The following is a 64,832-nucleotide window of genomic DNA, read 5'->3' as shown; positions in this document are numbered from 1 at the left end:
AGAAACCGTGGGAGATGGGGAAGGGATCCATAAAATTAATGCCTTATACATAAAAAATTTCAAAAATTAAAATTGGTCATTGGGGCATCTCATTTCTTCTGTTAATCCTACCTAAACGTTGACATCTATCGTAAGATTTAGCAAAGAAGTGAATATCATGGAAAATGGTGGGCTAGTAAAAACTACATTGTAATATCTTTGTGACTATCTTTTTGCCACCAAAATGCCCTTCATAAGCATGATTGTAACAGAACTTGGGAATACTTTTTTGATCTCTATCAAGAATACACCGTCTAATTATTTGGTTTTGGCAGTACTTGAATAAGTATGGATCATTCCATAAAAATCATTTTGACTTGGTGAAAAACCACATCCTTTCTTGTTTGGTCCAAAAGACGGGTGTTTGCTCTATCACTAGGTAATTGACAATTTTAGCATACCAAGGTGTGTAAAGGTTGGAGATTAGCATGAGCTGTTCATCTAAAAAATTCTCAAAGATAGGTGGGAAGTCTGTACTGAACTCAACTACTAACCTAGACAGGTGGTCCGCAAATATATTATCGTATCCTTTCTTGTCTCGAATTTTGAGATCAAATTCTTGAAGCAAAAGGATCCTTTAGATTAATTGTATTTTAACACCCTTTTTAACAAGAAAGTATTTCAATGCAACGTGGTCTATGAAAATCACAACCTTGGATCCAATAAGGTAAGATCAAAATTTGTCAAGTGTGAAAACTTTTGCTAGTAGTTCTTTTTTAATGGTTGAGTAGTTGAGTTGGGCATCATTGAGTGTTTTGTTCGCATACTGAATGATACAGGAGAGTTTGTTAATTCTCTGTCCCAAAACAACACCTATAGGGCAATCGAATGCATCACACATCACCTCAAAGGGAAGATCCCAATTGGGTGGTTGGATGATAGGTGTTGAAGTCAACTAAGTTTTGAATTTCTTAAAAGTTTCTAAACAGAGTTTGGATAGATCAAACGTTGCTTCTTTGGTAAGTAAATCACACAATGGTTTGGAGATTTTTTCAAAATCCTTAATAAAACGTCGGTAAACTCTTGCATTTGATCATTTTTGGTAAAGTATATCAGTAATAAAATCAATTTTTGCCTTATCTACCTTTATTCCTTTGTGGGAGATAATATGTCCTAAAACAATTTCGAAAGTTACCATGAAGTGACACTTCTCCCAATTAAGAACTAGATTCTTCTCTCGGCAGCTAGCTAAGATTTTTTGAAGGTGACTTAAACAATTTTCAAAGCAAACCCAAATACAAAAAAGTCATCCACGAAGACCTTGTAGACACCCCAATTTGCACGAACCCGTTAGGAAGATCCAAATTTCTTTGAATTGATTTCGATTTAACACTCAAGCTCTTTGACAGACCCACATTACCACTTGGCATCATTATTCATGCATACATGCATATATACATCATGTCATATAGTTTGCATGCTCAACCTTGTCCCTAACCCATAACCATTCTCCATTCACCACTCCATCACCCATACCATAACCAAGGTCCATTTCCTCCTCCAACCTAACCCAAGTCCAAAACCCAAGTCCATATCCTAAATCCAAAGCCAAGTCCATTCTAAATCCAAAACCCAAGTCCATATCCTAAATCCAAAGTCAAGTCCATTCTAAGCCCAAACCCAAATCCATATCCTAACCCAAACCCAAGCCCACTCCAAGTCCATTCTCTCACCCCTTCACAAGATGACACATGTTGATACCTTATAAGCCCCCAATACCCAATGCATCATCTAATTGGAGGGTCAACTTTCCTTGTGTGAAAACTCAAGAATGCCCTTCTCAAAAAGTTTAATCAAACCAAAAAAGTTATTTGGTCTTTGGTAATAGTCCATAAAGGTGAGAGAACTTCCCATTATGCCCTCAAAAGGTGGGAATCTTCAAGTACATACATGGAGTTCTCCCATTGGTCCATTTCAAAAATACACTTCCACCCTTGCTTTATGAGTTATTTACAAATGAACCAAGGGCTACTTTTCACCTACCACTTCACCTTTACACATGTTATTCTCCCATTCACCCTCCCAAAAGTACTTTTGTTATCCCATTGATCTATTTCAAAAATACACTTCCACCCTTGCTTTATGAGTTATTTACAAATGAACCAAGGTCTACTTTTTACCTACCACTCCACCTTTACACATGTCACTCCCTTATTCACCCTCCCAAAAGTGTTTTTGTTATCTCACCTCTATTTACTAAAAAACCAAGGACCAAAGAATGCTTTTAGGGTTTCTTCACAAATGTCATCTTTACCCCCATACAAATGAAAAATCCAAAAAGAAATAACCTAAACCTTATGTCCATTCTCATTATTTTTAGGGTTGGACCACTTTATCCCCAAAAGTTCTCCAAAAACTCTATAAATACCATCATTTTCTAAAGAATAGTTCATGCTCTCAAGCCCCCATCTTTCAACCTAAGACTCTACCAAAATTTCTACTCATCTCTCATCTCTCAACCTTCAACTCTTAAGTTCATTCAAGACCTTCAAGGGGACAAGGTGGGATAATAGTTGTTATTTATTTTCTTTTAACTTGCATCTTCTTCTTCTATCCATTTTTTTTCTTTTTAAAAACCTTTAGGATGTAATGGAGAACCCTCCTTCATCCCGAGTAGATTGAACCTCAACCTTGGGCATGGAATGCTTAAGGCGGTTTGGTCGAAAGGATGGAGGTTGAAGTCCTTTTTGACCCCTTCTCATATCATGCATCATAATGTACACTGTGCACACACATCATACATGTTTGACCATGATGAAGAATTGTGTAGCTCTCTTGATGGGGCTAAAACACTAAGTTTCTAGCTAAGCATGCATACATTAAGGTTATGGATCTAAGGGAATTCCATCCATGTAGTTTCTCTAAAATCCTAAATCAACATCTCAACTCATGCAAAAGTGTGTTGACTCCATAAAATATCCCCTCCATAGGATATTTCTTATGTTAACACTAACATCAAATCTTCTTTCAAAGAGGTACATATTCACTAAGTGCACACACCCACCCAATGCATTTCATGCAATTTTGTTATGTTAATCTTTCCAAAAAGTGGCCAAATCTCAAGGTAACCACCTTAGGTGGAGAGAATGGGGTGCTTAACACCTTCTCCATTCTCTAACCGAATGCCCTTACTTAGATCTTAGGTAGACCATACCTTTTCCATAATTGAGAGTCACTACAATGGCATAAAAAAATTATTTTCAAAAGAATCAATTCGGGTGCCCATTCACACCCATTTCCAAAAGAGAATGGTGGCGACTCCAAACAACGCAGCATTGAGGTTCAAGGATGAACATTCTCATGTCTACAACTTAGCGACTCTACTGGGGATGTTGCGGGTTCAAACCATGACCATTTGGCCATTTTTACAAAAAAGAATAAAATTCAATATGTGTTTACTAACATTGTTGTTGTTTGTGTCTTGTTTGAAACTTTGCTTTCTTTTCTTGAGGAATGGTTGTAATATATTCTTTAACATTTTGTGGGTTGAATGCTTGTAAGGGGGGGTTGATACTTATTGTTTTTAAAAAATGCACTTGTGCACCTACGTTTACATAACCCATTACAGAAACCTCCTTTACTTATAAAAGTTTAAAACCCGGATGCCTAGTAGTTTCACGACTCGAGATCGTTTATTTCGGGTACGGGGACGAACACATCCAACCTAATCACCAACTTAAGACGTGTGTATTTCGGTATGCATCGAGGTTTAAAGAATGGGTAACCGTGAAGCCACCTATAGCCACATGCATTAAATACGGTTAGAGGCTTAGGACACAATTTTGAAAAGATGATTTATCAACCCCCTCATTATTGTAATTTTACCCATTGAAGGAGGCAATATTGTAAATTTCATTTTGAAACCCATGAAGGCAACATTGTATAGAATTTAGGATTTTCTATTTTCATACTCTCCCCTAGGTAAAAGGGGAGCATCTTCATTTTCAAGTTTACTCATCTTGCTTTGTATAAAGAAAAAAAAATTCGGCCTAAGAACAAGAACAGTGAACAATGTACTCACAACCAGTGAGCATAGTGTCAATGACCGAAACGGATAAGTATAAACTATACCTATCCGTTTTATAAGCAAGGATAGGTATAATTTACACATATCCGTTTTTAAAAAACGGATAGGTATAAATTATGCATATCCGTTTTTGAAAAATAATCCAAATTTTTTTTTTTTGCTCATTTTATTCTTTACATCAGTCCTGACAACTTTTCTCTTGGACTTTATTTTTCTTTTGAGTTTTAAGACTTCAAAATGATCGATTGGATAATTTTTATCGTTAGGTTTAGGGCCCACCCCTCATCACTTAGTGTTTGATCCAAACGGAGTTCACCTACACTCTACCTATCGATATTGATCTCGACCCAACATGGCACACTATCAACCTTACCCATAACCACCTTGAATTGGGTCCACGACCTGTATCCACACCAAAATGGGTCCACGACCCATATTCGTGTCCAAATGGGTCTACAACCCATATCCATTCTCAAATGGGTCCACGACCCATACCCACTTCAAACTGGGTCTACGACCTATATCTACTCTCAAATGGGCCCACGACCCATATCCTTTTCAAATGGGCCCACTTCCAAATGGGTTCACAACTTATACCCACTTCCAACTGGGTCTACGACCCATATCTACTCTCAAATGGGCCCACGACCCATATTTTAGCTTCAAATGGGCCCACGCCAAAGCGGGTCCACGACCCATATCCATATCCAATTGGGTCCACGACCCATACCCACTTCAAAAATGGGTCCACGACCCATATCCGTTCAAATGCGTCCACAACCCATATCCATTCCAATTGGGTCCACGACCCATATCCGTTCAAATGGGTCCACGACCCATATCCATTTCGAATTGGGTCTACGACCCATATCTAATCCAACCCAGGTCCATCGACCCGTATCCAATATGAATTGAGTCTACAAGCCATATCCATTTTCGAATCGATCTATAATCCATATTCAACCCAAAGTAGGTTCATCTTCCAATTTCAACCCAAAATATGATCCATCAAAATCAACGACCTTTTTGGCTAATTCAAATAAATCCGATCGTTTTCTAACAAGTTAAAAAAAAAAATTTACAAACCCCAGCTTTGTGTCGATAAACCTCCGGCTTCGTGCTGACAAACCTTCGGCTCTGTGCTGACAAACCTCCAGTTCCGTACTAACAAAGCCCAGCTCTGTACTCACAAGCCTCCGACTTCGCGCTAACAAACATTGGGCTCCGTGCCGGTAAATCCCCAGCTCCGTGTTGACAAACCCCAGCTCCGTGCTGATGAACCTTCGACTTTGTGCTGATAAACCCCTGCTCCATGCTGATGAACCTTCTGCTCCGTGCTGATAAACCTTCGGCTTCATGCCGATAAACTTCCGGCTCCGTGCTGATGAACCTTCAGCTCCGTGCTGATGAACCTTCGGCTCCGTGCTGACAAATCCTTGGCTCCGTGTTGACAAATCTTCAGTTCCGTGCTAATAAACCCCAGTTCTGTGCTGATCAATATCTGGCTCCGTGCCAACGAACCCCAGCTCCGTACTGACAAAAAAATTCAACCTCAACCAAATTCAATGCTTTCTTAGTGCAACTTTACCATTTAATCCAATATGACCTAAAAAATTATCATGCATCTTCATTGTGTAAACAATATATTAATGCCTAACCTTTTGTCCACAAGTGGCCAAACGACCCAGAAAGAAGTACTTGCCACCTAACAATCCTCCATATTTTCTGTGCTCGCAACCAATTATGAGTACCTCAGAGCAACCTCAACAGTCGGCAATAGAAGCCATAACAGATCTCACTTCGAAGCTAGATATAGTAGTAAAGGCGTTGGAAAAACATGATAAGATTCTGGACTTACTAATGACAAATCCGAGTATTATTCAAGCTGTTCAGCATCAAACCTCAGGCTCAAATCAGGCTACACTGGAACAACACCAACAATTACCACCACAGTTACAGAATATTCTACCTCCCATGGCTCTAACTAATCAAGGGCCACCAATCCACATTCATTGCAACCCTTAGCAACAAGATGTAGTTCAAGAAAAAGAAGGTGAATTTAGAGTAACTGAGGTAAGAAGTACCACAGAGGAAAAATTAGCAAACAAGTTAGAAGCAGTTGAGGAGGAGATCCGAAGAATGAAAGAAAAGGATTCTACAAGTGGAATGAGGTTCAGAGATCTTTGCCTCTACCCAAATGTACCATTACCACTGAAATTCAAGTGTCCTGACTTCGAAAAGTATAACGGCATTGGATGCCCTCTATCCCACTTGAAACTCTACTATGGTTCTATGTGCCAATTTGGTGATGACGACAGGTTGTTGGTTCAGCTTTTTCAAAGGAGTTTAACAGGGGCGGCCCTCTCATGGTTTTCTCAGTTAGATCATTCACGGATTAAGAGCTGGCAAGACCTGGCTACAATTTTCTCGAAAAAATACAGATTCAATACGGACATGGGATTGGATAGAAATGACATGGCAAAAATGACACGAAAACCGAAAGAAAGTGTGAAAGAGTATGCGCAAAGGTGGCGGGAATCAGCCTCCAAAGTAAAACCACCCATGACTGAACAAGAGATGAACACCATATTCATCTCAACTTTGGGCCATTCATTCTATACCCATCTAGTGGGTCATACAACTGCAAGCTTCTCATCATTGGTCCAAGTGGCGGATCGAGTTGAGGACGGTATTCGGTCAGGTCTGATCTACGACTTGTCCAGTCTAGGGGCGCCAGCAAGGGGGTCCACTCAACGAAAATCGGTGATCTTGAACAAGAAGAAAGAAGAAGCACAAGTTAACAATGTACAACATGTTCGACCTTTCTTTATCTCAATACCAAACCAGAGGCCGCTAGCACCTCAGGTCCCCTTCAAGGTTAACCCACCCCAAGGTGCTCCTATTCCACAAGCATTTCAGTTCAGACAAAATTTAGTATTTGGGCAAAACCCACAATTTGCACAGAATCATCAAATCGAGCAGCGCAGACCCAACAGGGTCCTCAAGTCTTCACCCGCTTGCCTATGACTCTGTCAGAACTACTCTTGGCATTACTCAGGGAAGAATATCTTACTAAAAGACAGTCAAACCCAAAGACGATAAAGGGACCAGGGTATAATCCCAATCAATTCTGTGAGTTCCATATGGATGCACCGGAGCATGCCACCGACCAATGTTGGCAACTCAAGCACCAAGTTCAAAATCTAATCGACAGGAAAATGATCATCTTGGATGGTCCGGCAACCCAAGCACCTCAGCAGAATATCAATCAGAACCCACTACCGACTCATAATAGGGGAGGCAGTGGGTCGACAGTCAATGCCATAGAGAGGGATGAACCAAGCTTCAACCCTTCAGTTTTGATAGCACCAATTGGCTCCAAGGTTAGAGTCAATCTGAGGAAAGAACCAATATCATCAAGCATCAATGCATTGCCACCAGATACAACCAACCAATCATCATCCCAACTTCCAATCAATTTGGCCAATCTTACCATTCACTCCAACTTCCAAACCTCAAATCCTTCACGACCACCTTTCATCATACCTTACACAGTACCAACTTCAAGCTCTTCCTCTCAGCCACCTCTCATTATACCTTGTACCACACCAACTTCAGACCCTCCTTCTCGACCACCTCTTATCATATCCTGCGCTGCACCGACCCCTCAAACTTCAAGCTTCTCCTCCCAACCACCCCTCATCCTATCTTATATTAATCCACAAATCCCAAATATCACTACACTAACCGTCAAACCCAATCTACCACCTCTCGTCCTTCATCTAAAATCAGACCCTCAACCCATGACCATCAGGTTCCCCAAATTATTTCCATATCGCTCAAATCAAATCGTCCCATGGAGTTATGAGACGATGATTGTGACATCCGCAGGGGTTGAGAAGCCGAAAGAGGCCATAGTAACGGACATTGGTCATATGACCAGATCAGGAAGATGCTACAAAATACTGGAAAAGAAATAGAAGAAGCAGAACGAAAAGCACGAAAGAAGGAAAGAAAAGAGAAAAAGAAAATTTGTAGAAGAGGAACAAGTACTACAAGGGGAACTAAAGAGGAAGAAGAGCAAAGTAACTAACAAGGAGGCAGCTGAGCTCCTCAAACTTATTCGAAAGAGTGAGTACAATGTAGTAAAACAGTTGAACAAGATGCCAACTCAGATCAGTATATTTGATCTGCTATTAAACTCAGAGCATCATCGGGAAGCATTACTCAAAATCCTTAGTAGTGCACATGTACCTGAGACCACCTCGCCAGAAGAGTTGGAAAAGATAGTAGGTCAGATCATGACCCCCAATCCGATCGTCTTCACCGAGGATGAATTTATCAACGAGGGGTGTGGACACATTGAACCATTGCACATTATGGTAATGTGCAAAGGTATGATGGTAGCAAGGGTACTAATCGACAATGGTTCGACTCTTAATGTCTGTCCTCTACAAATTTTGCACAAGTTAAACGCAGATTTATCTTACCTCAGGCCAATTAGAAGGACTGTAAAGGCTTTTGATAGTAGAAAAACTGAGTTATTAGAAGAACTGGATCTCCTAGTCACTATTGGATCATGCACGTTTGAAGTAACGTTTGAAATCCTAGACATACCCTCAACATTCAATCTCCTTCTAGGAAGACTCTAGATCCATACCACATGGGCAGTCCCTTCTTCCTTACACCAGCGAGTCAAATTCATCATGGGACAAAGGGTGATATCGGTCATCGCAGAAAATCTCATACAAGTCGATCGATCGTTGGATGTGCCTTATATAGATGTAGAGATAACCGAAGATAAAGAGGGGTTTCACGTTTTCCAGTTCACATCTATCAATCATATCCCAAGAGGAAAAGAGAAGACAAGGGCAAAGTTGTCAAAAACAAATCTGATGATCGAACGAGTGATGAAGAAGACGGGATATCGTTCGAGACAAGAGTTAGGGCCTAAAGGAAAAGGCAGGGCCACTTTGATCAGCACGTAAAAACACACTCCCTACATTGGTCTCGAATTCAAACCTACGAGGAAAGACATCTCTGATATGAATGATAAAAAGAGAGAGCTTCGACTTGCACGAAGATAAAATCGAGAGCCTAATATATGGAACTTGGGCAAAGTACCACACATCAGCATCAGCTTCCCACAGTCCTTGAAGAGGCCAGAGGACTTATCAAAACTACCACCTACAAGTCACATAGGAGAACCAAGTGTTGTAAGTATCGAGCCCATTCAAACGCAAGAAGACTCATTCGTTGAGTCCCCGCATTCCTTTACAGATGGCATGGACATCTTGTTCGGAGGGGATTCCGAATGGGGTCAGAAGGAAGAAGAAAGAGAGCCCGCCAAGGCGGAAGTCGCAATGTGCGAAGAAGAAAGATCACTATTCCCCTTTCAAATCGATTGGGGATTTGTCATGATTCCACCTACCCTACAAGTACCCAGACTTGACGACAGTCAACCGGAGGTGATGGTCATATCTGAACCATCAAGGGAGCCACTTGCCCGACCCATCTACCCTGTAGAGGATGGAAAATTTTCAAGAATTGGAAAAAATACCCAATCACTTATGAGGCCGCCATGGGGTCCAGAATCCCTACGGCCTCCAAAAAAAAATGCCATCAGCAAAATCTCATCGGCCCGAGTACCATAATGAGCCCTCGTCCTTGGGACAAGGCTGTTTTGGGGGCTCACCTTCGTCGCTAATGAATTTGCATGATTTTTCTTCATCTTTTTTCAGGCATACGGTAGTCCACAAAATCCAAAAAAATAAAAAATCTTTCAAAATTCAAAAAAATAAAAAATCTTTCAAAATTCAAAAAAATCAAAAACTCTCCAAACTTCAAAAAAATCAAATATTTTCAAGAATTGAAAAAAATCAAAAATCTTCAAAACACCTAAGGTTTCCAAAGAATTTCCTCGGTTGAATGAATCTTGTGACAGAATAGAGTATGAAAGAGATGAATACGACTTTAACCTCGAGCTCGACTTTGATCTCATGGGGATTGAAGAAAAGTTAGAGGAAGAGGTTAAATATCCTCCAAAAGAAATCAAAGAACTCATAGAACGTCACGAGAAGGGTGTTCAACCAAATATAGAGGATACAAACTCAGTGAACCTAAGCACCGAAGATGACCCACAGATCATTAAAATTAGAGTCCTATTAACGATTAAGAAGAAAGAGGAGATGACAAAGTTCTTACAACAATACCAAGATGTCTTCACATGGTCCTACCAAGACATGCCCGATTTAGACATAGATCTAGTCGTTCACAAGTTACCTATCAAAGCGGGAAGAAAGTCGATCAAGCAGAAATTACGAAGGTTGAAACTAGAGTGGACACTTAAGGTCAAGGATGAAGTAATAAAGCAGTTTCAAGCAGGGTTTCTCGCAGTATCCACTTACCCTGAGTGGCTCGCTAATGTCGTTCCTGTACCAAAAAAAGACGGAAAGGTACGCATGTGTGTAGACTATCATGATCTGAACAGAGCCAGTCCTAAAGATGACTTTCCATTACCACACATCGACACCTTGGTCAATAATACAGCAGGGCCTGGTATGTTCTCCTTCATGGATGGCTTCTCGGGTTACAATCAGATAAAAATGTTTGAAAAAGATCAAGAGAAGTCTGCATTCATTACACCTTGGGGTACCTTTCACTATAAGGTTATGCCATTTGGTCTCAAGAACGCTGGGGCAACTTACCAACGAGCCATGACTGCCTTATTTCATGACATGATTCACAAAGAGATAGAAGTATACGTGGACAACATGATAGTTAAATCCAATCTCGACGAGGATCATCTGGTAAACTTGAAGAAACTGTTTGATCGACTAAGGAAATACAGTTTAAAACTTAATCCGGCAAAGTGTGTAGTTGGGGCCACGTCAGGAAAGCTATTGGGGTTCATTATCAGTAGAAGAGGCATTGAAATTGATCCAGCTAAAATGAAGTACATCATAAACATGGAGCCACCCAAATCAGATAAAAAGTTCAGGGGATTCCTAGGGAGAATTCAGTACATTAGTCGGTTCATCGCACAACTAACTCCGATCTGTGAGCCAGTATTCAAACTACTGAAGAAAAATGAGCCGAAAGAATGGAATGAAGACTGTCAAGAAGCTTTCGACAAGATTAAGAGATACTTGCTTAATCCACCAGTCTTAGTTCCGCCTACACCAGGTCGACCTCTACTGATGTATCTTTCCGTGCAAGAAAACTCTATGGGTTGTGTACTGGGGTAACATGATGAAACATGTCAAAAAGAGCAAGCCATCTATTACCTTAGCAAGAAGTTCACAAGTTACGAAGCAAACTATTCAACCCTCGAAAATACATGTTGTGCCTGGACATCACAACGATTACGCCACTACTTGCTTAATTATTCGACTATGTTTATTACTCGAATGGATCCTTTGAAGTATCTCTTTGAGAAGTCAGCACTCACAGGACGCACTACGAAATGGCAACTGCTATTATCTGAGTTTGATATCACCTATGTCACTCAAAAAGCCATTAAGGGATAAGTTATTGCTGACCACTTGGCGGAACACCCTCTGCTCGACTATGAGCCACTAAGGAAAAATTTTCCTGATGAAGCCATTTTATTTGCTGAAGCCGAGAGCGATGATGAAGAATCTAGTTGAAAAATGTACTTCGATGGAGCATTAAACCAAAAGGGAAACGGAATTGAGGCAGTCTTGGTTAAGCCAAACGGAATGCATATCCCCATTGCAGTCAGATTAAGGTTTCAGTGTTCGAACAACGAAGCCGAGTACGAAGCATGCATTGTGGGGTTGAAAGCAGCGATCGACCTCGAAGTGGATGAAATAGATGTATTTGGAGACTCAAGTCTGGTAGTCTACCAGACAACGGGAGAATGGAAGACCCGAGAGCAGAGACTGGTTCCGTATCACAAGTATCTCAAGGAGCTTAGCTCAAATTTTGTCCGGATCTCATTTACTTATATGCCGAGAGCTAAGAACCAATTTGCAGACGCGTTGGCTACTCTGGCCTCAATGGTCAGCATCTCCGAAGATACCATAGTCGACCCTCTTGAGATTGGTATTCAAGACGAGCCTGCGTATTGCTTACCTGTGGGGGTCGAAGAACCTGAGGAAAAACCATGGTATGCAGACATCAAAGCATTCTTAGAGGATCGAACTTTTCCATCTGATGCCACAACGACGAACCGAAAGACTATTCATAGATTGGCAGGACAGTTCTTCTTGAGTAGCGGAGTCTTGTACAAAAAGTCGCATCATGAGGTCCTCCTCAGGTGTGTAACACAGACAGAAGCTCAACGCTTAATCGAAACTGTACACGGTGGGGTCTATGGAGCTCACATGAATGGACATATGCTCGCGAAGAAGATAATGAGAATGTGTTACTACTGGATGACTATGGAGAGCGACGGGTACCAACATGTTCGAAAGTGTAATTTGTGTCAAATCTATGCCAACAAAATGAATGCACCACCTTCAGAATTGCACAATATGACTTCTCCTTGGCCCTTCTCACTCTGGGGCATGGATGTCATCGGGCAGATCAATCCTCAAGCTTCCAATGGGCATCACTTCATCTTAGTCGCCATCGACTACTTTACGAAATGGGTAGAAGCAGCATCTTATGCCAATGTTACAAGGGGCAATGTCTTGAAGTTTGTGAAGAACAACATCATATGTTGGTACGGCCTCCCAAGCGAGATAGTAACCGATAACGCCAAAAATCTCAAGAACAAAGACATGTCTAAGATATGCAAAGATTTTCAGATCACCCATCACAACTCAGTCATTTACAGACCAAAGATGAATGGAGCAGTTGAAGCCGCTAACAAAAACATCAAGAAAATCATCGAGAAAATGGCCATTACTTACAAGGATTGGCACGAAATGTTACCATTCGCTCTACATGCTTATCGAATGTCAATCCGAACTTCGATTAGGGCAACGCCTTACTCACTGGTCTAGGAATGGAAGCAGTCTTGCCCGTTGAGGTCGAGATTCTCTCCCTTCGGATATTAAAAGAAGTTGAATTGGATGAGGCAGAATGGGTCTAAGCCCGATTCGATAAGTTGAACTTAATAGAGGAGAAACAACTTTCAGCAATCTGTCATGGGTAAACTTATCAACGGAGAATAGCACGAGCTTATAACAAGAAGGTTCGACCTAGGGAATTCTCGCCAAGAGATCTTGTTTTAAAGAAGATTTTGTCAATACAAGAAGATGCGAGAGGAAAGTTTCATCTGAATTACGATGGGCCATTCGTCTTCTAAAAGGTACTGTCTAGAGGGGCGCTAATCCTTACAGAGATAGATGGGGTAATCTTTCCACAACCGATCAACGCTGATACCGTAAAAAAATATTACGCCTAAAGTCGTTCCTTGAAATGAAGAGAGGCCATCTTTCTACTACCTGAGCAATTATCTACCCTTAGTTAACCTTTTTTGAGCCATCACATTCATTTCTTAACCTAGGACCGGGGCAAGTCACCACCATAAAAAAAAATCATCAAAAGTCAAAACAAAAATATCAAAGTATACTCCTGGCCCGCATGAGGATAAACTATGAACGGCTAAAAGTACAAAAAAATCAAAAAAATCAAAAATCTCGAATACTTGGTCTCAAGCTTGACCCAAATCTCCCTCTTAAACGATTCATGAGATGCTGGGAGGAGACATAGATCATACTTCCAAAAAAAAAATAGACAAACCCGATGTCCATTCTATCCCTCAATAAATCCAAATTCAACCTTTCTTATCCTTCTGCAACCATAGTCTAATCCTATGTTTCGTCCTATTTAAAATCTTCTCAGATCAGGAAATGATTTAAGGCAACTCAATCACGGTGGAAGCATGTCATGAGAAATATTATCAAGTGTAGTCGATCTTACCACTTAAATCGGATTTCAAGCCACCAAAATCGTTGGAAGACCCGAGAGGGGAGGTCAAATCGAATATTTGAAAAAAAAAGAGTGACTCAAAGTGTAGAGTCATCGATCTCGAAGCTCAACTTGAGTCACCGCACCATGAAAATCGTCGGAAGAACTCGAGAGGGGAGTCCAGATCTGTTACTCAAGAAAGAGTGCCACTAGAAGAGTAGAGTGTTCAATCTCGCAGCTTAACTTGAGTCACCAAGCCACAAGGGGCACAGAGAAATCAATGAGGTATGCAAAGTGAAAATCTATAAAGTAAGCATAGACTGAAAGGGCATGATGAAAATCCGTAAGGGCACTGTGAGAAAAAAGATCAGTCTATGGCAAGATCAAAACCACGGGCACGATGAAAACCCAAAAATGGCTTCGATGCACAAAAATGTGGAAATCAGGTCTGGTGAAAATCGTAACTTGCGCCAGGGGCAAAAATGAAAAAAAAAAGAAAAAATTAGAAAAAAAATTACTAACAAAAAAAAAAAAAACAATTCCTGGCCCGCAAGAGTATAAACTGTGAATGGCAAAAATCTCGAAGTCCTCAATGTTCCAATAGATACAACTAAGATAACTCAGTCAAAATTCTCAGCCTCGGGGATGACTCTAAAGAGGCTAAGGATTAGCTGACACTTGTATCCTGGGCATTTGGCAAAGGCACCATGATCGTTAACTTTCAGAGTTTTCAAACACAGTCTGTCACAGATTATTCGACAAAGGAAATCTTTTAAAACCTAAAAAAAAATAAATGCATCGTCAAATTACTATTTTCGGCCTATGACGAAGAATCTAGGACTTTTCTTAAAATCAAGAGTTTTCGAAAGTAGTAGATATATCTGAGGCCACTACGTAAAAAACCTATTTCATTCATTTAAAAAGTGTTACATCGTTCTTGTTGGAAGTAGGGTACAAGAAGGAACAACAGGCAATGAACAACTCATACACTCCTGAAAGAAGCGTAATAGGCATCAAGTCTATCCTCTAGGGCTTTGATCTGAGCAGCTTGGTCAATGATGATTCTCTCCGCATCAGAGGCATGACGACTCACTAAGTATTCAACATCATATCAGTATGCAACCTCGAAGCAAGGCACTCTCTCAAATCAGTGATTTCATCTCGGAGCATGGGTACCTCACCTCTAGGATTCAGAACTTCGAGCTCGGATGATAATTGAGCAATCTCAGCTTGCATATCCCTTTCAGACTTGAGCCAAATAGCTCGGATACGACGATGATTTGCTTGAATCTTTTCTAACCAGTCACGATAATAAAAAAAAATGGGAGGCGCTAAGACGTGCGCGGGGCACAGTTGGTACTGCTACTTGGTCGAAAGTAAGTTCTCGAATCCAATGAATGTAAGTCGAAAAAAAGTGGCTTGCATAGACGGGATGATCCAAAACTTCTACTCAAGACCATTCTTTCACCAATCAACTCAAAATTGTAATGGAAGAATATGACAAAGGGCCAACCAACTCACTGAAGTCCTCAGGAATGAATATGCCTTGGTCATACCCAAATTGATGAAGAACACGAAGGGAAAAATACTGGGTGGCCCTGTGCAGGCCTATCAAAACAAGGAAACGAGCCCCATCAAAAGCTATCACAAGGGAACCCTTCGGTTGGAAAGCCCCAATCCACCTAACAGCCTCGTCTCTAAGATTACACAAAAAGAATGCCATCCTTCTTTCCCACCAGGAAACATGGGAAGCTCTCGTCTCGCCATCATGCATACCAAATCAGCATTCACACAAAAGGGACGATGAATCACTTCCGTGGAGGACATATGATCCATGAACCAAAGCTACAAGAAAAGGGAGTATTCTAATCGTACAATTTTAAAATGTGAAAGATAGATAACTAAATAACCCAATTTACCTGCAAGATAGGGGCACATCTACGAAATGTTCGGTCTTTTTTAGTCGAACAAGCGGTAAGAGATCGAAACATCTCGCCTAAAAGCATAGGGGCCACTCGGCGCCCTTGACGGATCTGTTGTGTCACACTAATGAGGGAGAGGTCCACGAATTCGCCTTCTCCCGGAAATAGCAATTGACCAACCACTACAAGGGTCAAAACTTTAAATCGGAGCAACAATTTGTCATTTTCCAAAAGACGCTCAAGGAGAAAAGACTTGGATATTCTCAACAAAGTTGACTCACCATCCGTGTTTTTTAAATATTTCTTGCTAATCCCTAAGAAATCTGATGCCTCCCCCTTGTATCCCTCTCTAAGGGGTGGAACCACCACCATACCCGAAAAAGAAAGACCCAAAATCACCTCGATCTCTTCTATAGTAGTGGTCATTTCATGTTCACCAAAGCAAAACAAGTTAAGGTCGGGAACCTAGCATCCCATCATGGCCTCAATGAGACCCCATTGGAAAGGGAACATAGGCAAGGAAAGAGTGAATCCTAACTTGTTAGAATCCCATTGGAGTTTGTCTTCGTGAGACATAGATTCCAACCATTGTCTCAAATAAGAATCTACTATAGCATATCTTTTTAGATGTGGGAGAGTGGGATCCACCTCTATGAGACTTGGAAAGGAGATCTTAAGGGAAGAGAAAGCTAGACAAGCTTGTTGTTGCAGATTCGTGGGCTCCACAGTCAATCCCAACAGGGAAGAAGACAAAATCATGAACCTAGGGCATAAGGAGTGTTTAAAGGGAGCACTGGTCCGTCTTTGTTAAACGGTTAGGAGGAAAGATGACCAATCCGTTTTTATTAAACGGATTCAACATTGTTTGACCAATCCGTTTTTATTAAACGGATTAAACATTGTTTGACCATTCCGTTTTAACCCAAGCCAGACATCCCCGAATCTGTCTCAGAAGCTAATGGTACACCCTCGGGATGCGCTCGTAATCGCCCAGTTGAATCAAGGAAAAATGTGTCGAATGCCAACGGAGGATCAGAATCGAGACCTATCTCTGAGACACCAGCAACAGGGACAGAAGGCTCGACGAAAGTAGAATCCTAAGAAACAAGTCTTGATCAGACACCGAAAGCAACAGACAGCAGTAAGAAACTGAAATAATCTTACCCCGATGAGGAGTAGGAGGACGAGCCGATGTACTCGCACCATCTCGACGACGATAATAATCTTGAAACATCCATAAGAAATGAACCATGTTAAGGGCAGGATATGAAAAGTACTAGTAAAGCAACGAGTAATATGAAGAAAGGTATACCATCTTCGCTTGCATCCGTGACTCCCTCATAGCCACCTCCAACTCCAGCTCATGTATACGATCGGCCTGCTCCTGGATATGGATGGCCTGCTCTCGGACAAAAGCAGCCTGAGACTCGGCCTCTGACTGCGTAGCCCGCCATCGATTATCCATCTCAACGGCCCGACCCGCCTAGGCCTCAATAATGTCATAACCCGCACGTAGTCGACGCAGATCATCAGCCTGAAACAAAGACATGCCATAAGAGTACGATCAGAAAGTAATTCTCGATAAACAATGACCGTACAAGAAACAACAAGACGAGTACCGTATCAGCATGCTCTCGAATCAGGATACCTCCGATCTCTATCACTCCAACACGGACAGACACAGCAGGCATCAGACAGCTGATCGAAACCTCTCGGAACCAGGCACGATAATCACCATCAATCACAAGGCCAGCAATATCCGTACCTCCCACCTGAACAGCATATTCCTCGAAGGCCATAATCAATGACATCGGCGAAGGTGGAGCAATGGGGATATGCAGGGTACGATCATGCTAAAAATACAGGCGCTCCCCAAGGTAGTAGGTATATCGAAGGTCTCCAATAAAACAAGGATAGAGCTGTCTCAATAGATCACGCCTATAGGCATTCCGCACTTCTCGCTGCCTGCTAACAGTGCGAGGCAGGTCCCTAAGTGTCACAGAGAACACCTGTGGAAGGAAAACATCAAATCATAGGTACCAAAAGAATATGGAGGGACTAAGATAATGTAGACTTACATCCTCAAGACGACTGTGATCAATGTGGGCCCGAGCACTATGAGGGCTGCTCCGAATGGCCCGTGCATCCCTAGTCGCCCAAAAGGCACCAAGAGGATAGCCATCATCAGGATGGCGCTAAGTAGGAAGATAAAAGGGGAAGTGCACATGCAGAAACAACTGAAATGGAAATTCGAAACAATAAGGTTAGCATGCTAAGGAGAAATATAGAGCGATGAACGAACAACAAGAAGCTAGCATACCTCAATGAAATGCCAAAAAAATCGAGTGGAGATCCCGCCACCTCGAGGAGCCGTGATGCCTTCGACAACTCGATCAATGCCTCTGATAATGGTCCCGTAGATGAGACTACCCCAGTCAAGGTCTCCAATATGGTCAATATCGCGCATAGTGGACATGAAGATAGTAGAAACGGTGGAATCATCCTCTAGAAAAAAGTAACTCCCCAACAGGAGAAGAAAAAAATACGGAAGATGACATCAAAGTCGTGGTCGCCGAAGTGAGCAACACTCTCCCGATGCAGGGGTGGACGCTACCCGTCCCCCTCAACAAGAAGCAGTCCCATGAGGATCTCCGTGCTGATACGACCCTGTTTCCCTACCATTCAGGCAGGGACTGCCTAAGGCCAAGCAGGGCCCTCATATCGTCAATAGACTGGGCCTCCAATATAACAGGGTCACCCTCTATGGCAATACCGGTAATAGCGACAAAATCAAATGGACGAATGCTGATCTCAACCTCTGGCATATGGAAAGTATGTGTCGACAGAAACCATCGCTCCATCATTGCAAGGAAAAGAGGACGATCAGCTCGAAAAGGAGGAATACGCAAGAAGTGATCAAACCCCACTATGGCGAATTGTATCCGAATATCATCAGAAAAATGGGCAGTAGTATCAAAAAACGCATGCCAACGGCCCCTGAAGCTAGCCCCTGGGTAAGGGGTAGGACGTCCATCCATACATACATAGACAAGTGTTGACCCAATCCATGCAGAAGTGACGTATCATGCACCCGATCACTAGCCTCCGTAGGGATCTCAGTACGAAGGCCACCTCTACCTCTACCACCAGCCCTACCCCGGGAACCCCTACCTCGATCGGCAGACCCCAGCTCTGAAGCACTCACATCCATATCCTCTTCGGTGGCAGTATCACTACCCGATGAAGAATCAACAACATCACTAGATGAAGGATCAGGCATCTACCGAAGATAAGACGACCTCCTAGCCGGTGTTAGGCTAGAACCCAAGGCAAATCGGGACCTAGAAGACGGCCTGACACCCTCCTCCTCATCCGAAGAAGGGGCAACAACTCTGCTCTTCCGCGGTCTCCCCATCTACAGAAGCATAAGGCACCTAATGATCACGACGGACGAAATCGAGGAAATGCCGAAAAATCAAATAGCCACATCTATCCTGTACCTGATCCCTTGACCAACCTAAACCTTTCAAGTCTGGGTTTACCAACCAAAATCCCTGACCTTAAGTCTAAGTTTGACCCCAACCTCAAAAACCCAATGGACCTAGCCAATGTCTATCCAACTTGGACCCATGACTCAATGACAACCTAACTTACCACAGGCCTATCCAAACCTACGTCCCAATCTAGTAACCCATCTCAAAACCACTACCCGAATTTGCATGAACCAACGACCCTAGTCCCTCCTAATTCTCAAGTGCCCTCTACAAATGCCCGCAACAAGCCAGTTATCCCACTACCTAGTCTATCGTATCATCCAGGCCAACCCACTATCCAATACCAGTTCTCAAACCCAATCCAACCTCCCTCACCAATACCTACACCCCATCATACCCCTCCGCTCCACCCGAAAAATCGAAGTAATCCCACAAATGGACCAAGGTCATAATTCACACATGATCAAAATTCGCAATGGACTTAATGGATTCAAATTACACGATTTAATTCATAATTCACAAATTGAAATCCAAAAGTGGATGGGGTTGAATAATTCACACATGACAAAAGAAAATTCAAGGAGAGATTGGGTGAATTCAAATTGAGAAATTACTCTATATTTAAGGCCATATAACAAAGCGGAATTAAAGGAACATTCATGCACAATCAAAGTAAGAAATTAAATGAGTAATGGCCAGAAGAGGTACCTCGAGTCGATTGTATGCAAATCCACACCTACTCAAGCTCAAAATCAAACCTCAGCTTTTGCCCGTCCAACAAAGCTCCGTCCAATCATGAGAACGAGAAAATGATCCCAATCTACGCTTGAATACTTCGGCCAAGAACACCCAATCTCTAGAAATAATAAAGATAACGAGAAAATCAAAGGAGGAAGGAAGAGAGGGAGGAGAAGCTAGAACACCAAGTGGAGAAGACGAAATGAGAGGTCACGCGGGTCTTGACGATTTTGAAATGAGTAATGGTTCGTTTTTATGAAACGGATAAAAATAAATTTGCGTCATCCGTTTTTATAAAACGAATAAGAATTAAAGTAATGAAATCCGTTTTATCAAAACGGATAGTATAAATTTCGGTATATCCATTTCTAGAAAATAGATTAGAGAATCAAAAAATCAAAAAAGAAAAACAATAAATCAAAAAATCAAAAAATGAAATAAAAATAATAATAATAATAAAAAAACAAAAAAATAAAAAATAAAAAATAATAATAATAATATAAAAATCCAAAAGGGGGAGTTTCAAAGCTCGGAATCAATGAGGGTAAAAGAGGAATATTTCAAAATTGCATGGTTTACAACATGAATCATTTTTCAAAACTCATCAAAAATCAATCCAAGAGTTCAAATGCTCCGTGCCACGAAGTCAAAGGTTTCAAAAAGGCTAACCATGTCAGACCCCGTGCTTGGGTAGCCACATCTTACAAACATCTTCAATCCATCCGACGGTTTTAATCAAAATGCAATAAATTACTTCTGATTCGTGCAAATAAAGGGTCTAATTTATTCTTTACAGTTCTTTTCAAGCAACTCATACAAAGAGGGACAACTGTAGACACCCCAATTTGCATGAACCCGTTAGGAATATCCAAATTTCCTCGAATTGATTCCGATTTAGAACTCAAGCTCTTTGACGGACCCACAATCCACTTGGCATCATTATTCATGCATACATGCATACATACATCATGTCATATAGTTTGTATACTCAACCTTGTCCCTAACCCATAACCATTCTCCATTCACCGCTTCATCACCCATACCATAACCAAGGTCCATTTCCTCCTCCAACCTAACCCAAGTCCATATCTTAAATCCAAAGCAAGTCCATTCTAAGCCCAAACCCAAGTCCATATCCTAACCCAAACCCAAGCCTAACACAAAGCCCACTCCAAGTCCATTATCTCACCTCTTCATAAGATGACACATATTGATACCTCATAAGCCCCCAATACCCAATGCATCATCTAATTGGAAGGTCAACTTTCATTTTGTGAAAACTCAAGAATACCCTTCTCAAAAAGTTTAGTCAAACCAAAAAAGGTTATTTGGTCTTTTGTAATAGTCCATAAATGTGAGAGAACTTTCCATTATGCCCTCAAAAGGTGAGAATCTTCAAGTACATACATGACGCTCTCCCATTGGTCCATTTAAAAAATACACTTCCGCCCTTACTTTATGAGTTATTTACAAATGAACCAAGGTCTACTTTTTACCTACCACTCCACTTTTACACATGTCACTCCCTTATTCACTCTCCCAAAAGTATTTTTGTTATCTCACCTATATTTACTAAAAAACCAAGGACCAAAGAATACTTTTAGGGTTTCTTCACAAATGTCATCTTTACCCCTATACAAATGAAAAATTCAAAAAGAAATAACCTAAACCTTATGTCCATTCTCATTATTTTTAGGGTTGGACCACTTTATCCCCTAAAGTTCTCCAAAAACTCTATAAATACTATCATTTTCTAAAGAACAATTCATGCTCTCAAGCCCCCATCTTTCAACCTAAAACTCTACCAATTCGTTGGTTCTATGCCAGCCTCGCCAACTGCAGGCTTTGAAACTAAAAAAAATAGGAAGGAAAGGGTGAGTAACAATGGTTATCCAGTAGGAAAACAAATAATTTATACCAATAACCCCTCCTAACATGAACGAATAAGCATACTGAATTGTTTTAACAATACAAAGTTTTACAAAAGAAACTACAATAAAATGGTACATATAACCAGGGATGTGCAACTAAATATTTTAAAATTGACATTACATCAATCAACAGTACTTACTATACCATTTTCTTTATATACAAATCTAATTGATCAAATAGAAACATTAAACATGTATTTCATTTTATATATTGAAGTAAGACAACATATACATAATACACTATGGTGGAGTATTGGAATTAGAGAGTTGGAATTCACGACTGGATCGTGCCCAGTCGTGACATGATGTTACAATTCTCCTCTAACTTTTAGTTCCTAATTTTGTGGTTGGTCGCTGTACTTATCACGCTTGGTTGACCATTTATCCGGTTCAAACTAGTCGTTTGACATGACCGTAAGCAATGGGTTTCTTTGCGATGTGTTAGAACGTTCGACTACTATAGACTGTTAGTGATCACTGACTAATCATCTTCATCTATGCCTATCAGGCATCTATGTGATTCTCAAATATACATATCCTTCATATACGACCATCTTTACATTAAAAGTTCACTGGTAAAGATAGAGAGGAATAACCCGGATTCTAGTTGTAACTCCACTCTCATACACGTCCCATACCACATATGAGCTTGGTGGTCCTTACCATACATCCTAAGATAGTATACCACACCGGATGATATGATGTACTATCCCTTCAAGCATTAACAAACTCTTTAATAGTTCACAAAATAGCTACATATATATATATATATATATATATATATATATATATATATATATATATAATTTTCATTTAAAAATAAAAAAGAAATTAACAATACAAGGTTGAGAATGGGTATCCAGTTTCCTACCATGTAACTGTAGCCACCCGGTCTAAAATAAATAACAGAACAGAAAAGTAAACAGCACATCGCGCTAACAGAAAGTAAATAAACATGCAACCAGTAACATTATCATTGGATATCCGTTCACCAACCTACAAACAATACAACAATATAAAATGCAGACATCACCCCTCAGGTGTGACTGACATTTTATCGTTTCATACCCTTTTTATATTTTTTCGATTTTTATAGTTTTCAATATCTCAAACAAAATATCCACTTTCTGATATTTATCAATCAATTTGAGTTCATTGAATATTAAATCATTTTTCTAACTGTGAAATTCATTTTTATCAATAATATTGAAAAAATATAAAACTTAAATCAAAATGGAGTCTGAGCGCTGCACATGACCCAACTGACGAAAATAACACGTTGAAATATCTTACTCACGTATAATTTGTTATAAAATACAATTAAACATATCAAATATGCAAATTCTGGCATGAATTTGAAATAATCAACTGAATTTTATATTTTTAGAAACTCATCACAAAATTTTAATAAAATCCTAAATGCAATTTTCACAATCTATGATTACTAATAGAAATTAAGAGTTATTTACCATCTCTAGGCAATAGGATTGAAGTGCGTGCGCAAAAATCGAGATTGTAAACACCCAAATTTGAGCGGGTCCTCGACGCAAAAATACCCAAAAATAATAATAATAAAAGTTGCATCGGGCCCTCAAAGTCCAAACCCCCTAAAAGCCCTCTCTCGTTCCCTAAAAGGTCCAAACCTACTCACATGGCCCACCAACCCAAAACCATCTTTCTACCCCTAAACCCAACCTAACCTGAGCCCATTACCTAAAAACCCAAAATCATTATTCTATATTCCTAAACCCAATCCAATATAAACCCAACCTAACCTAAGCCCATTACCTAAAAACCCAAAATCATTATTCTATATTACTAAACCTAAGCCCAACTCATAACCTAAGCCCAATTCACTACCCAAATCCAATCTAACCCATCATCCACATCAAACCAATCACCAATTCAACACCAAAAGATGACACTTGTCATCACCCCCTTCCACCTCCCTCATCTAATCAACCAACCACATCACTTCTCTCCAAAAATCACCTCAACCCATACCCTACCCTAACCTAACCTATCCCCATTCTCTAACACCATCAACTACCAACATCACAACCCATACCCTACATACCCTAACCTATTCCCCATTCTCTAACACCTTCAACCACCCACATCACAACCCATATCTCCCATACATCAACCTATCACTTTTCCTTAAAATACTTCCACAAAACCACCTCAACTCATACCTCCCACCATCACCACCCATACCCTTCTCTCTAATCAACCAACCACCACATCAATTAACCAATCTCATCATCTCCCCATTTGTCACATGTCATCATCCCTTCAATTCACTCAAAATCCAACCAATCAACCTCTTACACTACCCATCCCCTCAAATCTAACACCTTACCTCTTCCATCAAACACCCAACACCTTACACTCCCATTCTCCCATCAACCATCTATCATCTCATCCCACCAAACACTCTACCCAAATGGATTTGGGTAAGATCCAAATCATTTGGGTTAAAATACAACCCATCTCCTTCATTACAAAACTACCCTCATTTCCATTTCAAATTTCATACCCTTTTTCTCTAAAACCCATGCCATTATCCATTATTCCAATCCTTCACCCCATTATACCCTTAAAATAACCCTCCAACTTTTATAAAAACCCCTCATTTTCCCTTCACAACAACTAATGAAAATTTGAAAAAACAAAACACTATCCTAATCTCAATCATCTACACTTAACTATCTCTCATCCTATACTCAATACTTCACTCTCAATTATCTAGAATTTTCAACTCAACTCAATTCTCTACACTCTCAAGCAAATCAAGATCAAGGCAAGGACATATCATTTGAAGATCAACTCAAGATCAAGGTGGGTTTGAAAAAGGAACACCCCCTCTAACTTCTCCCTTCTACTCACCCCATTCTCTATACATTTACACACACCACAATGATTTAAATCACCAAAGAGCCCCTTCTTCAATAAGGGTGCCCTCAATGATTTGAACCAATATCGAAAGCCCCTCACACTTGAGGGCACACATCGACTCTTTTCGATTTTACTTTTCTTTTTTCATTTTAAAAGATCGAATCCGAGGTTACCACCTATGGTGGATAGAGTATGGTGCCTAACACCTTCCCTACTCCATAAATGGGCCCCCTTACCTTGAATCAAAGGTTGGACCACGTGTTTATCCTACAAAAGTCATCAAACAAAAAAAAATATGATTTTTGAAAAATGTAATATCGGGTGACCATTCACACCCTTTCACCAAATTTGAATAGTGGCGACTCCAAAACACCCCAAAATGGAGGGATGTTTAAGAATGATGAAAATCCTATGTCCACAGCTTGGCGACTCCACTGGGGAGTACATACTAGTGGGTCCGACCCTCTTCTTTGATTCGGTTATTTTAAAAAATAAAATGTTTGTTTTTTTTTTTGTTTTGTTTTGTTTTTGTTTATCTACTAACGTTTGCTTTGTTTCTTTTTTTTATTTCATAAGTTTCATATGGGAATGGTTGTAATGTTTATTTACATATGGTTTTTGTTTTATTTTTATTTTGGACAAGGAATGTTAGGATGGATACATGTTTTTCAAAAAAATGCATACGCACATGCACATGCACATGCGATTCATACCCCTATGTATAAGCCACCCCCCTCCTCATTAAATTTCTAACCCCGGATGCCGGTACTCTCTAGCCTTCGAGACCGTTATTTTGGGTGGTAGGGAAGAGAACATCCACCCCATTCACCAACCTAAGACATACACACTTTGGTGTACATCGAGGTTGGAAGAATAGGTAGCCGAAAAACTACCTACAAATCGCATGCATCGAAGCGTAATTAATAGACAAAGGACACCAAGACTTTCAAAATTAATTTCGTATCCATCCCATGCTCATATGTGATGTAATTTTTTTTAAGCCCACGATGGCAAGTTGTATAAATGATAGGAGGTTCCCCCTTTTATGTGCTGTTTCATGTCCCTCTAGGTAAAGGGGGAAGTCCCTTTTTGTTCACATTTGCATCATCAAAAAAAAAGTGACATGTTTGTGGCCCAAGCCAAAAAACAGAGGCTATGTACCTCAAAATCAAGAAATTCTAGGTTAAAATGGGATGAGGACCAAAAACAGAGCAAGTTTGGAGAGCCAGAAAAGGTTCTGATCCGTGTTTGAAGCACGAACTCAAGAAAAAGGATCTGGTCCGTGTTTGAAGCACGAACTCAAGAAAATGGTAAAGTCCATGTTTGAAGCACGGACCAACAAAAAAAAAATTAATGTTCTGGTCCGTATTTGAAGCACGGACCAACAAAAAAAAATTAATGTTCTGGTTCGTATTTGAAGCACGGACCAACAAAAAATGTTATGTCCGTACTTGAAAAATAGAGCCCAAAAATTTTTTTTTGCTCATTTTGTTCCTTATGTCAATCTTGATAACTTTCGTTCTCGAAGTTTTTTTTATTTTGAGTTTTAAGAATTGAAAATGATCGAACGACTCACTTCACTTTTAAACTCAAGGTCTACCACTTAGAATTGATCCTGCTCATGATTGATGTCGCCAAATGTGACACGCTATCGATCTAAGTTATAATCAAACCCATTATCATCTTTTACTAAGTATCCATTTCAAAAACTAGGTTCATGACCCAGATCCACTTCAACTGGGTCCACGACCTAGATCCATGTTTATTGGGTCCCCAACCCAGATCTACTTCAACTGGGTTCATGACCCAGATCCATTTCAAAAGTCGACCCAGATCCACTTCAACTGGGTCCCCGACCCAGATCCATTCTAACTGGGTCCACGACCCAGATCCATTTCAAAATGGGTCCACAAACTAGATCCATTTGAACTAGGTCCACGACCCAAATCTATTTCAACTGGGTCCACGACCTAGATCCATGTCCATTTTAACTGGGTCCACGACCCAGATCCGTTTCAATGGGGTTTACAACTCATATCCATTTATTTAGGTCTAAGACCTAGATCCACTATAGACCAGATCCATATCAAATTTTGAACCAAGTCCATGATTCATCTATGATCTAACAAAGATAACAACCGATCAATTGATCAAATGCATTCAACTTTCTCGAAAAAAAAAAGATTTCGGAAAGCACCAATTGTAGTCCTTGATCAAAGTCGGTGCCTAGAAAGATCTTACCATGTTGATACGAGGGGGATAGACTACGTCTATTCAGGGAATAAGGTGATTTAAGTATGCCATTATGCGTCGCCTCTTCTTTGGAGATCTACCTGGCCGGCGATGATTTCAGAGAACTGAATTGAAGGCTACCAAAAACATGGGTTATTCCAACTCTATTTATCTCAAAAATTACTTTTTCAAAATATTTTCCCGACTCCGTGTCAATGCCAACCCTGTACTGATGAAACTACTTTTCAAAATATTTTATCGAGTCCGTGTCGATGCCAACTCAACGCTTATGAAATTTCTTTTTAAAATGTCTTACTGACTCCGTATCGATGCCAGCTCCGTGCTGATGTAACTTTTTTTCAAAATATTCTACTGACTCCGTGTCGATGCCAGTCACGTGCTGATGAAACTTCTTTTCAAAACGTTCTACCGACTCCGTGTCAATGCCAGCTCTGGCTGACATAATTATTTTTCAAAATGTTCTTCCAACTCCATATTGATGCCGACTCCATACTGATGCCAGCTTCGTGCTGATGTAATTATTTTCTTTCAAACGATCCAGCTCCGCGTTGATGAACTACGTTTTCAAGCTCACCTAACTAAATTTTCCTTTTGAGTACCATCCTTAATAATTATCGGATGTAATAAAACATCATGCATTTTCCTTTTGATAAGTAAGATAATAACACTTGGTCTTCTGTATCCACAGGTGGCCAAACGAAAAAAGTACAAACATCTTGAGAAGCCTTCATACTTTCTCCGATCATCTTCATCAACTATGAGTAACTCAGATGACCCACAGCCTGCTACAAATGAACTGGCCAAAGCTAATGCGATGATAGCAAAGTTAATAGAAACAACGAAAAGACAGGAACAAATGTTGATGGTCATTTTGAGTAGTACCAACTTTTTACAAGCCACCCAACATTAGGCATCTGGGTCGAACCCCGAGCAATCTCGACCGAATCAACAAACCAATCCACATCCTACTGTGCCAATATATCAGGGTCCTCCGCTTTATATACCACAGAATCAACCACCTCCGGTGGTGATCCCAGATGATGAGTGTGACTTTAGGGCTCCCGAAGCTAAGAGTGCTACCGACGACAAAATGGCCCGACAGATCAAATCCCTCCAAGAGGAAATACTACGGATGAAGGGCACAAATACTTTGGGGGGAACAAGATTCAGGGACTTGTGTTTCTATCCCAATGCATAGCTGCCAGCTAAGTTCAAATGCCCAGAATTCGAGAAATATAATGGCATTGGGTGTCCTCTGTCGCACCTCAAATTGTATTGTGGGTCAATGTGCCAATATGGTGAGGATGACAGACTACTGGTACAACTGTTCCAAAGAAGCCTAACAGGACCGGCCCTCAAGTGGTTCTCAGGATTGGACCATACACTCATCAAGAGCTGGCAGGACTTAACTGAAATGTTTTGACACAATTATCGGTTCAATACAGATGTGGGTCTGGATCGAAATGACATGGTTAAGATGACGAGGAAACACAAAGAAACAATGAAAGAGTATGCCTAGAGATGGCGAGAGTCCGCTTCACAAGTATGGCCTGCGAAGACTGAACAAGAGATGAACACTACGTTTATCTCAATAATAGGGCATGCCTTTTACATTTATCTGGTTGGACACACTACAGGAACCTTCTCAAATTTAGTTCAAGTAGCAGACCGGGTCGACGACGGGATCCGAACTAGTCTAATATTAGACTTTACAGTCCTGAGTGCAACAACGGGGACATCGGCATAGAAGAAATTAATGCCTTTTGTCAAAAAGAAAGAGGAAACCCAAGTCAATAATGTACAACCTAGCCAACCTCTCGTCATTCGGGCATCAGCTCAGCGGACACCGGCACCCCAGGCCCCTTAGGCGCCAGTACCTCGAGCTGTTTGGGCTTCAGCACCACAGAATTCCTTCCGGACAGTTCCTCTACAAGCACAGCCAGCACCGTTATATGGGCAGAACCAACAGGTACGACCTAACAGGGTAAATAGAGTGTTTACCAGGTTACCTATGACACTATCTGAGTTACTACCGATCTTGCTCAGGGGTGAATATCTCGCAAAATGTCCGCCAAATCCTGAGGCTACCAAGAGGCCAGGGTACAACCCCATTTTGTTCTGCGAATTTCATATAGGTGCACTGAGGCATTCTATAGATCAATGCTGGCAACTCAAACATCAGGTACAGAACTTAATTGATAAGAAGGCTCTCATACTAGATGGACCTGCCAACCCACTCCAACAACAGAACATCAATCAAAACCCCCTACCTACTCACAATGGATGAGGAAGTGGGCATAGGGTGAATGTCATTCATAGGGAACTCGATTTCAACCCATCTGTCTTGATAGCCCCTATTGGGTTCAAAATCAGGGTCCATTTAACTCGGGGATCAAAAGCACCAACAGTCAGCATAGTCAACTATTATACAACAAACTCATCCCAAAATTCACTACCACCACTCAGATTGGCCGACCTCACCATCTATCCCATTCATCAAAATACTGCTACCCGACATCCTCTTGTTATACCCTACACACTACCAAATTCTCAAGGATCAATCCGACCCCCTCTTCATATACCATACACTTCATCTTCACGTCCACCGCTCGTCATTCCATACACTCCATCAACTCCTCACATAACTCCTCCTACCACCGCTATATCCAAATCATCGCCACCACCCCTCATTCTCAATGTAAAATCTGATCCGCCTCCCATGATCATATACTTACCTAAACCATTCTCCTATAGCTCCGATCAGGCAGTTTCCTTAAGTTACGAGACCACCATCACCACAACCGTAGGGGTTGAGACCATGAAGAAAGCAATGGTGGCCGACATTGGGCATATGACGAAGGCAAGGAGGTGCCAAAAGTTGTCAACAAAAGGGGTAAGTACTAGGAAAGAGACTGAAGAAACAACGAAAGGGATAACAGATGAAGAGAAAATAAAAGTAAAAGGAAAGGGCAAAATGAGCGAGAGTGACCAGAAAAAAGATGAGGTGAAAGTGACAGGTAAAAAGGTTGAGATGAAAGTGACAGATAAGGAGGCTGCAGACTTCATTAAGCTCGTTTGCAAAAGTGAGCATAATATTGTGGACCAGCTAAATAAATAGCCAGCTCAAATCAGTATTCTAGGTCTGATGTAGAACTCAGAGGAACCTAGGAGGCATTACTGAGAGTTCTAGAAAAATCGCATGTATCTGCAACTACCTCACCGGTACAGTTGGAGCAAACTGTTGGCCAGATCATGGCTCCCAATCCCATTTTTTTTACTGAAAGTGAATTTGTACTTGAAGGACGGGGGCACATCGAGTCACTAAATATTATGGTCATGTGCAAGGACATGATGGTTGCCAGAATACTGATTGATAATGGCTCAGTGCTCAATGTCTATCCTCTTGAAATCTTTCGAAAGCTTAACGCTAATTGGTCACATGTCAAGCCCAACAACAAGGTTGTCTGAGGTCTTGACAGTTAAAGAAGGGATTCCCTAGGGGAAGTGGATCTACCTATCACAATAGGCCCATGTATGTTCGAAGTAACGTTTGAAGTCATAAAAATACCGATAACCTTCAACTTACTATTGGGCAAGCCATGGATCCATATTGTCGGGGCAATACCGTCTTCTCTACACCAAAGAGTCAAGTTTATCATGGGACAAAGGATGATATCTATGCTGACAGAAAATATTATCTCGATGGGGAGAGCTCCGGATGTGCCATTCATCGACATTGAGATGACAAAGGATAAGGCGATGTACCACTCCTATGAATTTGTTGTTGTCAATCATGTTGAGAAGGGGAAAGAAAAAGAAATAGCAGAGTTATCCAAGGTAAATCTAATAATTGGCCGGGTTTTGAAGAGAGTAGATTATCGACCCAGGCAAGGGTTGGGACCAAAAGGGAAAGGGAAAGCCACGCCAATTGAAGTAAAAAAGTACAATCCTTATTTTGGCCTGGGATTTAGGCCTATAAAAAAGGATATTGCAGAAATGATCGACAAGAATAAAGAACTTCGACTAGCGAGAAAGTAAAATCGGGAACCGAATGTTTGGAATCTGGGCAAAGTTCCTCACATTAGTGTCAGCTTCCCGAAATCTCATATTAGACCCGACAATTTATCAGAACCGTTGCCAACAAAATCGGTAAAAAAGTCAAAAGTGGTAAATTTCAAACCTGTGCACATTCATGAAGACTCAATTGTTGAGTCCCAGTCGTCTTTCGTAGAAGGCATTGATGTTTTATTCAATGGGGATTCCAATGAAAGTCTATTAGAGACCGCTCTAGAATCCACAAAAGGGGAAATCACTACCGATAAGGGAAAAGAATCACATTTCCCCACTGGCATTGACTAGGCATCAGTTGTCATCCCGCCGAGTTTGTGAGGGACTATGCCCCAACTTGACAACAACAAAGATCAATCGGAGATCATGGTCATCTCCGAACCACCAACCAAATCACCCAACAAATCACTTTCACATCTCATCCACCCCCTTAGAGAAGGGGAATTCTGAACAATTGGGAGGAATTTCCTATAACCCTTGAGGTTACCGTAGCCTAAAAAAACGTCGTTAGGCAACATCAGTTTGCCCGAGGATCATAACGAGCCCTCATCCTCGGGTAAAGACTCTTTTGAGGGCTTCCTATCTTTACTAATGCATGACTCCTCTTCTTATTTCAGGTGTCCGGAAAATATCTCTTAAAACTCAAAAAAATCAAAAATCAAAAAAATCAAAAAGTCTACAAAAAAAATTAAAAAGCTTTCAAAATCTCAAAAAAATAGATATATTCCAAAAATCAAAAAAAGAGTTTTCTTAGAATTTAAGGGATTTTATCTCAATCGAATGGACCTTTGGACAGAACAGAATATGAAAATGATGAGTATGACTTCGATCTCGAACTCGATTTCAATCTCATGGGAATCGAAGAATAGTCTGAGGACGAAGTGGAATACCCTCCTAAAGAAATCAAAAATCTTTTAGAACGACATGAAAAATGTGTTCAGCCAAACATTGAGGATACAGACTCAGTTAATCTCGGCACTGAAGATGACCCACGTGTTGTGAAAATCAGAGTCTTGTTAACCCCTCAGCAGAAAGAAGAAATGATTGAACTACTGCGTAACTATCAAGATGTCTTCGCCTGGTCCTACAAAGATATGCCCGGTTTGGACACGGATCTTGTTGTTCATAAGCTGTTGATCGCTCCTGGGAGCAAGTCGATCAATCAAAAGTTAAGAAGACTCAAGTCAGAATAGACACTCAAAGTCAAAGACGAAGTGATGAAACAGTTCTAAGCAGGATTTCTCGCAGTCTCCACGTACCCCGAATGGCTAGCCAATGTCGTTACGATACCAAAGAAGGATGGGAAAGTACGAATGTGTGTCGACTATCGAGAGTTGAACAAAGCCAATCCTAAGGACGATTTTCCACTACCTCACATCGATACTCTAGTCGATAGCACAGCGGGGCATGGTATGTTCTCATTCATGGATGGTTTCTCTGGGAAATCAAATAAAAATGGTAGAAGAAGACCAAGAGAAGACAACATTCATTACACCCTGAGGAACTATTCATGACAAAGTCATACCATTCAGGCTTAAAAACGCAGGGACAACCTATCAATGTGCAATGACGACTGTATTCCATGATATCATCCATAAGGAAATGAAAATCTACATAGATGATATGATCGCTAAATCAAGCATAGAAGTAGATCATCTGGTAAATCTCAAGAAACTGTTCAACAGGCTAAGAAAATACAGCCTAAGGCTCAATCCAGCAAAATGCGTCTTCGAGGCAACATCAGGCAAACTGCTAGGCTTTATCATCAGTAGAAGAGGCATTGAGATAGATCCAGCAAAAACCAAATACATTCTTAAAATGAAAGTACCAGTATCAGAAAAGGATGTTCGAGCATTTATGGGTAGAATACAATACATCAATAGGTTCATCGCACAACTCACGCCTATTTGCGAACCAGTATTTAGCTACTCAAAAATAATGTGCCAAAAGCATGGAAACAGGATTGTCAAGAAGCCTTCGACAAGATAAAGAAATATTTGCTCAATCCACCAGTCTTGGTTCCTTCTACGCCAGGAAGACCCTTACTAATGTATATCTAGGTGCAAGAAACATCTATGGGCTGTGTATTGGGACGACATGATGAGTCAGGTAGAAAAGAGCAAACCATTTACTATCTTAGCAAGAAGTTCACGGATTATAAGACAAAGTATTCGGCACTCGAGAAGACTTATTGCGCGCTGGTCTGGACATCTCAACTACTACGCCACTATCTTCTCAGCTACTCGACTATGCTCATTGCTCGAATGGACCCTCTCAAGTACCTCTTCGAAAAGCCAGCACTAACCAATCGTACGGTAAAATGGCAATTATTGTTATCTGAGTTTGACATCACCTATTTCACTCAAAAGGCCATCAAGGGGCAAGTCATTGTTGACCATTTAGCTAAGCATCCATTGCCTGATTACGAACCACTGAAGACAAACTTTCCTGATGAAGCCATATTGCTCACTGAGATTGATGACGATGAAGAAGAACCAAGTTGGAAAATGTACTTTGACGGAGCAGCAAACTAGAAAAAGAATGGAATAGGGGCAGTCTTGATCAAACCAGATGGGTCCCACATGCCAATTGCAATCAAACTGAAGTTTCAATGTTCTAACAACAAGGCTGAATACGAAGCATGCATAGCAGGGTTGAAAGTCGCATTAGATCTCAAAGTAGATGAAATCGATGTGTTCAGAGATTCAAGCCTAGTAGTTTATCAGACGACTGGAGAGTGGAAGACCCGAGAGTAGAGATTGATCCCTTACCATGAGTATCTTGAAGAGTTAAGCTCAAACTTCAATAGAATTTCATTCACATATATGCCAAGAGCTAAGAATCAATTTGCTGATGCACTAGCAACACTCGCTTCCATGATCAGTATTTCTGAAGACCTGGTCATTGACCCCCTTGAGATAGGGATTCAAGATGAGCCAGCTTACTGTCTACCCGTTGAAGTAAAAGAATCTGAAGAAAAGCCATGATACTCGAACATCAAAGCATACCTAGAAGATCAAATCCTCCCCTCAGATACAACGTCAAATGATCGAAGGATTATTCAGAAGCTAGCAGGCCAATTCTTCCTCAACAATGGCATTCTGTACAAGAAATCACATCATGAAGTCTTACTCCGATGTGTGACAGAAATAGAAGCAAAACGACTGATAAGAATCGTACATGGTGGGGTCTGAGAACCTCACATGAATGGTCACATGCTTGCTAAGAAGATCATGAGAATGAGATATTACTGGAAAACAATGGAAGGTGATTGTTATCAATACGTCCGTAAATGCCATCTCTGCCAGATCTATGCTAATAAGATCAACGCGCCACCTTCAGAATTGTACAATATGACTACTCCTTGGCCCTTCTCACTTTGGGGGACGTCATTGGACAGATTTCGCTAAAAGCTTCAAATAGGCACCACTTCATCCTAGTCATTATCGATTATTTTACAAAATAGGTAGAAATAGCTTCTTATGCCAATGTCACAAAGAGTAGTGATAAGTCGGTTTGTAACGACTTATTCTATGAAATTTTACTTGATATTTTGTTAATTTGAGAGTGATTTTATTTAGTAATCGTTCTTTTTATTATTTTAGGTAATAAATGGCTAAGAATACGAAAAAAGAAGCAATTCGAGGTGAAATCGGAAGAAAAAACGATGTTTCAGAGAATGAAGTACAAGAGGCAGAAGCCGCCGTAGTGGTGGATACATGTCCGTCGCGACGCTCGTATTTAAATCAACAAAAGCCCCAAGATAGAAACTAGCCGCCGTAGCAGTGGGTACATGCCTGCCGCGGTACGCGGCGCAATCCCGTTTTCTGCACTTCGTCTCGTGTTATCATATCGTTTAGATCCGATTTAAAAGGGATTTAACCCCAATTGTATTCAGAACGTATGGAGGCTATAATTAGTTGATTTTTTAGGGTTTATTGAGATCTTGGAGGCTAGAGAAGAAGAGGAAAAGGAGATCAAGTGATTGCTACGGCAATCTCGAATTTTACTGGTTTATTCTTCCTTTCTTCTATGTTTAATTTCAGATGTTTGTTTCGTATTTTGTTATGAACTAAATTTCATTTCTAAGGTTGAGATGTAACTTAGATACAATTTCGTAATTGTTTCTACTCAAATTCAATTATTGTTTTTTGCAATTACTTATTTGTGTGTCTTTTTGAGTTTAATGCTGTCAATTCTGAAGGCCAAAGTTTTGATTGATTTATTGATCTAGGTTTTTAATGAGAATTAGAATCTAGGTTAGATCAATAAAATAGATCACGTTGGATGATGAATGAACGGTAGAGGTACTTTAGCATGTTATAAGAGGTTAGTAATTCAGTTTACAATAATTCCACAGATTTTATGACTCTTCGGTATTTAAATTCACATAGAGACGTGCTGAGTTAATATTTAAAGGAGTAATCTAGCGTATTTCGTGAGAAAATACTAGTTGGTATAGGGAATTAAACTTTCAAATAAGGCAAAGCAGGAATTACTTTGAATAATCAATTACGTAGGAGTATCTGTAGTGAAGTCGAAAGCCATAGGTTTTTAATCCATAAGAATCCATTCTTTCTTATTTCATTGTTATTTCAATTTGCAATTCTACAATTCTCGATTCATCAAATAGTAATTTAAGTGATTATTTTTTGTACTTAGTAGCTTAATCCTCGTGGGAACGATATCTTATATTATTACTTGAAATGATTAGTGCACTTGCTAGCATAAATCATGAACATCAAGTTTTTGGCGTCGCTACCGGGGATTAAAGATTACTAATATTAATACCAATTGCTTTTATTGCAACTTTGATTTTTATTTATTATTATTTTATTCATTTTTATCTTTCAGGTTTTTATTAGGTCTATGGACGGACAAGTAGCTTGGATTTAGTTCCAATCGACTTTGATATCAAAAGACACTTAGAAGGCTAAATAGGGAGCGCAAGCAAAGAGCTAAACAAGGAGTTTTAGCAATGGTTAGAAGAAAGAGAATAATGGTGGTGGTGGAGATGCAATTCGAATAAAGCACTAAAGGTTACTCTATTCCTAATGTGGGTGTCTCTAGCATTCGAAGGCCATATTCAAGAAAACAATTTTGAGATCAAGCCTGCCATCATTCAGATGATACAATCTTCGGTTCAGTTTGGGGGGTTGGCTAATGATGATCCAAATTGCATATTGCAAATTTTTAAAATTTGTGATACATTCAAGCATAATGGGGTGATGATGATACATAAGACTGCGTTAGTTTCCGTTCTCATTGAACAACAAGGCTAAGGCATGGTTGACCTCGCTACCTTCAGGAACCATTACTACATGGGATGGGCTGGTTAATGCCTTTCTAACTAAGTACTTTCCACCAGCGAAATCTGCGAAGATGAGGAAGGATATAACGAATTTTCTGCAACAAGATCAAGAATCTCTCTATGAAGCTTGGAAGAGGTTTAAAGATCTCTTAAGGAAGTGCCCGCACCATGGACTACCGTTATGGATGCAAGTGCAAACGTTTTATAACGGTTTGCTCTCAAACACTCAAACCATGGTAGATGCAGCAAGTGGAGGAAGCATTCTTCAACAAGACACTGGAGGAAGGATATGAACTTATTGAAGTCATGGCTAGTAACAACTTCCTGAAATCTGATAGGAATGCACAGAAAAGGACAGTCGGAGTTCATGACATTGATGCTTTTACTAATTTGGCTGCTCAAGTTGCTATTTTAAATAATAATTTTAAAAAAATGAATGTTGCTGCAATTTCTAATGTAGTTTGTGATAATTGTGCATGGAATCATCCTACTTTAGAGTGTCAAGGCCCATATGAAGCAAATTCTTCCAAACAAGTGAATTATGTGGCCAACAATCAAAGACAATACAATCCTAACTCCAATTACTACAATCAAGGGTGGAGGAACCATCCTAACTTCTCATGGAACAACAATGCGAATATGCAAAAACCGCCTCCTTTTTAATCTCAAGAGAAGAAACCAACCATGGAAGAGGTCTTCACCCAATTCATTCAAAGACCAAAACATTCATTGATGATACCCAAGCCAATTTCAGAAATCAAGGTGCAAGTATTCGCAACCTTGAACATCAAGTTGGGGAGATTTCCAAGCTATTGACGGAAAGAGCTCAAGGAGCACTCCCAAGTAATACTGAGAAGAATCCCAAGGAGCATGTGAAAGCTATAACTCTTAGAAGTGGGAAGGAGTTAGAACAATCAAAGAAGGGTAGCAAGCAAATAAGTGAGGATGAAACTGCTTTTTCCTAAAGATCAAGATGCTACCGCTCCTATTCAACAACCTATTCCACAACCATCTTCTAATCCCATTCATTTTCCTCAAAGATTGTGAAAATAAAATTTAGATAAGTAATTTTAAATTTATTGATATTTTTAAAAGCTTACATATTAATCTTCCTTTTGTAGAATATGCTGGAGCAAATGTCGAAATATGCTAAGTTCTTGAAGGAAGTTCTATCAAACAAGAGAAAATTGGTGGATAATAAGAAGGTTATGCTCACGGAAAAATGTAGTGCTATTCTTCAAAAAAAGCTTCCCCAAAAGCTAAAAGATCCAGGGAGTTTCACTATTCCTTGCACTATTGGTGATTTAATTTTGATAGAGTTTTATGTGATCTTAGTGCAAGTATTAATTTGATTCCTCTCTCTATTTTCAGGAAACTCAGTTTAGGAGAAGTGAAGCCTACTACGGTATCCTTGCAGCTTGCAGATAGATCTATCAAGTATCCTAGAGGCATTATTGAGGATGTTTTGGTTAAAGTGGACAAATTCATATTTTCTGCTGATTTTGTCATTTTGGATATGGAAGAAGACAAGGATGTTCCACTCATATTGGGAAGACCTTTCCTCACTACAGGTAGAACTCTCATAGATGTTCATCAAGGTAAGTTGATTTTAAGGGTTCAAGATGAACAAGTAACTTTTAATGTTTTTGAGGCTATGAAATTTTGTTCTGATGTTGATGCATGTTTTGCAATAAGTGTTTTGGATAGGGTAGTAGCTGAAAATTTTAATGTCCTCCCTTACCTTTGGAAAATTGCATATTAAATGGTAGAACTTTAGGAACTCTAAGTGATGACAAAGATATAATTGAATGTGTGAATAATCTTGATGCTTTGCCACTTTGTGAGTTTCCAAAAAGGCTTAAATTTAAAGAGTTGGGAGTTGTGCATGTTAATGAACCATCATCTATAAAAGAACCTCATAAAATTGAACTTAAACAATTGCCATCACATCTTAGGTATACTTTCTTAGAAGAGTCTTGTTATTATCTTGTTATTATTAACTCTTCTTTGAATGATTTGGAGGAAGAAAAGTTATTAAGGGTTTTAAGGGAGAATAGGAAAGCTATTGGATGGACTATTGATGATATCAAGGGAATTAGCCCATCTATTTGTATGCACAAGATTTTGATAGAAGAGAGCTACAAGCCATTGGTGCAACCTCAAAGAAGATTAAATCCTTCCATGCAAGAAGTGGTGAAAAAGGAGGCTGTGAAGCTTATGGATGCAGGTATAATTTATCCAATCTCGGATAGTTCATGGGTAAGTCCAGTCCAAGTGGTTCCTAAGAAAGGTGGTATGACCATAATGAAGAATGACAACAATGAGCTTATACCCACAAGAACGGTGACCGGATGGAGAGTTTGTATAGATTACCGAAAACTCAATGATGCCACAAGAAAGGATCACTTTCCTTTACCCTTCATTGACCAAATGGTGGAGAGACTTTCCGGGCATGACTATTATTGTTTCTTAGATGGATATTCGGGCTATAATCAAATTCTAATAGCACCGGAGGATCAAGAGAAGACCACTTTTACATGTCCATATGGAACATTTTCTTATAGAAGAATGACATTCGGATTGTGCAACGCCCCTGATACTTTTCAACATTGCATGATGTCAATTTTTTTCGATATGGTTAAAAAACATATGAAGTGTTCATGGATGATTTTTCTGTTTTTGATTCTTCTTTTGATAATTTTCTTTCTAATCTCTCTTTGGTTTTGCAGCCATGTGTTGACACAAACTTGGTCTTGAATTAGGAAAAATGTCATTTTATGGTAAAAGAAGGAATTGTGTCGGGACATCGAATTTCTGTTAAAGGAATTGAGGTGGACCAAGCAAAAATTGATGTAATTGAGAAGCTTCCACCGCTCATCAATGTTAAGGGAGTTAGAAGTTTTCTTGGACATGCAAGATTTTACAGGAGATTTATTAAAGATTTTTCTAAAATTGCTAAACCTCTTTGTGAATTGTTGGTAAAAGATGTAATTTTTGATTTTTTCAAAGAATGTTTAGATGCTTTTGAAACTCTTAAAGTGAAATTGATATCTTCTCCTGTTATTGCTGCACCCGATTGGGAATTGCCTTTTACTTTGATATGTGATGCTAGTGAATATGCTATAGGTGCTGTTTTAGGGCAACGAAAAGATAAGGTCTTTCATGTGATTTACTATGCTAGCAAAGTTTTAAATGAGGCTCAATTGAATTATGCAACTACCGAAAAAGAGCTTTTAGCAGTTGTTTATGCTTTTGATAAATTTCGATCTTATTTAATATGTTCTAAAGTGATTGTCTACACCGATCATTCGGCTTTGAGGTATTTATTTGCTAAAAAAGATACAAAGCCAAGGTTGCTAAGATGGATTTTACTTTTGCAGGAATTTGACTTGGAAATCAAGGACAAGAAAGGAACCGAAAATGTAGTTGCAGATCATCTTTCTAGGATAGACCATGTGCAGCCAAATAAAGAAGTTGATGGGGATATTAATGAGAAATTTTCGGATGAGCAGCTGTTTGCAGTTGAAGAAGTCCCATGGTATACTGATTTTGTCAACTATTTGGCTAGGAGGATTGTGCCTACCGAACTCACCCACCAAAGGAGGAAGAAGTTCTTTTCAATATTAAGTATTTCATATGGGATGATCTATTCCTTTACAAGATATGTGGTGATCGTGTAACTAGAAGATGTGTGCCGGAAGAGGAGATGGAGAGTATTCTTCAACATTGTCATTCTCGCGAAGTTGGAGGACACTTTGGAGCAACCAAGATAGCAGCAAAAATTTTACAATCAGGATTTTATTGACCTACTCTTTTTAAAGATTCATATAATTTTGTTGCCAATTGTGATAAATGTCAAAGGATTGGGAATATATCGAGGAAAAATGAGATGTCTTTAACAAATATTTTGGAAATTGAATTGTTTGATGTTTGGGGTATTGATTTTACGGGTCCTTTTCCATGTTTTTTTTCTAATCATTTTATTTTGGTTGTTGTAGATTATGTGTCCAAGTGGGTTGAAGCTGTAGCATTGCCAACCAATGATGCTCGGGTGGTGGTGAGATTTTTGAAGAAGTATATTTTTGCAAGATTTGGAACACTAAGAGCTATCATAAGTGATGGAGGATCACACTTCAGTAACAAACAATTTGATTTACTTCTGAGCAAATATGGAGTGACACATAGGGTGGCTACACCTTATCATCTGCAGACAAATGGTCAAGTTGAGGTATCCAACCGTGAGCTAAAGAGGATTCTAGAGAAGACAGTCAATTCTTCAAGGAAGGATTGGTCAAGCAAATTGGATGATGCTCTATGGGCCTACCGAACAGTGTTCAAGACACTTATTGGAATGTCTCCATATCAATTGGTTTATGGCAAATCTTGTCATCTCCCAGTTGAGTTGGAACATAGATCATATTGGGCTGTTAAGTTCTTGAATTTCAATTTACAAGTTGTAGGGGAGAAGAGATTGTTACAGCTAAATGAGATGGAAGAGTTCCGGAACGATGCTTATGAGAATGCTAGGATCTATAAGAAAAAGACGAAGAGATGGCATGATAGGCACATTGACAAATGGGAATTCAAAGAAGGACAACAAGTCCTCCTCTTCAATTCAAGACTTAAACTTTTTCTGGGAAAATTAAGATCACGGTGGTCTGGTCCTTTCACTGTCAACAAGGTCTTACCATCGGGGACAATAGAAGTCAAGCATCCGTCGAAAGGGATTTTTACAGTAAACGGGCAGCGATTGAAGCACTACTTTGGAGGGAACTTTAATACGGGCAGGTGTCCATTTTGCTCTCAATTCCGAAGGGAAGATTCAAGAAAGTCTAGCTAAAGACTTAAATTTTAGCGTTTCTCGGAAGGCAACCCGATTTATTTCAAAAACTAAAATTTCAAGGATTTAAGATTTCATTAGTTTATTTTATTTTAGTTTTAGTTGTTATTTTATTTTATTCGGTAGTTTAGGATTTATTTTATGTTATTTATTTTGATTTTAATTATGTTGGTTTTATTTTTCAAGTGAATAAACGATTTCAGTGCTACCCAGTCAATTCCACCGCAGCAGTGGATACATGTGCGCCGCGGCGGTTTCTCAAAATCAGAAAAGAGGCCAAGCCCAAATTGAAGGAATTAGGGCACGAGCCACGGCAGAAATGACTTACCTGCCGCGGCGCGAGTCGCGAAGGGAGAATTGGAAGGGATTAGGATTAAACCTGTCATTGGTTCAAATTCTCACATTCTCTCCGCCTCTCCTCTTCTTCTCCAAAAACCTCTCATTTTCCTTCACCTCTTCATCTTCCTCAACCTTCTACCTCCCCTAACTCTATTTAAATCCACAAAATTTCTTTCATTTATTCATATCACTCTCACTATTCTTGTTTCTTCTCAGAAAAATGAAAGATTGCTACTAAGTTTGGGGGAAGGAAGGTGATTGCATTGAATTTTGGATTCGATATTTGAAGAAGAGGTTTGAGGTTTGCAAAAGTGGTAAGGGTTTTCTTCTCTCTTGATTGAAATTCTGTGTTTGGTTGATTTCTGATTAGAAGAATTTTATTAGGGTTATAATGGCTTTATCAAGTACTTCTAAGAAGAGAAAATCTAGGGTTATTTATGATAAAAAGAAATTTGTTAGTGAATATGTACAGAACAGGTTCTATGAATCGGTAACTGGTAGAAATCCCATAGCAGAAAGGGGATTAACTGTCACAGCTGTAGGATATCCTCGTATTAGGGGGATTATAGAAGAAAGGAAATGGGGAACATTTTGTGAACAACCTAAGCCTGCAATAGTACCAGTTGTGAGGGAATTCTATGCTAATGCTCTTGAACATAACAATAGAAAGGTGTTTGTTAGAGGAAAACAGGTCGATTTTAGTGGGGAGGCTATCAACAAAATTTTCAATTTACCTGATATTACAAAAGATTATTATAATAGATTCAATGGGAGACAAATAGATTATCAAGAGATTGTTGTACCAGGTACCCAATGGAAGCTAACAGAAGAAAAACCTGTGACATTTCCGAGCATTAGGCTCACTAGGGACTGTAAGGCTTGGTACTATTTTCTGGCGGTCAGAATGATGCCAGTAAAGCATTTTAGTGATATTAATAAGGAAATGGCATTTCTCTTGTACTGCATTGTGACTGGAAAATCTATTGATGTGGGAAAATTCATATCTTCTCATATTATACAGTGTTATAAGCACACTTCCATGTCATTATTTTATCCTTCCTTGATCATTGCTTTGTGTGTTGCTGCTGGGGTCCAATTTGGGACAGATGAGGAGACTTTAGCTCCTATGGCTGCACTTTCTAACAGTAAAGTGCAAGGTATGAAAGGGGTTGACAGAATGGCACCAGTTGTTCAGAGTCAACAGGCAAGACCACAGTCTTCCAGATCTCTCACTATGGCTGAGCGGATGGAGAGGTTGGAAGAAAGGGTTAATCAGCAAGGTGAGCAGCTCCAGCAGTTTACAAAGTATCAGTATGCCTGCAACAACACTCTTGAGCTGATGATGAGGCAATTAGTAGTGGGGATAGCAATGGACATGTCACAGTTTCCTAACATGCCAATTTATCCAGGAAAGTCACATGGAGAGGGACTGGAGTCTTCTCGGGTAGAGGACTTAGATGGAGATGAGGGTGATGAAGCAGCTGAGGAGGAGGAGATGTAGTCTCTATTTTTATTTCGTTTAACTTTTCTGTCTATTTTTTTGTTTTAGATTTCAGTTTTATTTTCTAGATTTATTAGTTATGTTTTATTTTATTTTGGATGTTTGAACTAAGTATTAGTTTTCTTTGTGTGAGTTAACAACTTAACATTGGTTGCAAGTGTGACTTTTTCTTCTTTTTTTAGGATACTGCTTGAAAAGAAAGGAGAAAATGTCGTTGTACCCGAGATAAATCGAGAAGGAAGTTATTCTATCCCCTAATTTCCTTACTTTAGTTTGTTTGCTTTTGTTCATTGAGGGCAATGAAGATACTTAAGTTAGGGGGGAGGATAATTTGATTCTTTTATTCTTTGAGTTGTTAGCTGCATTAAAGTCATACTATCATTCTTTTAATTCTTCTATTTTTCATTCTTTTATTCTTTTTTATTCTTTTATTTGTTTTCTACATTAAAATTTTTGCAATAAATTTTCAACTTTTGAGCATTTCTTTTGTTTTCGAATCAATTCATAAAGTCAATGATGATAACTTGATTACTGTGATATGTGGCTGTTGAGTTGGAATTTGATATTACTTAGACTTTGAGGATAGCTTAGACGTTTGTTTTGTTTGAATTGGATATTCAATGTTGGTCTAGTATGGTAATTTTGAATAATGATCCTATTTTGCTACTTAAAGACATTTTATTTAGACATTTGTGAATGAAAAATAGGCCTTAACAGATTTTAGAACTTGGCTGATTGTCGCTCAAGGCGAAATCCTAGACTTTCATGTTGCTTAGGAAATGATTTAGGCTATCTTTGGACCGTTTGAGCTTTTCTTGCCTACCTTAATTATTTTTATCCGCTAGTTACCTATTTGAGCTATTTATTTAATTTTTAGCCTTAATTTTCTTTCTTTAAACTTGTTCTCCTACCTGATTTTAAGCCTAAACACTTATCCTTACCTTTAATGAGAATATTCACTTGTATGTGATTTATTGAGATTGAAGAGCAAAAATCTATTGTTAAGGGAGAAAATGATAGAAAAGAATGTTGTTGACCCCGGTGGTAATCAAAGATAAGTTAGGGGGTCTTGAAGAAAAATGAAGGAGGGATACAAGTTTGAAGAAAAGTGTTCTGCATTTATTTATTTATTTTGTTCGTAAATAAAAAAAAAGAATTTGATAGTAGTAGTGGTGAAAGTGTGCGAAAGTGTTATAGCACAAAAGAAAGAAGGAAAGTATGAAAAGTGAAGTTATGATGTTAGTATTCTTAAGCTCTTTAGAATGTTACATTTTGTTCAATTGTGAGTATTCTCATTCTTTGAATTATCCTATCCATTCTTTTTGAACCAATACCTAAACCTGACATTACAAGCTTAATTAAGACCTTTTGATCCGAGGTGGCATGATGAGTTTACATTAGTGGAAAGTGACAAGAAAGCCAAGCTATGAGATTTGATGTTTCATTACTATTTAGAGGTCAAATTTGTTTGCATTGTTTTTATAAAATTATCCGGGTGGTAGAATTGATTGTTTTAGAGATTGCTTACTTGGATTTTTCAGAGGATTGATTATTTGAATGGGATGAAAGTTTGGGTGATTTTTCTAGCTTTTGTAATGTCCAATAAATTCTTAACGCTTTATGTTATCAGTGATTTTTGAGACACTATTGTGAATTGTGCTTGTTAAATGAATCTTCTTTTTGAAAATTGAAGAATCTGAAGTTAGTTTTGATTCAGTCCGTTATAGGTTAGGTTTATTTCTGTTTTTGCTCGGAGACTAGCAAATGTTAAGTTTGGGGGAATTTGATAAATCGGTTTGTAACGACTTATTCTATGAAATTTTACTTGATATTTTGTTAATTTGAGAGTGATTTTATGTAGTAATCGTTCTTTTTATTATTTTAGGTAATAAATGGCCAAGAATACGAAAAAGAAGCAATTCGGGGTGAAATCGAAAAAAAAGACGATGTTTCAGAAAATGAAGTACAAGAGGCAGAAGCCGCCGCAGTGGTGGATACATGTCCGCCGCGGCGCTCGTATTTAAATCAACAAAGGCCCCAAGACAGAAGCTAGCCGCCGCAGCGGTGGGTACATGCCTGTCGCGGCACGCGGCGCGATCCCGTTTTCTACACTTCATCTTGTGTTGTTATCATATCGTTTAGATCCGATTTAAAGGGGATTTAACCCAATTGTATTCAAAACGTATGGAGGCTATAAGTAGTGGATTTTTAGGGTTTATTGAGATCTTGGAGGCTAGAGAAGAAGAGGAAGAGGAGATCAAGTGATTACTACGGCAATCTCGAATTTTACTGGTTTATTCTTCCTTTCTTCTATGTTTAATTTCAAGATGTTATTTCGTATTTCGTTATGAACTAAATTTCGTTTCTAGGGTTGAGATGTAACTCAGATACAATTTCGTAGTTGTTTTACTCAAATTCAATTATTTGTTTTGCAATTACTTATTTGTGTGTCTATTTTGAGTTTAATGCTGTCAATTCTGAAGGCCAAAGTTTTGATTGATTTATTGATCTAGGTTTATAATGAGAATTAGAATCTAGGTTAGATCAATAAAATAAATCACGTTGGAATGAATAAACGGTAGAGGTACTTTAGCATGTTCTAAGAGGTTAGTAATTTAATTTACGATAATTCACAAATTTTATGACTCTTTGATATTTAAATTCACATAGAGATGTACTGAGTTAATATTTAAAGGAGTAATCTAGCGTATTTCGAGAGAAAACACTAGTTGGTATAGGGAATTAAACTTCCAAATAAGGCAAAGCAGGAATTACTTTTAATAATCAATGACGTAGGAGTATCTATAGTGAAGTCGAAAGCCCTAGGTTTTTAATCTATAAGAATCCATTCTTTCTTATTTCATTGCTATTTCAATTTGCAATTCTACAATTCTCGATTCATCAAATAGTAATTTAAGTGATTATTTTTGGTACTTAGTAACTTAATCCTCGTGGGAATGATTTTATATTATTACTTGAAATGATTAGTGCACTTGCTAGCATAAATCATACGCATCAAGCAGCGTTCTGAAATTTGTCAAGAACAATATTATCTACAGATATGGGCTTCCCAGCGGATTAGTGACCGACAATGCCAAAAAGTTCAAAAACAAGGATATGATCAAGATGTGCGAAGACTTCCAGATCACTCATCACAATTTTGTACCTTATAGGCCCAAAATGAATGGAACAGTTGAGGCTACCAACAAGAATATCAAAAAAATCATCAAGAAGATGGCAGTCACTTACAAGGATTGGCACGACATGTTGCATTTCGCCCTTTACGCTTATCAGACTTCATTTCGAACTTCAATTGGGGCAACTCCGTACTCATTGGTGTATGGCATGGAAGCAGTCTTACCCGTAGAGGTTGAGATTCATTCCCTCCGGATCTTAAAAGAAGCAGAGTTGGATGAAACAGAATGGGTCCAAGCTCGATTTGATCAATTAAATCTGATAGAGGAGAAAAGGCTTGTAGCTATCTGTCACGGTCAAATTTACCAATAGCGAATCGCACGGGCTTACAACAAGAAAGTCAAACCCCGGAATTTCTCACCAGGAGACCTTGTCTTGAAAAAGATTTTACCAATACAAGAAGATGCTAGGGGAAAATTCAGACCAAATTACGAGGGATCATTCATTGTGCAGAAGGTGATGACAGGAGGAGCTTTGATCCTTACAGAGATTGACAGACAAGTTTTTCCTCAACCGATTAATGCTGACACTGTTAAAAAATACTACGCCTAAGATCTGATCCTGAGATGACGAAAGGCCATCTTTGCTAGTCGGAACAACTATTTAACCTTAGTCAATCCTTTTGAGCCATCACATTCATTTCTTAACCTAAGACTGGGGCAAGTCAACGTTATAAAAAAAAAGACAAACAAAAAGAAAATCGGAAAGTCAAAGCATCAAGTTACTCCTGGCCCGCATGAGGATAAATTGTGAACGGTTAAAAATTCAAAAAAATCAAAAAAATTCAAAAAACTCGGACACTTGATCTGAGCTCGACCCAAATCTCCAGTCTAAATAAATTTAAGAGACACTGGGAGGAGACATAGATCACATTTTTTAAACAAAAATATACGAACCCCATGTCTAGCCCACTTCAGATAAACTTAGACCTTAACCCCATTGAAAGTCTTTTCGGATCAAGGAATGTTCTAAGGCATCATAATGACAGTGGCAGCACCAATGATTTGGTAACTTGAAGAGGACCTCAAGTCTTATTAGTCGTTGGAAGACTCGAGAGGGGAATCCAGGTTGGATATTCGAAAAAAAAGAGTACTTGAAGTGTAGAGTAGCCGATCTCGCGGCTCAACTTGAGTTGTCGAACCACGAATAGTCGCCAGCAAACTTGAGAGGGGAATCTAGATCTGCTACTCAAGAAAAAATGTCACTACAAGAGTAGAGTCGTCGATCTCGCAGCTCAACTTGAGTCACCAAGCCACAAAGACACAGAGGCTCCAAACAAGATTTGTAATGAAAAAATCCAAAAAATACAAGCATAATCTGAAAGGACATAGTGAAAACCTGAAAAGGCGCTATAAGTAAAAAAATCAGATTATGGCAAGATCAAAGCCACCAGCACAATGAAAAGCCAAAAAGGCGTCGATGCGCAAAAATGTGAAAACCAGGTCTGGTGAAAATCGTAACTGGCACCAGGGGAAATAAGGGAACAAAAAAAAACAAAAAAAAAAGCAAAAACATAAAAAAAAATAACTCTTGGCCCGCATGAGTATAAACTGTGAACGAGGAAAATTTTTCAAAGCAATAGATACACCTGAGGCCAAGTAAGTAAAAAACCTATTTTCCTTTCATTTCAAAAAAAAAAGTTTCACATTACGGTTTGTAAACGAAAAGAAAATACAAAAAAAAAATTAGAGCTAATCACACATCTCAACGAGAAATGAAGAAGGAATCAAGTCTCTCTTCCAAGGCACGAATGCGGGCAGCTTGCCCCATCATTACTACCTCAGCGTCCGAAGCATCACGGCTTATCAGGTAGGATGCAAAGGCATCGAAATAGGGACCTTTAGCAAGTCTCTCCTGGAGATAATCAATCTCTGCCCTCAGAATGGAAGACTCTTCATTCTTCAAAGACTTGAGTCGAGCTATCTAGTTCTTCAAATCATTCTCAGAACACAACTAAATCTTCTCAATCCACTTATGAGACATCTTCATCTCTGCTAGTCGATCACGGTGGTCAAAAGAACGAGAACCAAAAGATCTCCTTTGAATCAAAGGCGTGGCAGAAGCCCTCTCAGTGACCTGTTGTTGCATCCAAAGTTGGTAGTTCAGAAAAAAATAACCGGGAAATACAGGATGGTCAAGAGTCACCACGTTCTTCCAAGCTTTCTCCAATCGATTACGCAATCGCCATGAGGGTGAAAAATGAGAAAAAGACCCAACCAACTCTCTAAAATCCCCATGAGTCACTATGCCCTGTTCTTCACCAAATTGCCACAACACACGAAGAGGGATGTAGTGTGTAGCCCCAGTCAAACCAATCAATATGGTAAAACAACTCTGGGAAAATGAAAGAATGGGTGAAGCCGAAGGCTGGAAGGTGCCTAACCAACGTATCTCTTCATCTGGCAAACCTTCAAACCAACCCAACTTACCGCCAGAATGGATAGGGAGTTTCCTTTTATTCATCAAAACCACTAAATCAATGTGGACGTTGAAAAGGCGACTAATGGGTGTAGTAAAAGCCCAATAATCGAATAACCAAAGCTGCACAAAAAGGGAAGTTAACTCTAATCACAACACTTCAAAATTTAAAGGCTTCAACTCTAATCGTGATGTTTACAAACTTGAAACAGACAAAAAAAGAGAAATTACCTGCAAAAATGGAACACACCCATGATACACTCGCTCTCTTCCGCTCGAACAAGCCGTGAGAGACAAATAAGTTTTCCCTAGAAGCATAGGAGCCAATCTAAATTCTTGTCGAACTTGGTCGAGTACACCTATCAAGGCCGGGTTCACATATTCATCATTCCGAGGAAATAAGAGTTGGTTCATTACCACCAAGGTCAAAATGTCAAATCGAGATTGGGAATTCATATCCCCAAGCCATCGAAACAAAAATTATTTAGAAACCTTGAGAAGATTTGAGTTTCCATCAATCCGCTCTAGTTGTTACTTTATGACCCCAAAGAATCCCGACGCTTCTTTCCTATAACTTTCACGCAAGGGTGGTACGACCACCCGAGGCAATTGGCAAAGGCCAAGTATGCGTTCAAACTCTTCAATCGTAGGAGTCATTTCTTTGTCTCCAAAACGAAACAAATTGAGTTCCGGGACCCAAAATCCCATAAGAGCCTCTATCAAGTCCCACATGATAGTGACCTTCAACAAAGAGAGAGTGAACCCAAGCTTGTTGGAATCCCACCTAATTCTCTCTTCATGGGTCATAAAACTAAGCCATTGATGTAAAAAGGGGTCTACAACGACGTACCTTTTAAGATTTGGAAGGTTGAGGTTACCTTCAAGAGCGGGAGATGAGCTTTGATAGCGAGATCAAAGTTGGTTGAAACCTCCAAAGCATGAGTGGGCTCTATTGATGCCCTAGTGTGTGTGAAACTTCTAAAAATCGTGAAAGAGAATGACCAAATGAGGTTCTGTTGGTTAAAAAGCAAAACAAAAAGGTTATGGTCCGTACATAGAATATGGACCGAATAAACCTATTTGAGTCTGTGCTTCATGCACGAACCGAAAAAAATTCAAACAGTCCGTACATAAAGCACGGACCGTTCAAAATTAGCGCAGTCTGTGCTTCATACAAGGACTAGTACGTTCAAGATGCGTTGAATTCATGCATAAGGGGCCGACAAACCCTGGTTATTTGATATTACCATTTCCAAGCCTCAGTTGCTCAATGATGGTTTCAATCATACTCGTCCGGGGTCTCAAAAATCCTAGTCATACCATGAGGGCCTTCGTGGGCCCAAATACCTCAAAACACTCATGTAAACCTTTGAGAGGCCAAAAATACTGTCAAAACCTTGCACTCTAACGAGGCCTATAGAGGCCCAAAAATCTCATCGCACGTATCTCGAGGTCTCGAAAAGACAAGCCAATTGAGAGTCTTAAGGACTCGTGAGCTCAAACGCCCTATAAAACTCACAATTTCACAAAAGGATCTAAAATGAAATAAACAATGTCATATATATAATCAAAATGAGTTATACAATGTGCACAAAATACAAAAAGACATATATACATGTGTTTCAAATGTTCGTAAATACATCCTAAGATCTATCATCATCTGATCCAGGAGCATCTCGAGCAGTAGAGTTAATACCAGATAGATCTATGTCCCTCAGACTGGAGAAGATAGAGCCGGTATCCGAAGAGGCAGGCAGATCATGCATCCCTAAGCCCATATCAGAAGTCTCCGAAAAATCTCCAGTGAAAGCTGGGGGTCGGGTAGAAGGTCCGGCACCATCCGAAGCCTGAAAAGATATATAGAAGCACTCAAATGACAGGCAAATATGCAAGCAGACTAATGAAAGAAAATGACTGAAATTAAATGTACCTGAGTGGGAGGAGGTGGATGAGCAGATGTGCTGGCCCCGTCATGGTGTCGATGATAGTCCTGAAACACCACAAGAAAACAAAACAATCAGCCTACAGTAATAAAAATACTGAATTGAAAGAGGTAAAGGAGAAAGAGAACATACCATCTCAACCTGTGAACGAGACTTTTGCATAGCCAGCCTCATCTCCAACTCATGGATGTGTTCGGCCTGAGCTGCCACCTCCGCCTGAGCTGCTCTCCATCGAGCCTCCATCTCATCACAACGGGCCGCCTGGGCCTCGATCACACTGTACCCTCCCGGAGGTGACGCAGATCATCAATCTGAGAAAGAAGCAAAAAATTAGACTCGAACAGATATGGAGAATCAAAAGACAAAAAGAAGAAAAAAAATCAGGACTCACGGTATCATCATGCTCCTGGATGAAGATTCCACTGAACTCAGTAATCCCGGCATGCATGGGCATAGCAGGTATCAGGCAACCAATGGAGGCGGTCCTGAACCAACTGATATAATCGCCCTCCACTAGAAGCCCTCGCGCAGGTACCCCACCGACCTAGGCCAAGTACTCCTCAGCCGACAGATCCATAGAAGAAGGCGTCATCGGAACTGTCAGGATATTGAGAGATCGATCATACTGAAAGAATAGTCGCTCCCCAAAGTAGTACACATAGAGGAGATGGCCAATGAAGCAGGGATAGATCTCCAGTCGCATGTCTCGATCGAAGGCTGCCCACACCTCTCGGCGCTCCTGGACCGAATGAGGAAGATTTGGAAAGGTGACTTTGCACAACAAAAAACAATGAGATTCTAAAATGACAGAAGGAAACCCTAGTACTACAAACTGAAACAAGTTACTCACCTAGTGAAGTTGGCACCTGTCAAAGTGGGCCCGAGCACTATAGGCATTGCTCTTGATAACGCGCCCATCTCGCATCACCCAAAAAGCATCGAGGGGGTAGCCTCATCTGGATGGCGCATCTTAGGGAGGTAATAGGGAAAATGTACATGTACAAAAAGCTAAAAAACAAGGAAAGCAATGAGATCAGACCGATCAAGTCAAGAGAAACGAAATCCTAAAAATCAAAGACTTGAGAAAGAAAGTACATCGATAAAGGGCTAGAAGAATCTGGCAGAGAGACCGCCACCTCGTGGGGAAGTGATGCCCTCCACGATACGATCTAGGCCACCAAGGATGGTGCCATAGATCAGACTCCCCCAGTCATAGGTAGCAACTTTGTGAATGTCTCGGAGGAATGGAAGGAACCATGTCATCACGGTGGAGTCATCCTCCAAAAAGAAACAGCTCCCCAGTAGAAGTAAAAAACTGAGACGGAAGACTACAGCGAAATCAGCATCTCCTTGCCTCACAGTACGACCTTGCTGACTGAGTGTCAACCACAAGAATCGCATGCCTAGCCTATGTAGCTTGCCGACCTCGACAGTTGGAATGAATGGAACCCCGATCAACTCAGCAATCTCATCTAATGGCAGCATGTGAGGAAAAATAGCCCCCCCTCCATAGATATCCCAATGATAGTGACAAAATCGGATGGCCTAATGTCAATCTCTGTCTCGGGCATATAAAATGTGTGTGTGGTTGGGAACCATCTCTCCATCATCGCAACAAAAATCGGCCTGTCTGACCTGAAATAGGGAATCCTCAAGAAAGCTCCAAACTCGGCCCGAGTAAACTGTCCCCTCAGATCATCGGTGAACAGGGCGAACTCCAACATGAAGGTCCTCCAACTGCCCCTGTAGCTTCTAGATGGATAAGGAGTCGGCACGTCCATCTGCATGTACATCGAGACATGCCTACTCAACCCTGTGAGGAGGGGAGTATCCGCTACACCCTCCCTAGCCTCTGCAGGTATAGCAGTGCAGGCTCCCTCTACCCCTCGGCCTCGACCACCACTACCACCACGACCACCACCACCACTACCACCCTCACCACTACCATCACCTCGACCACTGCTACTACCACCATCACCTCGGCCACCATGACCACCTCTACCAGCCGCCTCTCCAGTCCTGCTTCTGCTAGGCACCCGTCGGACCGTAGTTCGACGTCTAGAAACACCGACCTTTGCCTCGTTCTCTGAAGATGAACTGCTAGATGAAGACTGTGTCGCCTCCTTCGCAGGTGGTGTCCTCACAGTCTCATGCTCATACCGAGTCCTCACGGACTGCCTGCTCCTAGACTCACCAATCAAAGTCGCCCGACTCCCTCGAGTGCGCGTCATCTATATGTGAAAGCCAGCTACCCAATAAAAGCCTAGACCAAAAGCCCTAACTGTGATCAAACCCATTAACCTAAATCAAATCAACTGTGAAAACCCTGGCCCAAACTAGAACCTATCAACAAACCAAAGCCTTAACCTAAATCCAAAACCTACCAATGACCAAGAAATTAACCCAACCAAGTGAATTCATCCAAGACACCCCCTACAAATCAAAGTTCCACCTATCTTTCTCCAATAACCACGCCTCACAACTTCGGACCTCGAAAACCAACTCCAACCTATGCCTAACCTCCCCTAAAAGCACTTGAATCACTCAATTCGATGGCTTAATCATTTTCCCAATCGTTTCCCAAAGTCCACCACTATCTAACTACACCTACACCTAAGGGACCCGCCCCAACATCCAAAGCAAATCCTATGGTTTCTAGGAGAGCATGTTTAAGTATAAAAAATAACAAAAGCATGCAAGGTAAAATGAATAAATCATAAGAGACATGCCACAAACTTTGCATATCCAAAAGCACATACGACAAAAGAGCATGCAAGGCAATACAAATCACATTGGGCATACAACAAAAATTTCGTAATCCAAAAGTCATGTGATAAGAAATTTCAAGAAAAGGCAAAGCATACAACAATTCTCATGCAATCAAAGCTTCAAAATAATGAACAAAGAGCATACATACGACAAGTTGTATGTTCATCATGGATTGTTCGAAACAGGTGGTCATGTGATAGAGGTTTGCAAATTAAAAAGAAACTAATCTAAAAAAAAGAAGATAAACTAACCTCTATCGAAGGAGAAATCCAAGAAGAAGTCCAAAAGTGCTCAAATCTGAGTTTCCAAGCACCCAACGTACACACAAGAGCTTCATCAACTACCCAAGAAAGCAAGAGAACGAGAAGAAGATGAAGAGAAGGAGAAAACGAAGTAGAATGAGCGAGTGAAACGTCTTGGCGCGACGTTACGATTTTAAAATGGTTCTGGTCCGTGCATGATGCACGGACTGAGTTAATTTTGCGCAATCTGTGCTTCATGCACGGACCGAAAATATTAAAAATAGAGTTCGTGTTTGAAGCACGGACCGAATGAGATTTAAACAGTCCGTGCTTCAAGAACGAACCACCAAAAAACCATCAAAAAAATAAAATAAAAGAAAAAAATATATATAAATCAATAAATCAAACAAATAATAAATAATATAAAAAAAATCAAAATGATATTTTTGCAAAACCCAAATTCAATAGCTCAAAGACTCGTTTGAAAATACCTATTTCAAAGTTTTTCTCAAACTATCACAAATCCGAGACCTCACACGAGCTTCGCGCCATGAGGTCGAGGAAATCAAAAGGCTCACCCTGTCAGACCCCATGCTTGGGTAGCTACTTCTTATCATCAAATTTGTCAAACCAAATCAGTGTTTTCAAAACTTGTCTGAGTAAAATCCTCAGACCCGCACAAATCAGGGTTTCGTCTATTCTTTGCAGTTCTTTGCACGCAACTCCTGTAAAGAGGGGCAGTTGTAGACACCCAAATTTGAGCGGGCCCTCGACCTAAAAATACCCAAAAAATAATAATAATAAAAGTTGCATCGGACCCTCAAAGCCCAAACCCCCCAAAAACCCTCTCTCGTTCCCTAAAAGGTCCAAACCTACTCACATTGCCCACCAACTCAAAACCATATTTCTACCCCTAAACCCAACCTAACCTAAGCCCATTACCTAAAAACCCAAAATCATTATTCTATATTCCTAATCCCAATCCAATATAAACCCAACCTAACCTAAGCCCATTACCTAAAAACCCAAAATCATTATTCTATATTACTAAATCCAATCAACATAAACCCAACCCAACCTAAGCCCAACTCATAACTTAAGCCCAATTCACTACCCAAACCCAATCTAACCCATCATCCACATCAAACCAATCACCAATTCAACACTAAAAGATGATACATGTTATCACCCCCTTCCACCTCCTTCATCTAATCAACCACCAACATCACAACCCATACCCTACATACCCTAACCTATTCCCCATTCTCTAACACCATCAACCACTCACATCACAACCCATATCTCCCATACATCAACTTATCACTTTTCTTTAAAACACTTCCACAAAATCACCTCAACTCATACCTCTCACCATCACTACCCATACCCTTCTCTCTAATCAACCAACCTCCATCATCAATCAACCAATCTCATCATCTCCCCATTTGCCACATGTCATCATCCATTCAATTCTCCCAAAATCCAACCAATCAACCTCTTACACTACCCATCCCCCCAAATCTTACACCTTACCTCTTCCATCGACCCAACACTCCATCAAACACCTAACACATTACACCCCCATTCTCCCATCAACCATCACTCATCTTACCCCACAAAACACTCTACCCAAATGGATTTAAGTAAGATCCAAATCATTTGGGTTAAAATACAACTCATCTCCTTCATTACAAAATTACCCTCATTTTCATTTCAAATTTCATACCTTTTTTCTCTAAAGCTGATACCATTATCCATTATTCCAATCCTTCACCCCATTATACCCCTAAAATAACCCTCCAACTTCTATAAAAATCCCTCAATTCTCTCCTCACAACAACTAATGAAAATTTAGAAAAAAAATAATATCCTAATCTCAATCATCTACACTCAATTATCTCTCATCCCATACTCAACACTTCACTCTCAATTATCTAGAATTTTCAACTCAACTCAAAATCAAGATCAAGGCAAGGACTTATCATTTGAAGATCAACTCAAAGTCAAGGTGGGTTTGAAAAAGGAACACCCTTTCTAACTTCCCCCTTCTACTCACCCCCTTCTCTACATATTTGCACACACCACAATGATTTAAATCATCAAAGGGCCCCTTCTTCAATAAGGGTGCCCTCAATGATTTGAACCAATATCAAAAGCCCCTCACACTTGAGGGCACACATCGACTCTTTTCGATTTTACTTTTCTTTTTTCATTTTAAAATATCGAATCCGAGGTTACCACCTATGGTAGATGGAGTAGGATGCCTAACACCTTCCCTACTCCATAAATGGACCCCCTTACCTTGAATCAAAGGTTGGACCACGTGTATTATCTTACGAGTCATCAAACAAAAATAATAATATGATTTTTGAAAATGTGACATCGGGTGACCATTCACACCCTTTCACCAAATTTGAATGGTGGCGACTCCAAAACACCCCAAAGTGGATTGATGTTTAAGAATGATGAAAATCCCATGTCCACAGAGATGAACGACACAAAAATCGAGATGGATCGGATTTTGAAGCGATTGATTTTTTAATCTAACTTGGTGGTTTTGTTGATCTCGATGCCATCGTCATTTCTCCCTTCTGCGATGAAAGACAGTTTGACCCCGAAATAGGTGAAATTCGAAGTCAAAGTTTCGAAACTCTCGTATATATATACGATTAATTTTTTATGATACGGGGTTAAAGAGAAGATGAAACGAAGAGATCTTGTGTAGGTTTTGTAGATGTCGAGGCTGCAGACATTTTTTCCGTCTACGGCAGAAGTCAACGACAGCCCATTCGCGAGGGATCTGAGTTTGAAAATTTGAAAAAAAATAAAAAAAAATTTAATTTTTCTTGGCTGATTTGGGTAGTTTAAAACGAAAGTGCATAGTGAAAAAAATTAAAAAAATTTATTTATATAAATCTTGGGACGAAATCGATATTTTGCCAATTATTTCGATCGACTATAACTTGACCATCCGGACTCCAAAAGTGATGAATGAATACTCTATTCGTCTAATTTTTTATTTTGATCTAATGATGTGGTCAATTTCTACAAATTTTATCTCTAACAAAATTTATATTTTTGACCTGATGTGACCCCTAAAATTGACGTCATTTTCGTTTTTGACGATAATTCGACTTTTTAAGCTCTAGAAATAACAAGTAAATAGTCCATGTTCAATAATTTTTCATTACGAATCTAATGGTATGATTGAATCTTAACAATTATTGCTCTAGTAAAAAATTATTATTTTAACCTGGTTTGACTCGATAATCGAGGATTTTGTAACGTTTTTGTTTGGACTCACATTTGAGCGTGCTTACAAGCGAAAGTATATTTTTCGATTATTTTGAATCCAATGATGAGGTCAGATTCTATTAAAAATGATCAAAAATATCCTAACATTTTACCCCTAAGTCCCATTTTCAGATTTTTTTCAAAATTCAAGTATTTATTTTTTCTCGAGATACGAATCGAAAACTCAAGCTTTTACAATAATTATTGTTGCATGATTTGATGTTGTTATTTTAACAACTCACTCTTCATTGCTTATAATGATAAGTTTGTTTGTACAACTAAGAGAGAGTAGTTGGTCATAGGGTCGACAATAATCACGATTTCATCAGAATTCTAAGAATATGAAGAGTATTATTGCTGTGAAACCAAGGTTAGGTTCATAACAGGTTGAGACTGTTAGCTTCATTTTGACGATAGAAAAAATTCGAGTGAAACCTATCGTTAGAGTGGTAAGTTTGACTGTAAGAATTAGGAGTAAGTTCCCTAAAAGTGTTAGAAGACCTAATATCATTAGCTTGCTCAACCTTTACTATAGGAAAATTCGGACAACTCTTGATGGAGTGATTGAAACTTTCACATAGGAGGCATGTCATTGTGAGTTAGTTGCAACACTTATTACTAAGGTAGCATCTTGAGTGTTAGTTTTGATATTGAAAGCATCAAGTTTTTTATTTAAGTTTTGTACCCTACTAACCAAACTTGTCATGAAATTTTTAAGATATGGATCAATCTTGATTTCATACATGTCTGATTTCTTGGCACCTATGTCTTTTATATTGAATTCTCCTAAGTTGGTATTCCATTTTCAAGCATTTTCAGCCATTTCAACTAAGAACTCATAAATTTCATTCATAAATTTTATTTTGTGCATTAAGACCAATAGGATAAGTTGGGCTGTTAGGAGGTTGCGATAGAAGTAGTTGACTAATTGGGCTTTATTTATCCCATGACGAGGGCATTTGACTAGCAGGTCATTGAATCTCTCCTATATTTAGGAGAATTCTTCATCGGGTCATCCTTTGAAATTTTGAATGGTATACTTAAATTGTTTAGTTTTTTCCATTAGAAAGAATTTGGGCATGAATTTCTTTAATAACTCATCCCATATGGTAATAGAGTTAGAGGCCAAAGAGTTCAACTATACTACTACTTGATCCTTTAAGGAAAGAGGGAATAATCTTAACCTAACACTTTCTTCGTTCAAGTTACTATTTCTAAAGGTCTAACATGAGGTCAAGAATTTGTTGAGATGGTTGTAGGGTTGTTCACTCTCAAACCCATGAGATTTAGGAAGTATATTGATTGTGGCTACTCTAATTTTAAATTGAACCATATTGGTTACTGACAAGGCAATGTAAGAAGGTCGAGTGGTTGTAATAGGTACAAAAAACTCATTGAGAGTCCTTTGTTCTTCTATGACAGGTTGACGTGAGATAGGCAGATGATTAGGCAGTTGATCCATGTCAAGAATTTATAGAATAAGTATTGAATCAAAATCTCTCCTTACCCTAGGAAGTGGGTGAGATATTGTGATCTTTGGATCAAATGATTCAAGAGATTATTGTTGAGATCTCCTACTTACCATATTATGGACTTGCACATAATACAAGAAGGAATTCACATAGTGCTTCATGGGTTCTTATAGACTAAACAGCTTATAACTGTTTCAAAAGAATATTCTAAGCCTTAAACCCAGTTATTTAGAATCAAAGTTTTCCAATTCAATCCCTAGATGAGAGGTGGCACAATTCTGAGTAAGGGTGTTCTTAAATCACCTTCTCATTTTGAATAGACATAGTCTATTCCCCTCATACAACAGGGTATAGTGGGACAGGATTTTGCTTAGGCACTAACCTTAATTAGGAAGTGCAATTAGTACAACTTAAACTAGCCTTACCTATTGAGTTCGATGGGACATAATGTCAAGTCTATTTAGATTTTAAATAATTATTGACTGATTGTGAATTTAATTTCCTATTATGGCAATAAATCGATAATAAAATCTGATTCTTATCTTATCGTTTCATCATCGTAAAGGTACCCTTTTTACTAAGAGCAATTCAAAATGTGCAATTAATTCACCCAAAAGCAATATAGACAACCCACTAACAAGAGTTTCGTAGGAATTTGAATCTTACCTCCCGTTCTAGATAGGGGATGAACTAATTGAGTCAACTCAGGTCATCGATACCAATCTCGATGTACTAACCCAAGGGGCCAAGACAATTGCATCCCATTGTCGTCCTTCTCTAAAATTATTACACTCTGAGCTTTCTAGGATACGTTAAAAATAAAGAATAATGATGTTTCTTTATTGAAGAATTTGATCCAGATGACGATTAAAGCTTTAGTTAAAGTTTCATGCAAATTCCTTGTCCTGAAAACTACAGATAAACTCAAAATAAAAAAAATTGCAATTCAAATATTTCATTCGATTCAAAATCAATGCATAAATTTTATCCAAAGAAAAAAATATAACTACGCATCTCGATGTTTCACCATGCCGTCAAAAGCACTCTAGGCATCGCGGTAAAATTTTACTATTTTTTAAATTTTTTTGCTTTCATCTTCTTCTGACAAATTGAGAATTAGAATGAAAATATTAAAAGAAAATTAAAAATAAAATTTGGAGTCGTCAAAAACCTTAATCAAATTTATCAAAAAGAAATTGGATCAAACCGTTGTCCTGATAATAGCGCACATTTGTTCAGTATAGATTATCAATAAAAACAAAATACTAAAATTTTGGCAAGTAAGGGATCGATCCATAGAGATAACGTTGATCTAATAACTTTTTACTTAAAAATGATCATAGTTCAAAGTATTAAAGAAAATTGAAATAAAACTAATCTAAGATAAACAATAATAAAAATCACATTGTAAAGAATTAGATCAGTCAGATCCACCAAAAAAATTCATCTAATTAATTAATTAATTAATTTATTATCTCGATCCAATCAATAAAATTAATGTTATTAGATCGGAAGATGAAATCTGTTAATCCAAATATTAATCCTAAATTAGGTGATGATATTTAATAAGATGAAATCAAAAAGGTAAATATCAAATTACTAACAAAACATAGTTTAACTTGATCTTATTTAAGATTAAACTATCAAAATCATGAAAATAAATATTATATCTAATGATCACTATTTAAAAAATTGAAGCATGATTAAAAAGAAAAAAAAAATTATATAAGATGATCTTGCTTAGGTTTAATCAACCTGTTTAACGGAAGTTTAGCCACAAATCATAGAAAGAATAATAAAAAATGAAAAATAAAAAATAAATAAAGAAGAGATTGGGAAGAAAATGATCATCATTTTATTAATCATGGCTTGAAATAGGCAAAATACTCATTTTGCTTACAAAACTTGAATAGAAAGTAGACTAAAATAAAAATTAGAGAAGATAGGAGATTATAAGAGAAGCTGATCCTAAGCTCTTGTTTAATCTCTTATTTATAGATGTCAGATTAGGGTTCTTTTAAAATTTCGTATTTTATACGGACTCTAAATTCTAACTTGTTACATTACAAATCACCTACACCAACATTGCACGAATCTCAAGATAAAGTTCGTTGACATCACCGCACCGCGATGCTTGTGGGTCCGTTGACTTTGGTCTTTGATATGTAATTTTGTCTTGGGTCTTGAATCGTAATGTATGGCTTTAATTGTCTTAGTTCATCATTTTGAATCTCGCGACTTTGACATATACAAATAAATAACCGTAATTAGTCCAAAAATTCACAATTTATTCAAAAACAATAATAAACATGGACTATCACCGTATTATGTTTATTTAGGGGATTTTATGTATTATTATATCTTAAAATCTCTATAAATAAGGCCCTAAAAATAACTTTCTGGGCCTGATCATCATGCGCCTTAATACTATACATTTTATGTTATAACATCCTCCCATGATGGCATAATCCTTTGAAAAATGAATATGCAATTGGTTTCTTTGGATAATTTCTCTTGATCGATCTCTTCAAGTTATATGTTATTCGATCGCCTAAAATGTATTTGTACTTTCTAGTGGTCATCGTATATCTATGAAGTCCATCATTGTAGCATTCCACAATTTTTTGAGTCTTTCGGAGCTAGTGGCTTACGAGAATAGGTCTGTCATGATCTCTCCTAGGAGCATATAAAGTAGGATCTTACCATTTAAATGAAATAACTCTCATTAGAAAAAATTTAGATAAGGGAAAAATCAGATCGTGAGACATGAATATGTGAACTTGGGAGATTTGTAAAGATATGAAAAGGGGTGTAATTTTTAATGAAGAAACGTAGATAGTAAGGAGAATAAGAAAAAAAGATTTAGGTTTGATGATGGAATCATCGCCAAAAAATAACACACCAAGATCAAACTCTTAGTAGAGCTTAGGCTTTGATACCATTAAGAAAAAAATTAATTTATTAAGAATTCTTGGATGATCATTAGATGAACCCCAATAGGGTATTTATAAAGATTACATCAACCAAGATGGTAAACTTGATATAAAAATCCTAATTAACATAAAACATTCAAAATATTTAAATTCGAATATATTACTTACCAATCATTCCTAATATATAAAATATTAATTGATATATTTTAAATGAGTCGTGTTGGAGTGACCTCAAGTCGGAACCTCATATCGCACATCTTGACGTGAAAGTGGATAGGAACCATAGATGTTTTTTCACTCTATCTCCATAAAAAATATTTATGGTTTCCATACACTTTCACATCAAGAAATGTGATATGAGGTTCCAGTCAGAGGTTACTTCAGCATTATTCATTCTAAATATATCAATTTTAATCACAACCTTCCATTTGTGAATATACATTGTTAATGATTCAATGTATTTCATGCACCTTAATACAATGCAACTTATGCTCTAACACTAGGTAACCACCATGAAATTTCTTGCGAAATCATTTATTGTGTTTGGTTGATATTTTCAATGCAAAATATTTTCAACAATTTCTTGTTAAAATAAAATATGGAAACAGTGTTAACTTACTCAACCTCATCAAAGAAATGGGACAACGACTGTGAAGGACTCTTTATTGAGAATATGTATTGATTAGTCCCTTAGTAAAGAATACATATCATTTAAGTCCTACTTAATTAAATATTCACCTATTAAGAATCTTTTGAAGATTATTTTAAGGAAAATATCTGAAATGCCATTTTAACAACTTAAGTGGTTTAATCTAAAAATATATCAAGTCAAATAAAAAACTTGACCAATTTATTTGGTTATTAATATTTTGTGAAAATAATAAATAAATATTTTTTTATATTAAAATCTATTCATAAATTCAATATAATTTTATTTGACTCATTTAAGTAGATTTTCTAATTTTTTTAGTTGAATCAATTCGATGAATATTCAAGTCGGGTTTTAAAATTATGTTATAATTATTTATATTGTTTAATAAATATAATATACAGAGATCAAATTAGATGATGATTATGAGAACCATATTCATCTCCATCATCATCATCATCTATGTGAATTAAAAATCACTAGTTTTGGGAAGAGAAAACAGGGATCTTTAATTTTTTTCCACTTAGATTTTTTTTCATTGTTATATAAGAGATGACCGTAGTCAAGGGGCATGTCATTAATTTTAAAACATAGGATTACCTCATATATTCTCAAATAACTCGTTTTTCTTAAACCTTAAATTCGTTGAAAGGGTAATTATGACATTTTCGCTTAAAAAATCCTTTTTAGACTAATATTTGATAAATGAGTATTAAAGAGTCCATAGTTTTTTAGAAGGGAATTTTTGGCACATATTTTCAAAAAAAAAAAAAAAAAAGGTCTTTGGGGTCATTGTCCAAAAAAATTATTCAAATAAGAAAATACCCTTAATTTGCCACATTAACATGCATATGAAGGTAAAAATATGTCTACCCAAAGTATTGTAACCTACATATTAGAATTACAAAGCTAGCCATTATCAAAGAAATTAGTCAAATTACAAAAATACCTTCACCACTTGTTATAATAACAAGCATTGAAATTTACAAGAATACATCTATAATGAATGGTATTTTTTTACTAACATTGGTGAGAGGCTTTTTGTAATTTTTGTATGCAATTAGTTGTATCTTTGATGAGATGTATCATTATGAATTCAAATGCTGCATGTTATTATAACAAGTTCTAAGGGCTATTTTAAAATTTGAAATTTTCTTTAATGAGGGGTATTTTTATAATTTTAATATGAAATTTAATGTGTATTTGGTAAGGGGTAGTTTCATAAATTTATGTGCATATGGTTGTAACAAATGCTAATTGCTAAGAGTATTTTGGTAATTTAATTAATTTCTTTTATAACAAGTATTTTAGTAATTTTGATATGTAAATTTTTCACAATGCAAATGTAACCAAGCATCCATAAAATTGATTTCAAAAAAGTTATTTGCACCATACCAAACAAGGTCCCAAATTCAAATATCGACAATTTGAATGATTGATCTTGATAATTTGAATTAGTGATCTCAATGGTTATAAAATATTGATGCAGACAATTGGAGCAAAAGTTAATCTCTGTGATTTGAATTATATATCTCAACAATTTGAATCATCAATCTTAATGACTGAAACGGGGGCTAAAAGAGCATTACGAAATAAGAAGTTAGAAAGGAATCTATCTATCAACGTTGGTTAAGTAATTTTTTCATTAATTTAGAAGAAAAAAAAATTCTTAATCCCATCTTGAATAATTGATAATTTGCTTGCTATGCAAGTAACTATTTATAAATATTTTTATAACTCTTTAACTAATACAAATCAGTTCAACCAAATTGAATCAGGTCCAATCCTGGTATGACCAATTTAACTATTTATGTACAATCATCAATTTTGTTCGACTTATAGAACAAAATTCTATAGATCAAATTATTATGGTAACCTGGTCTTTTTTTTTTTTTTTTTAAATTCTCTAATTTAGTGGATAAGTGAGGATCTAGATGCATAATCATCGTCATGGTGTGGTATATCGACCAAATGAGCTACAAGCCGAAAACAGGTTTTATCGTTAAGTTGCTTCCACCATTTACTCATTTCAATCGATCTCTAACCTAAAAGCTTTCATCTCTTTCAATGTATTCCATGTGATCAATATAATTATGCTCATATCGTTGATTATTCTCTAATAAAATGGATTGTTTGATTACAAATTGGGATGGAGGTGAATCAACACACACACACACACACACACACACACACGTATGTATGGGGACGGTTCATGGGACATAAATAAAAGCATATGTAGAAACAATGGTTTTTCAAAATATGAGTTAGAAGTTTCGGATTGAGCTGATTTTTTGTGAGGGTGATCTCTATGATGAGAAGATCATCCTCACAAAAAATCAGCTTAGTATATACCTTCTAACCCCATCAAAAGTGATTTAGAATGTGGACCATCAATTTTTTACCAATAATTCGTAATCGCTTTTGATGGATTTCAAAGTTTCAGATTAGGTTGATTTTTGGTGATGATGATCTTCTCATCATAGAGATCATCCTCACAAAATATCAGCTCAATCAAAAACTTCTAACCATATCTTGAAAAATCATTGTTTTTACTTATGTCCCATGAACCGCCCTATTGTATATGGGGATGGATAATGGGACATATGTAAAAACAATGTAATAATAATAATTGTTCAAAATATGAGTTAGAAGTTTTAGATTGAATTGATTTTTC

General features: G+C 38.6%; 1 protein-coding gene and 1 non-coding gene across 2 annotated transcripts; one reads left to right on the top strand and one right to left on the bottom strand.

The window, feature by feature from the left end:
* Positions 1-30,014: 30,014 nt before the first annotated feature.
* LOC147388170 (uncharacterized) lies at positions 30,015-41,403 on the top strand. The gene is made up of 10 exons (XM_086420292.1): positions 30,015-30,267; positions 30,873-31,021; positions 36,530-36,754; positions 36,804-36,965; positions 37,685-37,881; positions 37,935-38,161; positions 38,341-39,102; positions 39,582-40,138; positions 40,225-40,276; positions 40,562-41,403. The coding sequence occupies exons 1-10, from the start codon at positions 30,015-30,017 to the stop codon at positions 41,401-41,403; spliced, it is 3,426 nt and encodes a 1,141-aa protein (XP_086276418.1).
* LOC147388171 (small nucleolar RNA R71) lies at positions 36,632-36,738 on the bottom strand. Its single transcript, XR_015171625.1, has one exon. It is a non-coding gene; the product is annotated as a small nucleolar RNA R71 (small nucleolar RNA).
* Positions 41,404-64,832: the final 23,429 nt, after the last annotated feature.

The sequence above is a fragment of the Akebia trifoliata genome, chromosome 13, assembly GCF_017979445.1.
Source record: "Akebia trifoliata isolate Shusen 1 chromosome 13, ASM1797944v1, whole genome shotgun sequence".
Taxonomy (NCBI): domain Eukaryota; kingdom Viridiplantae; phylum Streptophyta; class Magnoliopsida; order Ranunculales; family Lardizabalaceae; genus Akebia; species Akebia trifoliata.
The sequence above is the reverse complement of the archived record's forward strand: the minus strand, read 5'-3'. Positions and strand labels throughout refer to the sequence as shown.

Bases quoted from the DNA above. Each gene is read 5' to 3' on its own strand.
- LOC147388170 (XM_086420292.1), top strand. From the start codon at position 30,015: ATGGTGGCCGACATTGGGCATATGACGAAGGCAAGGAGGTGCCAAAAG. The intron at 37,882-37,934 runs GTTTTATGTGAT...CTCTATTTTCAG, and splicing joins GGTGATTTAATTTTGATAGA to GAAACTCAGTTTAGGAGAAG. The intron at 40,139-40,224 runs GTGCCTACCGAA...TTCCTTTACAAG, and splicing joins ACTATTTGGCTAGGAGGATT to ATATGTGGTGATCGTGTAAC.